This window comes from Solanum verrucosum, unplaced genomic scaffold, assembly GCF_900185275.1.
Source record: "Solanum verrucosum unplaced genomic scaffold, falcon-dt-bn FXZP01000007.1, whole genome shotgun sequence".
NCBI classification, from domain to species: Eukaryota; Viridiplantae; Streptophyta; class Magnoliopsida; order Solanales; family Solanaceae; genus Solanum; species Solanum verrucosum.
This window is the reverse complement of record NW_026020177.1, coordinates 5,224,672-5,296,760: the sequence shown is the minus strand read 5'-3', so window position 1 is coordinate 5,296,760 and position 72,089 is coordinate 5,224,672. Positions and strand designations below refer to the sequence as shown.

The following is a 72,089-nucleotide window of genomic DNA, read 5'->3' as shown; positions in this document are numbered from 1 at the left end:
GTTGCAGATCTTCTTACAAAGCCTCTTCCGCATGCACTTTTTGGTAACCATTTCTCCCAGTTGAGCGTAGTAAACCTCGACGCCAACTTGCAGGGGCGTAATAACGGCTAGCATCTAAGACTCTTGTTACCTATAAGACTCTTCTTACTTATAGGACTCTTTTTATTTTTCTTATCAGCTTTTTTATCTTTAGAAGTGTAATTACGTAGGTTTCTGTAAGTTGTTATTTTATTCTTAGCCTTGTATGTAGTACACTGGCTATATAAAAGGCCAATACAGTAATCAATACATATAAGTTCATCTGTGTCTAGTTCTTCTCTTTCTCTTTAGACTGCAGTGAAGAATTATATGATATCAAAGGATTGTGGAGTTCCTGAAGAATTTTCTACTTTGTTTTCTCCTTAGCCAGAAGTATGATGTAAATATTGTTTGTACTTCTTCTATTACAGTCAATTCTGATCAGTTTAATAATATTGTACTTTATTATTTCAGCCTGCTGATACGAAGGATGACCCTGTTTCACCGGTGTATATTAGGGAATCATCGGTTGATAACAACACAAATCACCAATCAACTGCTCAATGTTTTATTTGTGGACTACTTTAGCTTTCTATAAATTTGAATTTGTAATGATTGTCTAGACTTGTTTTCCATATTTTAGTTTGATGTTTGTACTTAAATTTATGACTTGATATTTTGGGTATTTTAATGGTAATTTATTTATGATTTAACGTATGAAGCCTAAGTTGATATTTGATGTGCTCTTTGGTTGATGGGGTTGCGGTAATTTGCTCAAGCCGATACTCTATTGCTGTCCAAATCTGAATTCTCTATGCAGATGTGATTTGTGGATTTTCAAAGCTCAAGCAGCAAATTATTTCTAATAGCAGATGTTGATGATCGGATGAGGTGCTTTTCTTGGTAATCTGGTTACATCAAAGATGTTTTCCATAAAGATCAAAAGGGAGATGAAATATCAAAATCTATTCATATTTGTAGAGAACCTGCACATTTGTGTAGGCTTAAAGAATTGTAGTTTAATATTGACATTAGATGGAGCAACGGAGAGGTTCAGTTGAAGAGATTTATGGCATGGCATAGCTATTCTTTTTCTCTTTTCTAGCTTGTTACAATTTTTATTTTTTCATTTGTACTAGATATTTAGTTTGCAATGACAAGTTAGAGAAATTTACTAGCTCTACTTAATTGAATCTGTGATTTATTATTTTTGCGAATTTTAAGTTTTCCTTAACAACTTGATCTTGCATACACAATCTCTTCTTTTTTTCCTTATTATGCCATGTAAATTTAGAGTTTATTGTAAGTTTTTAAATAGAAATAAAACAGAACTTAAAAGAAAGCTACATATTTTGGATTATCTGCATCAATTAAAAGAGTAATAGCTTCCCTTTGTCCATCAACTCATGAGCAATACAAAAACTTTTAAAGGATGAAACAGAGAGACCTGCTCAAGAGATGTGTTTTGATATTTATAGTATAGATTCCAGTTGCTTCAGATCAGGTCCAATCTCTCAGGTGCTACATCTTTATTATTAGCAAAAAAAATATGAATCAGGCACATATTATCCATTCTTAAACACATCAGCTGGGCCAATTTTAAGAAAAGTGTCCAATGCATTTAGGGGAGTAACAATATGTGCCTTCATTGAATAAATTGAGGCCCTGAATCCTCTATTGATGTATGCAAAAGCAACGATTCAAGTTCTTCCAACGTGCTTGTACACTGATCCAACATCACTGAAAGATGATTTACCATTCCCACCCTTATCTGCGTATTGTGTTACTTCTCGAACATTGACACGAAAAGATGATACAAGACCAAAACACGTGCTATATATTCTGGCAATCTCTACATTGAGGTTGAAGCAAGACTTGAAGGGCTATGTCGACCAATCGTCTGGACAACATGCACAAGAGTGCAGAGCTTAATTGTCATCACATCGGAATGTTTGGCAACCGAGAAGAGCAGAGTATTATGATAAGACTCTTATCCAGTTCTTTCTTTTTATCCCTTTTATATATGATCATACATAGACCTTTAAATACCTATCCTCACCTAGAAAAATCATAGCTTCTCCACACACCTTGAGCAGCTTGTCGAACCAAAGCAAACACAAAAACAGGGAAGCATCCAGCTACGTATACTATCGCAGAAAAGGGTTGTTCGCGCCTCAAAAAAACAAGCAAGCTTGTGTCAAAAATCAGCGCTTAATCCCACTTCCATTATTGAGACAACATCTGTGAAAATCAAGTGTGAAATGCCATAAAACATATAGGCATTGTTATCCTTCACCAATTAAACCCAACTGTCTATTGCACATAAAAGGCCATCCAAAATAGTAACCTTGTAATATATACTGTGAAATCTATCACACCATTGTCAATCCTTTTGCAGTGTATGAACATTATATTAAAAATGGAAAAAGTTAATTGTTGACAACGTTAAAGAGAAATTTATTACTGTGAGTAGTGTTTAGCCCTTAATATGTAACCCCCAGTAGTGATTCTCTGTTAAACTCTACCTATGTACGGAATGTGACTGATCATGTTATAAAGTCGTACCTGATGGGAAGTAGGAGAGCATATAAAATAGTTTTGATGTTTGATAAAGAGTCTTATGGTTTGTAGTTTTGATGATTGACAAACAGTTTTGATATGGCACAAAGCATTGTTTATCATCATCAAAAAGGGGGGAAATTGTTGGGAAGTAGGAGAACATATAAAATAGTTTTGATGATTGATAAAGTGAACATGGTTCACTACTTGTTGTATTATGTGTACTCTATCAGGTGAACTAAGTTCCTAGACATGGATGCAGATAACCTGTAAAAATATGAGAGATTGTGGCAAAGAAGAAAAAGATTAAAGTGCAAAAATAAAGGAGCGGAAAAAAATAAAGAAGTAGTAATTCAAGTTGAAGAAGGAAATAAATAAAGAAGGAAAGGAATAAAGAAATACCAATTCAAGTCAAATAAGGAAAGAAGCAGACAAGTTCAATAACGAGAAGAATTAGTTTTATAGGAAAACAAATTCCTTTCCTTATAGGAGTTGAAGAAGGCAACTCAAACTCTATAAAAGGTTTAAGCCAAAGAAGGAAAAGAGTTGTCTTTCCATAGACACAAATTGAGAGAATTTTCTAGCAAAGGCCGAGCGATACCTTTTGCATATTCACGAAAGTCATCATCTTGAGAGCAATAGTCATTGGAGCAAAAACTGCAAGGCTTCGTCACAGCAACACAGGAACCAGGTTCATGAGTAGTCTGAACTATTGAACTATAGAGTATTTTAAGATTACTACCCAATGCATTTAGGGGAGTAACAATCTGTGCTTTCATTGAGTAAATTGAGGCCCCTAGATCATTTATTGATGCATGCAAAAGCAATGAGTCAAGTTCTTCCAACACAGTGGGACACTAATCTAACATCACTAAAAGATGACTTACAATTACCACCATTATCTCCGTAATGTGTTACTGCTCGAATATTAACACGAAAAGATGATACAAGACCAAAACACATGCTATATATTAAGGAAATCTCCAGACATAGGTTGATCAACCTCTAAAGATTTCTCTAATTTCTTGTTTGCACCGCAACCAGCAGCACACCTGGTACATAAGCCTCCAGTAGATCAAGTGTTTTAATTTTAAAATACCTATCAAAAGTGCTACCTCTTAGTATATATTTAGGTACGACGAGCTGTTGAAGCTAGACTAAAAGGGATATGTCTACCAATTGCCTGCACAATATGCTCAAGATTGCAGGTGGTAATTTTTATATCGTCGGAATGCTTGGCAACAGAGAAGAGTAGAGTATTATGATAAGACTCTTATCCAGTTCATTCTCTTCGTCCCTTTTTAGCTGATCTCACATAGACCTTCAACACATTATTCTCACCTAGAAAAACCTTAGCTTCTTTACACACCTTGAGAAGCTTGTCGAACAAAAAAAACTCAAAAACAGGGCCTGCATCTAGCTATGTATACTATTGCAGAAAAGGGTTGTTCACTCCTCAAAACAATCAGCAAGATTGTGTTAAAAATCAGAGATTAATCCCACGTTCATTTCTAAGACAAGAAATGTGAAAATCCAGTGTAAAATCCCATATAACATATAGGCATTGTTGTCCTCCACTAATTACACCCAAATGTCCATTGAACCATAAAGGCTATCCAAAATAGTAATTGTAATGTATATTGTGAAATGTATCACACAATTGTCAATCCTTTTGTTGTGTATGAACATTATTTTAAAATTCTTACATGAAATGACATACATTGCATTTTATCTATTATTGGTGAACCAGTGCTAAAAACAGTAATCTAAACTCGAGTGATGATCATTTTGTATCACATGCCCAATTTACATCAGTAAATCCACTTTGAAAAATTATCACACCTTTTATACTAAAGTGCATGACTAAGAGACCCCTTCACACAACACAAATTCCTTTTTGAGACATCTAAATGAGAATTTGTTGGATTATGGATATGTTGCGAAATGACACCAACAAGTAAGAAATTTATGGCTTTGTGATAGTCAAATAAATTAACCTTCCAACAAGTTGTTGAAAGTTTCTCGCATCTGGCCTTGGTGCTTGGTTGAGGCCATAGAGCGCTTTCTTAAATGGAAGACATGATTTGGAAACTGCTTAGAGACAAATCCAAGAGGTTGCTTCATAAGTACTTCTCAATCCAACTCTCCATACATATATACATTCTTTTCATCGAGCTCACATTTTCTACACATTGAATGCATCAAGAGAAATAAGTAACCTTATGTTTTGATTGAAAGATAGTAGATAAGCTCAAATATAAACCAAAGTTAGAAAACTTTTCTGAATGATGATAATAGTTCGTTAATTACAATTAATAAGATATGTGTCCTTGAAAAGCTCGGTAAATGAATTAGTAGAGCTAAAACATTATATTATGTTACTTGTACAAATATATAGATTTGAGCTTCTCATGAAATTTGAATTCAATTATAGTTTGGTAAATTAGCATTAGATCATACATATATGTTGGTATTCAAATTGATTATGACATTCTTGTGAGACATGAAGTATGAAATTGTGTGTTGATCAAAATCGAAAGTAAATGTATATGTTGTTTGGATTTTTGTTTTTCATCAAGATTTTATTATAGAACTCTTATACTATTGATATTTGCTTTATATGTTTGAGGATTTCTATATAAAAATATTCTTCTTTTGTTAATCGGGCTAAATAATATCAAATTAATTATTTTCAAGAACTTAATTATACTTATTTTTATTTTATAACTGAAATATATTACTTTATAATATTATTTGATTTTTTATCATATATTTATTTATATCCGTATATATATACTAGTTTTACGGCACGTGCATTGCATGTGTGTATCATATTATATAGTATATGATGTTCTAAAATAGAATTAATATGACTAAATTAAAGTTTTTTAGTAAATAATTATAAGTTGAAAGAACAGTGGTCAAGTGCTTTTGAATGATAAATACAGATTTTCATAAAGTTAATTATTTTTTGAGACAAAAATGACCAGATTTCATTGAAACATTTCAAAATTTAAATATGGTGAGAAAGTAACATTTCTTTAGTACTGTTTTTTTTTACTTTACTCAATTTTGTAAACAAAATTAACCAGTAAAATAGAAAAATAATATCAATATAAAAAAGGTCACCAATAGCCTTCCTCTTGAGGTTATGACTATAAATGATGGACACCATTTAAGTACAATTTTCTCTTAAATATTAATACTTCATTGTGCATTACACTAATAACTATTACTACCATGCCCCGAAGATACTTCTGGACACGGACACGGGACCTAGGATCACGAGTAACCCCAAGCTAACCCTGCTGGCATATCATAAGCCTACTAAATAAACTGAACTAGGAAAGTATTGTGCGGAAGCTAAATCATAAGATAAACTGAATGATGGGGAATACCCATTAACTATCTAAATATATAAAAACTGAGAGTTGAACAACAACTAAAAGGTCAAACTCAAATGCTAAAGCTGAATCTAACTATGTCTAAAATAAGCTTGTAACTAACTAGAAGTGTTGGGACATGCCCCAGCTAAATCTAGAAAAACTGAAACTAAATACTAAAAATAGAAAGGAAACATGTAGTCGTCCTCAGAGAATGAGGACTCACCACTGATGTTGTTGAGCTGGAGATCGAGAACCGATCTATGCATGATCTGGAAGCTAAGGACCTGAACCTACATCACGAGAAAATGTACCGCAAAGTGTAGAGGCATGACTAGCGTGATCACCATAATGTAATCCCCAGGGAGGGGACTTATAAACCTACGGGGGCATGTAGTTCTAGGACTTAAGGGTGACTGACCCTAGTTCACTCGGTATTAAACTACGCCCAATTGATTATGTAAATAACAATTTATGATTGAATTTCTGTAATATTGGATAGCTCAAAATAATCACATGCTAATTGAAAGTGCAACATTAATGTGCTACTAATGAAACATTCAAATTAGAGGTATTTATATATGAAATAACTGACCTAGCATGTGTAATTTATGAACATAAAGAACTACATAGCTAGGGTTCTAAATTTATGAATAAATCTAGGCAAAACAATACTAAAATCATGATAATCTGATTAGGAACATTAAAGTAACTAATTCATAATAATCTGCTGAAATACTAGAAACCCTAGGTCTAGATAATATGAAGGGAATCAAGAATCTGACTGAATTCTAGGGACCAAATGGATGAAAGGAATCCACTAGTGAAATCCCACATACCTTTTGATGAAATTGACGGAGAATTTTTTCAATTTCGGGGTTGCAACTGATGAAAACTCGTTGTGTTCTTGAACTAGGGCTTGGTCGACTTTCTCATCTATTTTTCTCTAAGTTTGATGAATTTTCTTTGGTGAATAATTGAATAGGGTAAGTTCCAATTAGTTTACTAGGCTAAAATTGACCAAAACCACGTAGTTTTTGATATTAAACGACGTAGTTTATGGGTCCAACGCATAAGGAAAAGACCAAACGACCCCTGAATAAAAAGTCTGCGAAAGCCGACCACGGGGTGATTAACGGTCCGTGGATACGTTCGTCCTGTCAACTGTTGATTGGCTTTGGAGACTTAGTTATGGAGCTTCAATCTACGGGTCAGGACCATGGGTTGTAGTCTGACCTACAGTCTGTGTGTCCAGTCGTGGGATCACACTTAGCCATTTTTCCTGAGCTGATTTTAGGACCTCGATCCACGGACCAAGACCACGATTTGTGGCCTAACTTACAGTCCGTGGGTTCGACCTTAGGTCATGCCTTAGAGAAATTTCTAGGCTAATTCTAGGGAGGGCCGCAAGTGGCCATCCACGGACCACCAGGATGGGCAAGGGTCACCCTACGGTTCGTGGGTGGCAAACGTGGGTTGCACTTGCAACTTCTGGAAATCTGTTGGTTTGGTCTATTTTCGGATACGGGGCGTTACATTTATCTCCCCCTTAGGAATATTCGTCCTCGAATGAAGTCTAAACTAGTTGGATATGGAGGGAAAGAATTGCAAACCCTGCCACTAATTACTAGAAATTGATTTTCGACTGAAGTAAGTTTCGATAACGTGCAAATATGCTGAAAATGCAAGTACAAAGTGAAGGAACATGATACTAAGACCGAACCTATGCATGAATGACTGAAAAACTGGAGATGAACTATTACCTCAAGCTGGAATGGAATCGGAAGGAAAGAGATGATGATACTTGGCCTTCATGGCTGCTTCTACTTCCTAAGTAGCTCCCTCTATGGACTGACTCCTCCACAAAACCTTAACTGAAGCGACTTCTTTGTTTCTTAACCTTCGAACCTGATGATCAAGGATTTCAACTGGTACCTGCTCATAAGTGAGACTATCATTTACATCCACACTTTCTAAAGGTATAATCGATGCTGGACCACCCACATATTTCTTCGACAATGAAAAGTGAAAAAATGGATGCACTGCTGCTAGTTATGCTAGCAACTCTAACTCATAAGCCACTTTACCAACTCTTTTCAAGATCTTGTAAGGGCCTACATATTTAGGACTGAGATTCCCTTTCTTGCCAAATCTCATCACCCCCTTCATAGGTGACACTTTCAGGAAAACCCAATCATCATCTTGGAACTCTAATTCCCTTCTCCTTACATCTGCATAGGACTTCTGGCGACTCTGGGTTGTCTTAAGTCTATCTCTAATAAGCTGAACTTTTTCTATGGCATCATTAACGGAATCTAGTCCTATCAAGTCTGCTTCACCTACTTCAAACCAACCAACTAGAGGCCTACATCTACGCCCATACTATGCCTCATAAGGGGCGATCTGAATGTTGGAATGGTAACTATTATTGTAGGTGATCTCTATAAGAGGAAGGTGATCATCCCGACTACCCTTGAAATTGATCACGCAAGCTCTCAACATGTCTTCTAAGGTCTAAATTGTACGCTCTTCTTGACCATCCGTCTGTGCAAGAAATGAAGTGCTAAGGTTAACCTGAGTACCAAGACCTTTCTGAAAAGACTTCCAGAAATGAGAGGTAAACTAAGTACCTCTATCTGAGATGATAGACAAAGGAAATCCATGCAACTTGACTATCTCATTAATGTAAAGCTTGGTGTAGTCCTCCGCTGAATTCATAGTCCTAACATCCAAAAAACATGCAGACTTAGTAACTCTATCAACTATCACCCAAATGGAGTAATGCTATCTGCGAGTACGAGGTAAACTTGAAATGAAATCCATGTTGATCACTTCCAACTTCCAAGTAGGAATGTTGATCTCTTGAGTCATACCTCCTGGTTTCTGATGTTCTACCTTCACTTGCTGGCAATTAGGGTACTTAGCCATAAAATCCATTATATCCCTCTTCATACCATTCCACGAAAAGACTTCATGCAGATCACGGTACATCTTAGTGGCACCCGGATGAATAGAATATTTGGAATTATGGGCTTATGAAAGGATCTTCTGTCTCAACTCACCTACCTTAGGAACCCATAATAGACCATAATAGTGAAGCATACCATCTCCCCCTTGGGAGAATACCTCAACTCTCTGCTGATGGACTACACCCTTTATTTAAAGCAATAAAGGATCACTGTCTTGCATTTCCTTAACCTCCGCTACCAATAAAGATTCTGCCCCATTCTGAACTGTTACAGCACCAGCTGATATGATCATAAGGCGAACTCACAAGCGAGCAAGTCTATGAACATCTTTTGCTAGATCTTTTCTTTCTTCCTCAATATGTGCTACACTACCCATAGATAGTCTACTAAGAACATCTGCTACTACATTTGCCTTACAGGGATGGTAATGTACACTCATATCATAATCCTTGAGGAACTCGAGCCATCTCCTCTGGCGAAGATTCAACTTTTTCTGGGTGAACACATATTGAAGGCTCTTATGGTCTATGAACACATCTACGTGAACACCATACAAGTAATTTCTCCAAATCTTAAGTTCAAACATCACTGCTTCAAGTTCAAGGTCATGAGTTGGATAATTCTTCTCATGAACCTTAAGTTGTCTAGAAGCATAAGTTATAACCTTACCTCGATGCATCAACACACAACCTAGGCCGACTCTGGATGCATCAAAATAGATAACATATCCATCTGAACCTCTGGTAGTGTCAAAACAGGAGTTATAGTCAACCTAGTTTTCAGTTCTGTGAAGCTTTTCTCACAATCATCTGACCACTGAAACTTAACCTTTTTCTAAGTTAACTTAGTCAATGGAGAAGATATGAATAAAAATCCTTCAACGAACCTTTTGTAATAACCCGCTACACCCAAGAAAGTTCTGATATATTAGGAAAGGTAGGTCTGGGAAATTCTTTCACTGCTTATATTTTCTAAGAATCAACTCAGATCCCTTCGATAGACACAATATGACCAAGGAAAGCAACAGATTGCAACCAAAACTCACATTTGCTAAACTTAGCAAATAACTGGTGATATTTGAGAGTTTGCAGGACAACCCTAAAATGATTCATGTGTTCTTCCCCATTCCAAGAGTAAATGAGGATATCATCATCAATAAAGACGATAACAAATAAGTCCAAATACTGCTTGAACACTCTGTTCATCAAATCCATAGAAGTTGTAGGAGCATTGGTTAGTCCAAATGATATAACTACAAATTCATAACTCTAAGCTAATGATAACTGAATCGGAAGTCTATCTTTGAGAAATGACTATCACCCTGGAGTTGGTCAAACAAGTCATCAATCCTTGGATAGGATACTTATTCTTGATTGTGACTTTGTTCAACTGCCTAAAGTCAATGCACATTCTAAGAGAACCTTATTTCTTTTTCATGAATAACACTAGTGCACCCCATGGGGAAATACTAGGTCCGATGAAGACCTTATCTATAAGATCTTTCAACTGCTCTTTCAATTCCTTAAGCTCTGATGGAGCCATGTAAAGAGGAATAGAAATAGGTTGGGTATTTGGAAGGAGAACAATTCCAAAGTCGATTTCCCTTTCGGGAGAAACTGTGGGAAGATCTTCTGGAAACACTTCTGGGAACTCATTAACTACTCAAACTGACTCAAGAGTTGGGGTTTCGAATCTTAAATCCTTAACCCGAACTTGATGATAGAGGTAACCCTTAGAAATCATCTTTCTGGCCTTAAGGAAAGAAATGAATCGACCCATAGGCGCTAAGCTACTACCTTTCCAATCTAAGATTGGTTCGTCTAGAAACTGAAAACGAACAATCATAGTTCTACAATCGAGTGAGGCAGAATAAGAATGTAACCAATCCATGCCCAGAATAATATCAAAATCTACCATTTCTACCTCTACAAGATCTGCTGAGGTGACTTTCTGGGAGACTGTGATAGGGCAATTTTTGTGTACACATCTAACTATAACTAGGTCACCGACTGAGAAGGGTTCTGAGAGAGTTTCTGGACTAACATTGAAGTTGTCTCCTATATAAGAAGTTACAAAGGAAAGAGTATCCCCTGGATCTAACAAAGCATAAACATCTAAGTTAAAAACTACAAACATACCGGTGACTACATTAGGAGAATCTTCTTGATTTTGGCGAGCCTGAAAAGCATACAACCTGTTTTGGCGCTATCCGCCACCTATACTAGATGAGTAACCCTATTGAGTTGGGCGACCTGCTGGTGCTGCTGAAGTTGTGGATTGAGCCCTACCATTATTGCCCCCTTGACACTATTTAGTAGAAGGAAAATCTCTCAACCTGTGACCAGACTAACCACACACAAAACATCATTCCTTTCTTACACGACACTTGCACGGATGGTTCTTACCACACTTTGGACAAGTTGGGTAGGCTCTGGTGCTAGAAATACTCCCCTGAGACTTAGAGCTTAATGCGCTACCTTTCTGATCCTGTTGGAACTTGGAGGATGGAACACTAGTTGATGAAGATGCAGGAGCTGAACACTTTTGCTGAAACTGCGAGCGATTTCCTCCACCTGATTTCTGTTGAGAATACTCATAGTTGCCTGTTCTAGCCTTCTTATTATCTTTAGCATGTTCCCTAAGCTTATCTCCCTCAACTTGTTTAACTTGAGTCATAAGCCTAGAGATGTTCATATTTTCCAACAACATAGCATTCCTACACTCTGTTTTCACTAAGTCGGATACCCCATATAGAAACTTGTTCATTTGAGCTCTGGAATCGACAACCATGTGAGGAGCATAACTAGAGAGTTGGGTGAACTTGAGTCTGTACTCTTGGACTGTCATGTACCTTGCCTCAAATTCATGAACTCCTGAGATCTTGCCTCCCTCAACTCTCTTGGGAAGAACCTATCCTGAAAAGTCTCACCAAAACATTCCCTAGTGATAGGAGTGGCATTCGTACCCCTGTTCTCCTTCCATTGAGTATGCCATATGTGAGCTACATCCTTAAGCTGATTGGATGCCAACTCTACCCTATCATTACCAGCCATTTGCATCACTCCAAAGATCTTCTTGACCTCATCAAAGAAGTTTTGGGGATTCTCACCCATCTCCGATCCAAAGAACTCAGGAGGATTCATCCTAACGAACTCACGAACCGTGGTTGCCACTGATCCCCCACTAGCATTTGCATGAACTGAAGCCTGCTGGTTGTTCTGGTTAGTCACATTCTGAGCCAAAAGTTGAATGGCGTTCCAAAACTCAACATTCAAAAATTCTTGATCTGGGACTAGAGGAGATGTCTTAGCATTTGATGCATTCACATTCCTTTTGTAGGCTCTACGAGGAGGCATGATCTGAAACACATAACAAAGGATTAGAACGAGGAAATTGGATCATACCTCATGCACGATAAGAATATCAAGAAAGTCAAATTTTCCTAAAACACTTTGTAGCCTCCGTTTCATTAGATGTGGTGCACTTCACACCCATGAAAAAAACTCTACTTAGTGCGGCTTTTTAGACATCCTAGGACTCTTAAACCTAGTTCTCTGATAGCAAGTTTATCGCGCCCCGAAGCTACCCCTAAGATGCAGACACGGGACCTAGGATCACGAGTGACCCCAAGCTAAACCTGCTGGCATATCATAAGCATACTAAATAAACTGAATTAGGAAAGTACTGTGCGGATGCTAAATCGTAAGATAAACTGAAATGATGGGGAATACCTACAAACTATCTGAATATATAAAAACTGGGAGTTTAACAACAATGGAAAAGTCAATCTGAAATTCTAAAGTTGAATCTAACTATGTCTGAAAATAAGCCTCTAACTAACTAGAAATGTTGGGACATGCCCCCAGCTAAATCTAGCAAAACTGAAACAAAAGACTATAAATAGAAAGGGAACATGTTTGTCATCCTCGAAGAATGAGGACTCACCACTGATGTTGCTGAGTTGTAGATCAAGAACCGATCTATGCGTGATCTGGAAGCTGAGGACCTGAACCTACATCACGAGAAGATGTAGCGCAGAGTATGTGTCAGTATTTGAAAGGTACTGAGCATGCATGATAGAGTAAAGCTGAACAATAAACATAACTGAACCAAAGCATATATCTGAGCAATTATAAGAGATAAGCATGATACTATACTGAGAATGTTGAACATGAACTAATTGAATGCAATGACCACGTTTATAACATGCTGAGACTGAAATTTGATTGTAACTAAAAACATGGTCCATGTAATAGAATCTCACTATGGGAGCTAATAATAACCGACATAAAACCACTGAATTCTAGGGACCTAGTGGATTAAAGGAATCCACCAGTGAAATCCCACATACCTGGTAATGAAATTCATGGAGAATTCTTTTGATTTCAGGGCTAGAACTGATGAAAACTCGTTGCGTTCTTGAACTAGGGCTTGGTCGACTTTCTCCTCTGTTTTTCTCTAAGTCTGATAAAAAATATTTGGTGAATAATTGAAAAGGGTAAGTTCTAATTAATTTAATAGGCTAAAACTAACCAAAACCACGTAGTTTAAGGGTTAAACGATGTAGTTTAGGGGTCCAACGAATAAGGAAAAGACCGAATGACACCTGACTTAAAAGTCTGTCGAAGCAAACCACGGGCTGACTAACGGTCCGTGGATTGACCCACGGTCCATCGTGTCAACAGTGAATTGGCTTCAGAGACTTGGTCCTGGGGCTTCGATCCTTGAGCCAGAACCAGGGGCCGTGGTCTGACCTACGGTCTGTGAGTCCGGTCGTGGGTCGACACTCAGCCATTTTTCCTGAGTTGATTCTGGGACCTCGATCCACATACAAGGACCACGGTCCGTGGGTCCGGCCGTGGTCATGCCTTAGAGAAATTTCTAGGTGATTTTGGGGAGGGCGGCTGCAGGTTGCAATCCACGGACCACCAGGACAGGTCGTGGGTCACCTTACCGTCCGTGGGTCTGGCTGTGGTCATGCCTTAGAGAAATTTCTGGCTAATTCTGGGGAGGGCTACAAGTTTCCATCCACGGACCACTAGGACGGGCCATGGGTCACCCTACGACCCGTGGGTGGTAACCATTGGTTACACCTGCAACTTCTGGAAATCTGCTGGTTTGGTCTGTTTTCGGATATGGGGTGTTACAGTTACCATATAAATAGTGCAATATTTTATCTTTATACATAATATACATTTTAAAAATATTATTATTCAATTAATATTTGAGTAAGGCTATCATAGAGATGTAATTTTACCAAAAGTGTACCTCTACAGAAAATTTCAACACTGTTATAAGTAGAATGTTATAGAGAAAAAAAATATGACATCAAAAATTAGTTCTAAAAATAATTGGGTTGTTACATTGAAATGTTCTTATAACAAATGATGGTTAGATATAGAATTGAGTGTATGTCAAATGTTTATGTTGACCAATTTTTCTTTTAGATATATCTATCTGAGTAGCATAATTTAATATTAATATATGAACTACATCACCTATAGTCAAAAATATTTTATTTCTATAAGTTTCTACCATATCTTTGTCGAATTGTAGTCCTATCCTTTTGTATGCAGCATACATTTCATATATTTGTTGTCTAATGAGAGTATCTAGTATGTTATAGAAGTTCTATCATGATATAAAACATTAAACTTTTTCAATAAAAGATAATAATTGATGAACAAAAATTAAATTATTTATTTATAGAATCTTTAAATTGATTTAAGATCATTTTGTGATCCACCACTATTTTCTTATCTATTTTTATAGAGCTTGCAAGGAGTGTATCTTGTGATATTACATTTTATTAGATCAAAATAAACACAAATAACAGGAAATTCATACTTAAAAAAATTCAACACAATATAAATATAAAAAGGAATAAATATATGGAACAATTCATAGCCAATGAAGAAGGAAGACTAAAATATATATTCATGAAAGAGTGTAACGACTGGGTTCCATCATTATAGAAAAGCCAACGGGGAAAAAATTTGGGTCGGAAAACTTTTTCGTAGTAACTTGGAATTTCACAACCTAGTCCAGATTTTGACGAAATCAGAGTCATTAAAGTTTAGGGAAATATGGTACCAATTGGGTGATCTAATTATGAATTTGATCATATGAGTAGATAGCTAAGACGTTAAGGAACTCGTATGACTTTACAGAATTAAATTCGACCGAGTAGAACATTCGAAATTGATCTTAGCGTGAATGGGTAGTTTCTGAGTGTCGTTGGATGAAGGTGTGTTGTGAAATGGGGGTCTTGGAATTATTAAAATACCTCACTGGTTCTATGCAAGCTGCTGAGGTAGGATTTTTGTCACCAGGGGGGCCACTGTAGCAGGGTAGGTGTCGCCATGGCGGGGCAGACGCGACTTAAAGTCGGAAATAAACCCTAAAACTATTTTATTCTGCAATTTTCAAACTTGAGAGCTAAGGAACGAACCCAGGGGTTTTCTTGACTGTTTTCCATTATTCTTAAGGCTAACGGTAAGATTTTAACTCCCCAAAACCATTTTTCGATCCATAGAACATAATCTAATGGGTAATTATCAATGAGGGGAGGGTTTTGATCTGGAAATTATGGTGAAAAAAGACCTAATCTGGATATAAGGATCATGGGTTAATCTAGGGTTGATAGGATTGTTGGAAATCCGGGTAATTAGTTATTGTTTAGTGATTTTCATGTTATAAACGAAGAACAAGCGGAACGACTCCGGAAAGGAAAGGAGCTAGTTTCTTAGGGGATTCAAGCTTGTTTCGAGGTAGGTGATGGTTGTGATTTCATATTGTATGAGGTATGTTTGTTCTTGATTCATTATAATACATGTATGTATGTAAATGTTGCATTGTTTATCACACTTGCTGTAAATGAGGATAGATGAATGATGATTGCCATGAAATCATGACTTGATTGTATGATTATGAGAATGTACATTGTGATTGTGATTGTGATTGTGGCTTGTTTAATGGATCGGGTGTTGCGTTTCGACACACTAACTGGGATCGATTGCCACATTCCGACATAAATATTGATCGGTTGCGACGTTTCGGCATAAACATTGGATCGGGTACCACATTTCGGTATGCTAACTGTTTGGGTTTGAGTTCCATGAGAGGACCAATGAGTTGACAAAATTGTATATCTTTGTATTGTGAACTGTTCGCATTCATAATGATGTTGATAATGTATATGTTCGGTATGTGCATGTTATTATTATGTTGTAACGACTTATATATGTTGCATTTAGTGGGATAGCCGTGTGATCCTACCAGTACACTGTGGTTGTGTACTGATACTGCACTTGCTCTTTCTTTGTTGTGTACAGGGCATCTTTAGGCAGCTATTGACAGATCTCGCTTAGAAGATCAGTGATCGTCGTTTAAATTCAAGTGTGAGACAGTTCTTCTGGGCTGCCATGAGTTCTCTTTCTGTTTGGTCCATCTTATTCGGACTTAGACTTGTTCATTAGATATTCTTATGTTTAGTTGGGTTGTACCCACTATCCTTTAGACTTTTGGTTCATTGTTAGAGTTTTGGTACATTGACTTTTAGGTTCTAGGCATTTAATTCCTCAATTCATTGTTAGATCTTTTGGAAGTTTATAGGTACTTCAGTATTTAGTCATTTAAACCTTCTTTCGTATCTTTAAATGCTTGGTTTCTTATTAATTAGTTAGTATTAATGGTTCTCCGATCGGAGGGTTAGTATGGGTGCCAATTACGATGGTCTGGGTCGTGACAAAGTTGTTATCAAAGCCTTGGTTCGTTGATCTCGATGTACCAAAATGAGTCTAGTAGAGTTTTGCGGAATGGTACGGTGATGTGTGTACTTTTCTTCGAGAGGCTATAGGACTTTAGGAAATATCTTTCTTTTTTATTGTCTCGTTTCATGCAATAACTTGATTACAATTGGTATATGTCGATTCGAATTGGTATCTAACCTCCTTCACTCTTCTGTCCGCAGATGGTTAACACTAGATTCAACGTCATCAAGCCCGTAGCACCTGTCAATGCTCCAACTTAAGTATTTGCAGCGAGAGGTCGCAGTCGAGGCAGGGGTAGAGGTCGAGGAAGGGTAGGACCTACTAGGGATGGAGGACCGGGTGAAGTGCTCCCAGAAATGAGGCCCTTCCCGTGCATCATGAAGATATAGAGGAGAATATTGAGGTTGAAAATGTTGAGGTGGTTGGACAAAAGGAAGAGGTGCAGGCTGAAACTACAGGTATTCCTCCAATAGACCCAGTGTTAGCTCAACAAATCATGTCATTTCTGAAAGGAATGGTTGGTCCTGGAGTGCTTCCACCTCTTCAAGCAACTCAAGCTCCCGCCAATCCCCTAATTGCTATCACTACTCCCAAGGTGGGTGGAACTGTAGGTACTAATGCTTTCTTACATCCTTTGTTGGTCCTGTTATGACTGGTAATGAGTATGAGATGTTGACCAAGTTCTTGAAGTTGAAACTGCATGTGTTCCATGGTTCCAAGAGTGAGGATGCAAATGAGTTCATCCTAGATTGTTATGAGAGGCTGCATAAGTTGGGAATTGTCCATTAGCATGGGGTTGAGTTTGTCACTTTTCAACTTCAAGGTGAGGCTAAGCAATGGTGGAGAGCTTATGGAATGCAAATCTTCAGTTTTACCTCCATTTTCTTGGACCCAGTTTCACGTTTTGTTCTTAGAGAAGTATGTTCCTCGGACCTTGAGAGATTGTAAGAAAGATGGGTTCATGGATTTAGATTAAGGTGGTATGTCTGTGTCTGCTTGTTGGCCAAGTTTCATGCTTTGTCTAGATATGCTACGCAGTTGGTGACAACAGAGGAGGAGAGGATACGTTTATTTATTAAGGCACTAAATTCTGAGTTGCAGGTATTATCTGTTCACATGACCTCTACAGAGAGAAGCTTTAATGAGGTGATAGACTTTGTGAAGAAAGTGGAGGGGGTAAGGCGAGACGGTCAGGCTAAGGCATTGGCTAAGAGGGACAAGAACTCAGGTAACTTTCAAGGTTCTTATTCCAAAGGGTCAGAGAGGCCAACACTTGTAGCCAGGTCAATTCAGTCCGCGATACCCTCCTCTAAAAGTAATTACTCCGGAACTCCACGTCATAATTTGATTCAGGATAGCCAAGGAATCGCGTCTTCCATGGGCAACATGCCATCTTTTGATCGTACTTACTATAATTATGGAGAACCTGGGCATATGAGGAGATATTGTCCCCACCCACTCATGATGGATTCCGCGCAGCAGCAGACTAGAGAAGTGGTACCCACGAGAAATGGTAATAATGGTCGAGGGCATCCATAAGGTGGGCGGGGAGGAAATCAACGAGGTCGCAGAGGTAGGGGAAATGGTAACATGATGAGTCCGAGATTTGGACTCATTTAGGGCTTTGTTTGTGTAAGATTAATGTCCTCAAATGCCTAATTTGTGACAATAATGGGTGTAAAACCCTTGCTTTAAGATATATGGATTGAGGAACAAAGCTAGGTGAGAAATGGGCAACAAGGACAACACCAGCGGAAAAAGAGAAGAGGAAAAACAAGTCTAATGATCGTTGAGATCAATCGGTGAATTGCCAAGTTGCCCCTCTACTGCCTAAATTTATAGAAATCTGAGGCTGGATTAAAGAGTAACTTCTGCGAGCAGCAATCCCATCCGGCGTGACGCCGATCGCATCGGCGAAGGACGACCATGTCGCCAAAAGCACTGATAGAGACACAGATAATCGCTGAAAGGTGAGTCAAGAGACAAAAGGGTGCATCGCAGAATGAAACTACGATCCTGATTTGGCTCACCGAAAATTACATTGGTCGGATAAAGAAGATGTGAAGCATGAAGGCGAGACGAAAGAAAAATCGTCGAGTTGCCAACCAGTCGGTGAAGCCCGACTTTCCTCGCCGAGTGGCCCCAAAAAGTCACACCAGATTTGTATAAATTGATTTTTCTAAGAGAGAGAAAGCATTCAGAAATTGTGAGGAACGACAGATAGAGAGCAAAAACATTGTTATTGTCGATTTGAAGTGATTTTTAACAAGGTTTTTCATTTGGGTTTTGTAATAGAGAAGATATTATTAAATTTTGACTTTCTAATTTCATCTACCCAGCTATGAAAATGTGGAAGGTATTGAATTTCATCTTTTTACTGTGATTGGTTAAAACCCTAACCTTAAGGGTTTGACAGTGTGACCAATTGTTGACTTTGACTAAATGGGTGTCATCAGTTAGTGAATCTTGGTGTTAATTTGAAGTGGTTATGAACTATTACTGTGGTTTAACTTTATTATTGCATGTTTAGTGAAATATAGTTCAGAGTTTTGTGCTTGCTCAAGAGAGAACTATAGAGCCAACGTAGTAATTTGGCATCCTTAGTAGTGGGTCACTACAGTTTCAGCTTGAGAAAGTGAAACTTGATATTCAGCCGTTGTATCTAGCTCGTAAGACTAGATTTGATGAGAAAATGGGTTGGGCGTCTTATGGCTAGTGTTGAAGTTCGAGAGAATTTAGAGGAAATAAAGTAATTGTTCGAGAGAAAATTCCTTTACTCATACCCACAACAAATTAACATTGTTGGTAATGATGTACACCTGTTAAGTTGAATTTGATAGTTTGTTAGTCAATCCCCCAAGTGTTATCTCGTTATTTGATTGTTCCGTGTTGATTTTTTAAGTGGGTTAGTAACGACAACCTGGAATTTGACTTCTAAACTCTTAAGTGTAGTGTTTGTTCAGCTGAAAAGGTCACTGTCATACTATCATATTCGAATTCCAAAGAAAGCTACTCTATGTGGGATCGACCCCAACTCATGTAGTTGGGTTTATACTGATTTACGACCGTTGACACTTAGAACTGGATGAAGTGTCTTTGATGCATATATCAAAATTGCGCCGTTGCCGAGGAGTAGCGTTGTTTAGAGTTCTTTTATCGAGATTTGACTTGTGAATGTTTCAACTGTAGTTGAATCGATTAAGGTTGCATTGTGCTCGTGTTGAGTGGGGTGAATAGAAGTAAGAATAAGTGAGGCAGAGGTGGATGGTAGCCAAGCAGGTCACCAAGACGGTATTGATGAAATTAATAGTGTGTACAACCCATCTCAACCAAGTGAAATGGGTGCGATTTGCCTACCTTCAACAGATGGGAATGCAATATTTGAGGTCACAAGAGCAACTCTTCATCTCCTCCAAATGAAGGGACTTTATTGAGGGATGGCTCATGAAGATCCACATGAGCATGTAAGGAATTTTATAGAGGTATGCAACCCATTTTCATTCAAGAATGTGTCACATGAGTCAATCCGGCTCAGGTAATTTTGCACTATCTTTGATGGGGGGAGGCTAGCAAGTGGTTGGCTGAGTTATCAAGGAATTCCATCACATCATGGGATGAGCTGATCACGACATTCAATGCAAGATTCTTTCCTCCATCGAGGATGATGAAACTCAGAGATAACATTCAAGGTTTCAAGCTATGGGAGGGTGAACCCATCCATGAAACGTGGTTGAGGTTTAAAAAACTTCTTCTTCAATGCCCAACTCATGGGTTACCAGACGATTCGCTACTCCAATATTTTTATCGGAGTCTTGATTCGGTAAATAAAGGAGTAGTTGATCAATTGGTTCGAGGAGGGATAATGTTGCAATCACTCAAAGTGGCTTCATTTCTTCTTGATGATATGACTAAAATAAACCAAGCTTGGTACACTCGAGAAGATCAATTTTCACCTTTTTGTTTTAGAATGACTAAAGAGAAACTTGATAAGGAAAAAGAAAGGGATGAGAACATCAAGAAGATTTTGGCCCAAATGGAGTTACTACAAGATCATGTATTAAAAAATGTAAAGAAGCAAAAGGGGGAAAATAGAGTGTTTAGAGTTGAGGAGGGTTCTTCCTCGGGTAAATCAAAGCCGGGGGAGAATCAAGATTGAAATTCCAAGAGATATGAGGAAGGTTCCCACCCACGCTATTTATAGCGAGGTGGGAATCAAGGTTGGAACTTTCACAAAGTGGAAGAGCAAAGAAGATATCATCAAGAATGGGCTGAGCAAAGTGACTATTGGAGAAGAGAGGATGATCATGAAGAACATCACATTCAATCGAGTGAGATCCCATAGTCAAAAGGGACTGGACGTAGTCCCCGGGTGAATGACTTGATGTCGCATCCTTGACAAAGTTGAAGGTTCGGATGATTTGTTAAAAGGAATGAAGGCCAATATTTCGTTACTATATACTAGAGTGAACTCTCACACGGATGCAATCAAGCTACTTGAAGGTCAGATGAGTTTACTTTCCGCACAATTGGAGCCAAACATGACGAAGCAAAATGGTGATAGAGGGCTAGATGTGGTTATACGAAGTGGAAAGGTGGTGGTAGGTGATGTGAAGGAAAATGATGAAGCACAAACTCACGAAGTAGACAAGAGCATTGAGGAAGATGAAACACCCATCCAACAAATTGTTGCCTAGGAGTTATAAACAAATGTACCAAATAGTCCTCCAATGTCAAAGGTGGCACAACCTCTACCAAAAGGGACCTATCCATTTCCCCAACACCATAAGAAGAATAATGAAGATAAAAAGTTCAAGAAATTCTTATCGGTGTTTATGACACTATCGATTAACCTCTCTCTAGTGGGAGCATTGTTGGAGATGTCGGGTTATGCCAAGTTCATGAAGGAGTTATTCACCAAGAAAAGAAGCTTGGACTTTGAAACAATTGAAGTCTCACATAGTTGTAGTGCAATTATAACTAACGAGAAAATAAAAAAGAAGGAAGATCCCAGAGCCTTCACCATTCCTTGCACTATCGGTATGCTCAAATTTGCCAAGGCTCTATGTGATTTAGGAGCAAGTATAAACCTAATGCTATACGCAATCTATAAGCAACTTGGATTGGGTGAACCAAAGTCCACAACAATGAGGTTTTTGATGGCAGATCGATCTATCAAGACACCCTGTGGGGATACAATATGATATCTTGGTTAAGGTTGGCCGATTCATTTCCCCGGATGATTTTTTATCCTCGATTGGGAAATAGATGTTGAAATTCTCATCATTTTGGGAAGACCATTCTTGGCAACCGGAAGAGCGTTGGTGGATGTTGAAAGCGGAGAACTGAAGTTTTGGGTGAACAAAGATGAAGTAACCTTTTATGTTTGTAAGTCAATGAAATAGCCTAGTGATATTCATGTGGTCTCTACTATTGATGTTATTGATGAGGCGCTGGCTAGTGTGAGCCATTTGATGTGTATTAGTGTACCACTTGAAGTCGTTCTTGCTAACTATGATGAGTTCGAAGTTCAAGGCTATGAAGTGGTAGTAGTTGCTCTCTTAGGCATTGGGGAATATTCAAAGACTTCATTGAAGCTAGACATTGATCTAAAAATTTGAGAAAGTCCTCCCACAAAGCCATCAACAGAGGAACCACCGAATCTGGAGTTGAAAGTACTTCCCTCCCATCTCTGGTATGCTTTCTTGGGGGAAAATAACACTTTACCTGTGATTATTGCAACTGATTTGCTTAAATGGCAAATAAAAATTCTCCTTGAGGTGTTGAGAAGGCATATCAAAGCTATAAGTTGGACAATCGCTGACATTGTGGGCATCCCTCCAGGCGTTTGCACTCACAAAATCCAGCTTGATAGTGATTGTAAATCGAGTGCTGAACATCAGCGAAGATTGAACCCACTGATGCAAGAGGTGATAAAAAAGGAGATAATAAAGTGGTTGGATGCAAGTGTGATCTACCCTATTGCGCATAGAAAAAGGGTAAGTCTGGTACAATGCGTACCCAAAAAAGGAGGCATCACAGTAGTCCCAAATGAAAAAAAGGGAGCTTATGTCTACGAGACCACTGACCGGATGGAAAGTATGCATGGATTACCAGAAGTTAAACTCGTGGATCAAAAAATATCACTTCCCATGCCTTTCATAGGTCAAATGCTTGATCGACTTTCAAAGAGAGGATGGTATTACTTTTTGGATAGGAACTTCGGTTATAATCAAATCTCCATTGCTCCGGAAGACCAAGAGAAAATGACCTTTACCAAGAGAAAATGATGTCGTTCGGGTTATGTAATGCTCCGGCAACATTTCAACGTTGCTTGCTATCTGTTTTGGCTGATATGGTGGAGGATTCAATGGAAGTCTTCATGGATGACTTCTCGGTTGTAGGTGACACCTTTGAAGAATTCTTAGCACACTTGGGACAAGTTCTCTAAAGATATGTGGAGACAAACTTGGTCCTAAATTGGGAAAATGCCACTTTACGGTTAGGGAAGGTATAGTTCTTGGTCACAAAGTGTCACAAAAAGGGTTGGAGGTTGATAAAGCAAAGATTAAAGTTATTGAGAAGTTACCACCACCAATTTCGGCGAAGGGTATTCGTAGTTACTTGGGGCATGCTGGTTTTAACCGAAGGTTCATCAAAGACTTCTCAAAAATTGCACATCATCTATGCAAACTCTTGGAGAAGGAGGTGAAACTCCACTTTGATGATGCATGCATTGTCGCCTTCAAGTGTTTGAAAGAAAAATTGATCTCCACTCCGGTTATCATTAGTCCTGATTGGTCAAAACCCTTCGAAGTAATGTGTAAGGCAAGTGCCACAAAATTAGGTGTCGTGTTGGGCAAAAACGCAACAAACTATTTCACCATATTTACTGCACAAGCAAAACTCTAAATGGTACTAAGCATAACTACACAGTCACAGAACAAGAATTACTTACAGTAGTATATGTGTTTGAGAAATTCCAGGCATACTTTTTAGGCACTAAAGTGGTTGTGCACACTGATCATGCTGCACTGCGATATCTAATGGCAAGGAAAGATACCCAGCCAAGATTGATAAGGTGGGTGCTTCTGCTGTAAGAATTTGACTTTGAAGTCAAAGATATGAGAGGTTGTGAAAATCAGGTGGCTAACCACCTATCAAAATTGGAAGGCAAGGAAAATGACGAGTTCGAGGTAGATATTAATGATGCCTTTCCCGATAAACAGGTATTCATAATAAGTCTCCAGCAATCTCCTTGGTATGTTGATTTTGCTAATTATGTGGTGTGTGGATTAATGCCGAATGAACTAAACTTCTACCAACAAAAGAGGTTTTTGTTCGTTGTTAAGAAGTACTTTTGGGATGAACCATATTTATTCAGGGAATGTGCAGACTATATCATTAGGAAATTTGTTCCGGAGGAAAAAGCTATCGAAATTCTCCATGCTTGTCACGCTTCACTGGTTGGGGGTCATCATTGTGGTGTACGTACAACTGCTAAAGTTCTTCAAAGTGGTTACTACTGGCCGTCCCTTCACAAAGATTCCCATGAGTTTGTTAAGAAATACACACAATGTTAGAAACAAGATGCAGTGTCTAAAAGACACGAATTGCTTCTCACACCCATTTCAGAAGTTGAGCTATTTGATGTTTGGGGTATAGATTTCATGGGCCCATTTGTGAGTTCGTTAAGTAATAAATACATTTTGGTGACAGTAGATTATGTTTCTAAATGGGTGGAGGTTGATTCAATACCGAACAATGAAGGGACAAGTGTTGTTCAATTTCTAAAATGCTACATCTTTGCTAGATTTGGTACTCCTCGAGCTATTATTAGTGATGGGGGTCCCATTTTTGCAACAAGTTTTTTGCACCTGCATTGAGCAAGTATGGAGTGCAACACAAAGTAGAAACTTCGTATCATCCCCAAACGAGTGGCCAAGTTGAAATGTCAAATCGGGAGATCAAGAGTATCCTGGCCAAGACAGTGAATGCAAATAGGACTGATTGGTCTCGAAAGCTTGATGAGGCTCTATGGACGTATGGCACCGCATACAAAACACCAATCAGTATGTCAGAAAATGTTGCCATCTACCGGTTGAATTGGAACACAAAGCACTATGGGCATTGAAAGCTCTAAATCTGGACTAGGCAAAGACTTCAAAAGAAAGAGTAGATCAGTAAAATGAGTTGGACGAATTCAGGTTCAGGGCTTATGAAAGTTCATCTGTTTACAATTAAAAGATGAAGAAGTGACATGATTCTAGAATCCTTAAGAGGGAGTTCAAAGTGGGAGATTAGGTGTTACTATATAACTCTCGGCTCAGACACTTTCCGGGAAAGCTCAAATCCAAATGGTCAGGTCTGTTTAGAGTAACACGGGTATTCAAAAATGGTGCCATTGAAGTCGAAGGTAAAGAGGGACATGCATTCAAAGTGAATGAGCAACACTTGAAGTTATACTTTGGTGAATGCCAAGAGATTTCTCTTATTGAAGTGGTGTATCTGGAATATGGTTGAGAGCATTTCCACATCGTGTCACGACGTTAACTAAGGCATTTTTTTAGAGGCAACCCAAGTGTTAGTAATTTAAATAATATGTGTTGATTTTGCTGGTGCAAACAATTGTGCGAGATGAAGACACTATTGGTCAATTGCCAAATCTGTTCAGCGAGCCCCACATAGTCCGCCTTCTGGACTTTGAAAATGGAGTTGAGATACTGGAACATTAGGCAGGACATCTTCATCACTCGGTGACTCGCCGAAATAATTGGGCGACCCAATTTTCTCCGCCCTTATGCCCAGCACTGATAGCCTGACCGAATGGATTATTCAGCGAGGTTACAAATCCATTATGCAATACGCCGATATGTTCAACGATCTCCTTTATTTTTGCCTTTTTGCCCCTTTATAAACGTGTTGCACACTTGAAATAAGTGTAATATCCAGACCATTGGGTGAACCGCCGAGTAGCTCGGCGACTGTTTCAATTTCTCGCCAAATGGGAGCCTAGTGAAGATTCCTCGCACCTTGCTCTACGTGTTTACATACCAGTAGTTTATCTTTATTTTTCATTTTTGGTATTGTTTGTTATCTACTCATATTGGGGTAATGTTGAATGCTTTTGGTGGGGGGTGTGTTTCATCAGTGAGTCCCTTACTCGTTCGAAAAAGTTACAAATTTGAGTGTCAGTCATGATCAACACTGATGACTTGAAAAGTTCTCTTAATCAAACAAAAATGAATGTGTGGCTATGATCAGGCCAAATGAAGTTGCATAGATAATATGTTAACTTTTTGCATCTCATTATGACTAGTCGGTTATCGAATGGAGTCTCATGTGATGAGCATTGCACACTAGCGAAAGTGTGGAGTCTTGTTTGATATTGGTACCAATGCCTTGTGTGATGAGCTTACTGTGAACCTTGTGTGGTGACACCTAGAATTTGCCCTGTTGGTTCGGTTGACTAAGTGATGCAAGCTCTTGAAATAATCTTAGGAAACAAATTTTGAAGAGTGAAACAATTTGGCAATATACCTCTTTTGTGTCCAACCTTGTGAGATGTGTGAACTTTGCTTGAACACCCTTTGAGCCTTAGCCTTTTCTTGCAAGAAACTTGATGCAGTTGTAACCCCTCTTTATCCATTCACCCATAATACTCATGAAGTGTGGTTTGTTTGAATAGCCAACTTAGGCCAAAAGCCTAAGTTAGGGGTGTGGTGAAAAGAGAAGGTAAATCAAGAAGTGCAAAGAAGTCCCCCTTGACCCTTGGTATTGAGAAAGTTGGAACCCCTCCATAAAAAAGTAAGAAAAAAGAAGAATGAAAAAAGAAAAAGAATGATAAAGTTGTGAAGGTTGCAAAAGAAATGGGGTGTCCAGTATTCCATGAGAAGTGAATAATGGGGAGAATTTTGAGCATGAGTAAAAAAGTTGAAGAAAAGGAAAGAAAGTGATGTTCATACCACATTTCATGAGGATAGCAGCCACTGAGCCTAAATGGCCATACTTGTACACTCAGCCCTGTTACAAGCCTTGAAAAGACCTTTTTGATCTTGAGTGAGTGGGAACGAATGTTGGTTGGAAAATAAGGGCAAACCTATGGGTGAAGTCATACATGTGTTCATTTTTGTGAGTGTGAGAGTTGTTTGTGATTCCGGAGCTATAAATTGTTGAAGAATAGTGTGTGAATATGGAATCATTATTTGTGTAAGGGCATTTGAGTACCTTTCTTGAGCTTGAACTTGCATTTAAAGAAAGTATTGTGAACTTGAGAATCTTTGATAATGGTGAGTCACAACTTGAACCTTTGAGTGCACAATTGATCCTTGCATGAGTAAGTTGAATCTTGTTCTGTGCATTCATGATTGAGTCTTTTGTGGCACTGTTTGAGACATCCTTCTTGAACTGGAGAACTTGAGTTTTGCTTGAGTACAAGCAAAAGTTTAAGTTGCGGCTGTTGATGAGTCAGAGATTTGGACTCATTTAGGGCTTTGTTTGTATAAGATTATTGTCCTCAAATCCTTAATTTGTGCCAATAACTGGTGTAAAACCCTTAATTTTCAGATATAGGGATTGAGGAAAAAAGCTAGGTCAAAAATGGTCAACAATGACAACACGAGCGGAAAAAGAGAAGAGGAAAAACAGGTCTGATGATCGCTTAGATCACTCGGCAAATCGCCAAGTTACCTCTCTACCGCATAAATTTACAAAACTCTGAGGCTAGATTAGGAGTAACTTCGGTGAGTAACAATACCATTAGGCGTGATGCCGATCGCATCGGTGAAGGATGACCATGTCGCAAAAAATATTGATGGAGACCCAGATAATCATTGAAGGGCGAGTCAAAAGACAAAAGGGAGCATCGAGAAATGAAACAACGATCCTGATCGAGACAAAAGGACAATCGCCGAGTCACCAAGCAGTCGACGAAGCCCGAATTTCCTCGCCGAGTGGCCCCAAAAAGTCACACCAGATTTGTATAAATTGATCTTTGCAAGAGAGAGAAAGCATTCAAAATTGTGAGGAACAAAAGATAGAGAGCAAAAACATTGTTATTGTCGATTTGAAGTGATTTTAAACAAGATTTTTCATTTGGGTTTTGTAATAGAAAAGATATTATTAAATTTTGACTTTCAAATTTCGTCTACCCAGCTAGAAAACGTGGCAGGTATTGAATTTCATGTTTTTACTATGATTGGCTTAAACCCTAACCTTGGTGGTTTGACAATGTGACCAATTGTTGCATTTGACTAAATGGGTGTCATCAATTAGTGAATTTTGGTGTTAATTTGAAGTGGGTCTGAATTATTACTGTGGTTTAACTTCATTATTGCATGTTTAGTGCAATATAGTTCAAAGTTTTGTGCTTGCTCAAGAGAGAAGTGTAGAGCCAACGTAGTAATTTGGCATCCTTAGTAGCGGGTCATTACAGTTTCACCTTGAGAAAGTGAAACTTGAGATTCAACCTTTGTATCTAGCTCGAAAGAGTAGCTTTGATGAGAAAGTAGGTTGGGCGTCTTATGGCTAGTGTTGAAGTTCGAGAGAATTTAGCAGAAATAAAGTAATTGTTTGAGAGAAAATTGCTTTACTCATGGTCCATTCTACCGACAAAAAATTAACATTGTTGGTAATGATGTACACCCGTTAAGTTGAATTCGATAGTTGGTTAGTCAAACCCCCAAGTGTTATCTCATTATTTGATTGTTCTGTGTTGATTGTTTAAGTGGGTTAGTAATGACAACCTGGAATTTGACTTCTAGACTCTTAAGTGTGGTGTTTGTTCACCTGAAAAGGTCATTGTCATACTTTCATATTCGAATTCAAAAGAAAGCTACTCTCTGTGGGATCAACCCCAACTCATGTAGTTAGGTTTATACTGATTTACAACTGTTGACACTTAGAACTAGATGAAGTGCCTTTGAAACGTATATCATAACACAGGCAGAGGTATAGCGTAACCAGGCAGGGAAGTCACTCGTCCCGATGATAGGGCTCAGTTGTTATGCCTTTCCGGGAAAGAATGAGGCAGAGGCGTCTGACGTAGTGATCAGAGGTACTATTCTTGTTTGTGACCGGATGGCTAATGTGTTATTTGATCCGCGTTCTACTTATTCGTATGTATCCGTGAGATTTGCCTCATAATTTGCTATGGTTTGTTATAAACTTGATGCCCCCATCCATGTTTATACCCCAGTTGGAGAGTCTGTGATAGTTACCCATGTCTATCGTGCTTGTCCTATTTTGTTTATGAGTTTTTAGGCTTGTGCTGATTTGGTGATAATGGATATGACTGACTTTGACATAATCTTAGGCATGACTTGGTTGTCCCCCTATTATGTTGTGTTTAATTATAATACTAAGTTTGTAACTCTAGAAATTCCAGGAAGGAAAAATGTTAGAGTGGGAAGAGGTGTACAAGCCTAAGCAAGCTAAGATCATATCCTTCATTAAGGCTCGAAAATTGGTGGGGTAAGGTTGTTTGGCTTATTTGGCTCATATTCGGGATGTTGAGGTTGAGTCTCCATCTATTGAGTCTATTCCTGTTGTGTTAGAATTTAGATAAGTGTTTCCTAATGACTTGCCTGGTAAGCCTCCTTATAGATATATAGATTTCTGCATCGATTTAGAACCCGGTACTCGTCCCATTTCCATCACTCCATATCGCATGGCTTCGGGAGAATTAAGAGAGCTTAAGGCTCAAATCCAAAAGTTTCTTGATAAGGGATTTATTGGCGTGTGGGTGAACTAACCCAACGTTATGTGATTTCACATACCTCATAGGAATCACCCCTTGACGAAATCCACAAGCGATTCTTGAAGAACTTCACGATTCTTGCACTTCTCCTATTTTCTCCTCTTCTCTTCTCTCAAAATCATAACTTAGTTTTTTAAAATCGTAAACTGAATCCTATCAGTTTAGACCCCAATTAATTACCAAAAACGAAATTAAGTCATGGGGTATGAAAAAGACCATAATGTCCTTGGAATCGCGCAAACTCAGCGGTGTTGGAAAGAGTATTCCAAGATCTTTCCTACAATATCTAGAAGAACACCTAAGTTATCTTGAGCTAGGAGTTATGGTCATTTTAAGTTGACCAAAACTCAAACTTAACATAACTTAACAAAATTTTCCAAATTTTCATTCTTTCCAAAAACAACTTTTTTTCTAATTCTAGCTCTTTCTAGTTCTTTCAATTAGGGAGATGCTACAATATCTCCCCCTTGGGAACATTCATCCTCAAATGAGATTACTCTTAGTAGACTAAGAGTGTAACATCAAACATGCAGTTCAAATACCCAACAAGCACAGTGCAATAACAATATGCCGACTTATAAATAAAAGTCCAAGAAAAGGATTAGTACCTTAATTTGGAACTTCTTCGTATTTGAAGAGATGTGGATATCTCTTCTTCATATCCTCCTCAGCTTCCCAAATAGCTTCCTCAACAAATTGGTTCCTCCAAAGGACTTTGACTGATGTTACTTCCTTAGTCCTCAACTTGCGAACTTAGTGATCTAGAATCTGAACAGGAATCTCCTCATAAGAAAAGCTATCCTTGATCCCAATATCTTCAGTTGGTATGATAAATGGAGGATCACCCATGCATTTCTTCAACATAGAGATGTGAAATACCGGATGAACTATGGCTAACTCTTGTGGTAGCTCCAACTCATTAGCTACATTACCTACCCTTTTTTATATGATGTAAGGGCCAATATACCGGGGACTAAGCTTCCCCTTCTTACCAAATCTCATAACACCTTTCATGGGTGAAACTTTCAAGTATACCCAATCATCTACTTCAAACTTTAACTCCCTTCTCCTAACACCAGTGTAGGATTTCTGACAACTCTGCGCTGTTTTCAACCTCTCTTGAATCATTTTCACCTTCTCCATAGCTTGATGAACTAAATCTGGTTCTATCAATCAAGCTTCACCAACATCAAACCATCCAATGGGAGATCTGCATCTTCTCTCATATAGAGCTTCATAAGAAGCCATTTGGATGCTAGAGTGGTAACTATTGTTGTAAGAAAATTGAATAAGAGGTAGGTGATCATCCCAATTACCTTTGAAATCAATCACACAAGCCCTCAACATATCCTCTAAGGTCTGAATACTACGCTCTGTTTGCCCATATGTCTAAGGATGAAAGGCAGTACTTAAGTTCACCTTTGAACCCAAGCATTTTTGGAATGACTTCCAAAACTATGCAGTAAATTGCGCACCTCTGTCTGAAATAATGGACACTGGAACTCCATGAAGTCTAACTACTCCTTGAAGATACAACTTAGTATAATCTTCTACCGAATGGGTAGTCTTTACCGGTAAAAAGTGGGCTGGTTTTGTCATCCTATCAACAATCACCCAAATAGAATCATGTTGCCTGCGAGACCTTGGTAAACCTGTGATCAAGTCCATAATGATCATCTCCACTTCCATTTCGGAAGATCTATATTCTAACCCAAACCATCGGGCCTTTGGTGCTCTACTTTAACTTGTTGGCAATTCGGACACTTAGCCATAAACTCTGCAATGCCCTTCTTCATACTACTCCACCAATACACTTCACTCAAGTCGCGATACATCTTTGTGGAACCCGGATGAATGGAATATCTGGAGCTATGAGCTTCCTCCACGATCCTCTCTTGAAGTTCATCCACCCTTGGTACACACAATCTACCTTGATACCTCAATACACCATCTCCCCCTTGTTCAAAAGCCATTACTTTTTGCTTATGAACATTTGCCTTCAATTTAAGAAAAATTGGATCTTGGTCTTGTTTCTCTTTAACTTCAGACACTAAAGATGATTCAACCCCATTCATCACCACTACTCATCCTTATGTGGAATCCATTAGTCGGACTCCTAAGAGAGCTAGTCTATGCAAATCCCTTGTTAGCTCTTTCTTATCTTCCTCAAAATGGGAGGTACTACCCATAAACAACATGCTCAAGACATCAGCAACAACATTAGCCTTACCTAGGTGATAAAGAATACTCATGTCATAATCCTTGAGTAATTCTAACCACCTCCTTTGTCTGAGATTAAGCTCTTTTTGAGTAAACACATACTGAAGACTCTTGTGATCGGTGAACACACCCACATGAACATCATAAATATAATGATGCGATATTTTCAAAGCAAATACTATGGCAGCCAACTCTAGATCATGGGTGGGGTAGTTCCTAACTTTCAAGTGTCTGGGGTAATTACAGATGGGGGGATGGTTTTGATCCAGAAATTATGGTGGAAAAAGTCGTAATCTGGTTATAAGGATCATGGGTTGATAGGATTGTTGGAAATCTGGGTAATTAGTTATTGTTTATTGATTTCCAAGAACAAGCAGGACAAATCTGGAAAGGGAAGGATAAAGTTTTTTAGGGGATTCAAGCTTGTTTCGAGGTAGGTGATGGTTGTAATTTCATATTGTGTGATGTATGTTCGTTTTTGCTTCATTATAATACGTGTATATATGTGAATGTTGCATTGTTGATCACACTTGTTTAAAATGAGGATAGATGAATGATGATTGCCATGAAATCATGACTTGATTGTATGATTATGAGAATGTACATTGTGATTGTGGCTTATTTAATGCATCGGGTGTTGTGTTCTGACACACTAACTGGGATCAGTGTCAACGTTCCAACATTAATATGGGATCGGTTGCCATGTTCCGGCATAAACATTGGATCGGGTATCACGTTTTGGTATACTAACTATTTGTGTTCCATGAGAGGACCAATGAGTTGACATAATTGTATATCTTGGTATTGTGAAACTGTTCATATTCGTAATGATGTTGATAGTGTATATGTTAGGTATGTGCATGTTATTATTATGTTGTAATGACTTATGTATGTTGCACTTAGTGGGGTAGTCGTGTGATCCTACCATTACATTGTGGTTGTGTAGTTATACTGCACTTGCTCTTTCTTTGTTGAGTACAGGGAATCTTCATGCGGCAATTAACAGACCTTGCTTAGAAGATTAGTAATCGTCGTTCGACTTCAAGGGTGAGCCAGTTCTTCCGGGCTGCCATGAGTTCTCTTTCTATTTGGTCCATCTTATTCATACTTAGACTAGTTCATTAGATATTCTTATGTTTAGTTGGGTTGTACCCATTATCCTTTAGACTTTTGGTTCGTTGTTAGAGTTTTGGTACATTGACTTTCAGGTTCTAGGCATTTAATTCTGCAATTCATTGTTAGATCTTTTGGAAGTTTATGGGAACTTCAGTATTTAGTCATTTAAAGCAGCTTCCGTATCTTGAAATGCTTGGTTTCATATTAATTAGTTAGTATTAATGGTTTTTCAACCGGAGGGTTAGTGTGGGTGTCAATCACGACGGTCTGGGTCATGACATATAGTTACTCTAGTGTTCAATTTGATTGAAATCCCTTGCCACCAACACTTTACTTTCTCCAAAAAATCTATTGAAAAATTCATAGCCAATAAAGAAGGAAGACAAAAATATATGTTCATGCTATATCAACCTTAGTGTTCCGAAATTAGGAAGAAACTCCTTCGTTTGAGGTTAAAAGAATAAAAAAAAAAGGAAAAACAAAGAACAAATATTTTACCCTAGTCATATGCCTTTTTTGTATTTGTTTATTATTATTGTCTCTCCCACAACTTGATCTATTTATTTTATTAGAAAAAATAATCTACAATGTGTGTATTTGTCATTGTTCACGCATTATGTTAACACTTATTATTAACTTCTATCTCGAATGAAAATACAAAAGAAATTAATTATAGAAACAAAACAAGAAAAAGAAATGAAAATTCCCACGCACTATATACATAAGTTTTCTATGTGAAGCAAAGTTCATAGATAAATTGTATATTTCTTTGTTCTCTTCTTTTCTTCTTTAATATAAAGACAATACCTAAATTCCAATTCTAAGAACTTTGGCGAAACATATCAATGGATTGGGGATGAATCATGTATGAAAATTTTAAATGATCTCAAATTGTCACAGAAAAGAGATCACCAAAAATTTATAAGGAGTGAATGGTTGTGATTTATGACCGAAAAAACTTGAAGGTAGAAATTGTTGTGACTATTCGTAGGAAATTAGTATTTTTTAAATAATAAAACATGTAGGTTAATTAAAAGTTTATTAATTTTATAAAATGATATAAATAATATTGAAGTATTTGTTTGATGAAAATCGTAAGAGGAAATATAATTGTGAATTGATGAATGATTTGTTACAATTTGTTCAACAACTCTTTCTTATGTGGTACCTCCAATTTCATAGAATTTTGAACTTAATAAACTGTTGCAAATAACACTTGGATATTTTAAGAAGAAGAAGAGTAGAAAATCTTAAAAAGTCATAGTTTAAAAGTGAGAGGAAATCCCTCTATTTATAGCTAACAAATAGTACTATGTATAGGTAGTTAATGTGCCTTATCAGAAAAGTCACAACCCTTAAAAAAGTCACTGCTCATCGGAAATGTCATAACCCTTTGAAATAGTCACTACTCATCAGATAAGACACAACTTTTTTGTAATGTCACAACCCTTTGAAAAAGTCACAATCCTTTGGAAAAGTTACAACTCATCGGAAAAGTCACAATCTTTTAGTGTAAAAAATGTGTCTACTTTTAATATAATATAATATAATATAATATAATAAAAATAATAAAAAAAAATTGAGTATTTTTAATTGAGGGTATTATAGTAATTCAACATTCATGTTTGGGAGTTCATGCTTTTAAGGTAGTATATATATATATATATATATATATATATAATGGTATCAGAGCTATGGATAATAAGAAACACGGTAAGAAACATACAAGTAGAAAATTAAGAAAAATAAGAAGAAAATTAAATAAATTATATCCAGAATATAAACAACTTAATATCACAAAGACTGATAATGAAAAATTAGATCAATTAATAAATAATATATCTAAAATAGAATATAAATATATTCAATACTTAAAAATACAATGAATAACAAGAATAGTGAATATAGACAAAAACTTAATGAAGTAATTATAGAAAAACGACAAGAATTAGAACATAGGCAAAATAGACTTAATAGTAATATATTTGCAGGAATTTGTCACAAATCTATAGTAGCACAAAGAAAGACTATTTTTTATCTAGAAATACAAATAAATAACTTAGAATATAAACTACAACATAATTTATAAATGAATAAAGAAGAATACGCAATAGATGAAAAAACATATGAAAATTATGACGGATTAAAAATAAAGATAATATTTTCTAATCTAGGAAAAAGATATAAGAAAATAGGTGACAATATAAGTTTAATGTTAGAAAAAGAAACGGGCTAGAAGATAGTTTAACTGCTATGGTAAGAATAACAAAAGAAAATTAAGAAATAGATAGAAAAACGGAAATTGAAAAAATAAAACAACAAGCAAAAAATGAAGTATAACAATTAGAAGAAGTAAAGAATACTAAAATAATAGAGCTAGAAAAAGAGCTAGCAATATTAAAAGAAATGTATGAAATTAAACAAAAAGAAAAAGAACAAAAAACAAAATTAGAAAATGAGATAATTGAATTTAAAGAAAAATTGCAATTACGAGATGAATTAGGAGAAAAAGAAGAAAATAACCAAGATAATCTACCCGAAATAAGAGTTGATGAAATAAACGATGATGATCTAGAACAACATTCGGAAACAAGCGAAACATATACGGAACTTTTAGCAAACATAGATAATACAAAGAATTTAGAAGTAAATACAGAAGACGTAGACATAGGCGAAAAACCTAGCACATCAGGAGTAAAAAACTCAAAAATTTTTAATCCAAAATATTATAATGAAAATTATGAACAATATGATAAAGAAAAAACTACATGGGATAAAAGATTAAATAAAAAATGGACGCCTAAACTAATAACTGGACAACATGAATTTTTAGATTTAGACTGTGTAGCAGACATAAATAAAATAATCCAATTATGGGTAGGATACATATCAAAACAATTAATAGATAACAAGATAGTAATAGCAGAGGCACCAGGATACATAGAAAGAACACTTATAGGAACAGTAAAATTATGGCTACAAAATTTAACAAATGAAAGCTTAACAACTTTAAGAAATAATAAAAAATTTGATGGTGGAATAGCCACTACAACCATGGAAATACTATATAAATATGAAATAGCTATAAGAAATGAATTTAGCAGTATGACAACAGAGGTAGAAGAACAAAATAAAGAAAAAATCATAAATCGGAATCTAATGACAAAATTAGCAATATGTAATATGTGTTACATAGATGAATATACATGTGCATTTAGAGAATATTATTATAAAGGAACATATAGCATAGAAGAAAGTAAAGAAATAAGAAAATTATATTTTACAAAATTACCAGAACCTTTTAATTCAAAAGTAATAAAAAGTTGGAATGAAGCAGAATTAACAGATACCTTAGGAGCTAGAATAAAATTCTTGCAACGATGGTTTATGGAACTATGTGAAAAACATAAAGAAGAAATAAAGATGGAAAAAATATTAGTAAAAAACTTAGCATGTTGCAAAAATAAAACAGCACCCCAATTTGGTTGTACGGATAGGTATTATAAAAATAGAAAGAAATATACTAAAAAATATAGATCAACATACAAATATAAAAAACCAAGAAGAAGGTACTACGTAAAAAATTACAAAACCAAAAGACCATATAGACCAAAAAGAAAACTAACGGAATGTACTTGTTATAATTGTGGAAAATTAGGACATATAGCTAGAGATTGTAAATTACCTAAAAACCCAAAGAAAAAACAAATATCAGAAATAATAATAGACGATGAAAAATATACACAAATAGAATATGTAGATTATGAATTAGAAAGCAATGATAGTATATATGAATTATCGGAAAATGAAATAGATATATATATATATATATGCAAAATTCTAATTTAAAATTAATAAGAACTAAAATTGTCCTGAAATAAATGAATAGAAGAAAAAGGTATTTAATGCCTCAAAGATAAAACTCTTATTCCTAAATGTTATTTTCCAATTTTCAAAATGGTACAGAATCCTTGGGGTTTTTATATGTGAAATTAAAAAATTCTACATACTTCAAGATTCTCTTTACAGTATACAACTCCATAAATGAAATTTTTATATACTAATAATTAATAAATGTCATAAATTAATTTGAAGCTTTTATAATATATATATTTTTTGGGTAAATGAAGCTTTTATAATTAATTACATCTCAGATGGGTTTAGGAGATTGAGCAAATTAAAATTAAAGCCCAGTCCTCCTCCATAAGCTCAAATGTACCGTAGAAATCTACAACTTCTTTCCTCTGATTAGGTTTAGGAAATTAAGCAAAAATTAGAGCACAAGTTGTCCTCCATAACCTCAATTGTACAAATCTACAACTTCTTTCCTCTGATTAGGTTTAGGAAATTAAGCAAAAACTAGAGCACAAGTTGTCCTCCATAACCTCAATTGTACAAATCTACAACTTCTTTCCTCTGATTAAGTTTTTTTGGTTTGTAGTTCACATGCTCCTTTCTATTCGGCTTGTTCCATAGTTTCCTATAGATGAAGAAGCATATACACAGAAGACCTTTTGTGGTGATTCTTTCATAGGTTCTTCGGTCCTCTGTCAATTTCTCGAATTAGTTTGATTTGAAAGAGAAATTTGATTCTTGGAGTTGATTGCAAGTACAACAAATCTGAAGGCTGCAGTTGGAGGATTTCTTTTGGAGGTAAACCCATTTTAATTTATTCTTATTAATTGTTCAATAGATAAATCATGGATTGGAAAGCCCCAGACCTCAAACGAATACTTGCTTGGTTTGGATAAATTTCTTGATTTTGGATTTAAGAATGTGTCATGAGCTGGGGTTTATTCAGAATGTAGTCATAATAATTGCCACGTGGGGGGTTCAGATTGATCGCGAGTTACTGAGCTTCGAAGGTTGGGATTAGTCAGACTTGCCAACTCAGCCAATTTGATTAAACAGTATGTGTAACCGACTAACAGAATAGAGAGGGCATGAATTTGCATGGTATCTTCTTCTCCAAAATATTTCTCCTTCTATCCAATTTCTTCATTCTCAATCTCTTCTATCTCTCTTCTATTTCTGCAGATCTATCGAGCCATGGAGCTACTATTCGACTTCCCCATTTTCTGTTATTTTCGTTATTAGCTTAGTTTGTAGTTCAATTCAGTTACCAATATAATCGAAAATAGTCTCAAAAAATACTTTGTTATTTCAAATCTGTTCGAGATCATTACAATTGGTATCAGAGCAACGAACCTATCTCGACTGTGGGTAGTAATTCGATGAAGATGTTTGAGGAATCAAAAAAGAGATTGGCGGAGTCATATACCACTTTGGCTACAGATGGAGTGACTGGAATAGTTGTGAATGTTAAGCAATTGAAGGAGTGCGAGGATTGCATATGCAGCGTTGACTGTGATTGTAACTCTTGCGTGTTTGGTTGCATACGCAGCATTGACTGCCATTGCTACTTTTGTCTTGATGAGGTGATGGAGAGGTGCAATGCATTGAATGACTCTGTCAAAATTGAGGCAGAGAAGAGAACCACAGAAGCTGTTTCAATTGCACCTTTACAAATTAAAAAAATGTCAGAGATCAAGTTTATCATGACAATAGTGGAGGTTAAAATAGCAGGTAAAACATCTGTCTACTTTCTCGCTCATGAGTTAAATTTGCAACATATTGGTGAGATTTCTTTGGTCATTGGACTAGTCTTTACATATGTAGTAATGAAAGAGAAATTAAAGGGAACAAAACTAAGAGTTGCTTCCCACTTGTTTGATGAAATGTCCAAAAGGAATCATGTCCAAGCAGTACACGTATTTATAAGATTTCGGAACAAGTTCTCTCTTGTTTTAATTAAAAATGAGTTGGTTGTTCCTGTATGGGATCCAAGGATATGTACTGTAGATGTGCTGGCTTTTAGTCTGATTGTCGAGAAGTATGACTTTAGCTTAGAGGAGCCTGAAACACAAAAGATGAATTTAGTAATTGAGGTAGCATTAGACCTTGGTGTTAACTGGAGAAATAAAACATTCTTTCCCAGTCTTCACTATCATGGAATGAACATGGTATTGTTTGTCGAAAATATCATTTTGTTGCGTAGTGATTTCTCTGGCCTAATTCTCTGGCCTGCGAGAAGAAAATGCGCCAGTTGCTACACAAAAATGGACTATTGTTTGCCCATCTGCTTATGTTGTTGGCTGGACAGAGCTTGCTTTGAGAAAAGGATTAAGCGAAATAAGTATTTCTAGTATTGAAGCTCTAAATTTCATCTCATCTGGGCCAAACATCATTTTTGAAACCGCTATTGTAGGCTTTGTAGTTTACAGAAACATACAACCACTCATTCAGTCAGAGCATGATGAAATTTCCTGCTCTATATTAGCCCTCCTTATTCTGTTGTAGATGCTTTTCAAGGTGACAATCTCCTTTCTTATTATCTGGATGCAGAAACATTCATGAAAATAAGCTGAGGTTCATTAAGTCACTATTAAGGAAGAAAGAAACAGAGGATCATAAACTGACACTATGTTTGTTGTTTGTTGCCAAAGAACAAGTTATAAAGCTACACATCTGCATTATTTGGCACCTTGAAAATTCTCCACATACCATTAGAGTACAATGTGGTACTGAGAGCACATCATTCTATGCTAAAATGGTCAACTATGTTGATGCATTGTGTGCCAGACTTGGTTTTAATGAATCTAACTTGGTGGTGTACTTATTGCATTTTGAGAAGGATAAAAGGATCAGTGTCCTGCCCGATCATGTGGTAATCAAGAATGACTTAGCAGCTGGACACTCAAGACTCAATCACCAGAGGGTTGAAGTGCAACAGGTATGGGAGCACGGTTTCCACAAACAAACAGGATCCATTAGTTGGTATATTAATGGTGCACCTGTTAGTTTTGCACCTGTACCAACCTCGTGGTTGGTTGATTTTGGGATTAGTAGTTCTGCTAATGACGACGTTGTCAAACTCATTAAGTTGATGAAGAATGTGCGACTTACTTTTGACCCAGGTGTCAACTCGATTGGCTTAGAATATATGATCGGTTGCATGATTTTGTCTCATTGCGTAAATAAATCAAAAGCAAACTTGAATGTTGCCTTCCAGTTGTTTATCGAGCTGAATAGAGAAGAGTACATGAATCAAGAAGAGGGGACTTTTCGTGCTGCTAAAGTCATAAGGGAATTGAGAAATGCTTTTGGCTGGGCAATTGGTTCGAAAGAGTTAGTTTACCACTGAATTTTCCAGAATTCATGTTTGCTCTTGGACTAGTCAGATTTCCTTGTCCACATGGAAAGAATTTTATATTGATAAGGGCAGCACTTAAAATGGTTTTGGTTCAAGCTTTAACCAAAGAAAGCTGATTCCACACTAGATCAAGATGTCTTTCAACCTCCCTTTGCAAATGAATATTGGCTGTCAAGGTTCTGGAAGGGTATAGTATTTTGAAATACCTAGTGAACAGAAAATATATTGTGCTTTTTCATCCATTGCTTGTAAGCTGTCCAACCAAGAGACAGAGCTATGTTGGTGAAGTCCTTTCTGCTTCAAACTAGTGAAACGTGGGAACGTAACGTTTGTCAAAATTCTTGTGCAGTTACCTCTTGAGGATGCAACTTTGGTGGATTACAAGTTCATCAAGGCAAAATTTCCAGATTTTGACTCCTAGATCCTTGAGGACAAGGATCATTTTCAAGGGGTAGAGTGTCATGAGCTGGGGTTTATTCAGAATGTAGTCATAATAATTGCCACGTGAAGGGTTGAGATTGATCGCGAGTTACTGAGCTTCGAAGGCTGGGATTAATCAGGCTTGCCAACTCAGCCAATTTGATTAAACAGTATATGTAACCGACTAACAGAATAGAGAGGCATGAATTGCACGGTATCTTCTTCTCCAAAATCTTTCTCCTTCTATCCAATTTCTTCATTCTCAAACTCTTCTAAATCTCTTCTATCTCTCTTCTATTTTTGCAGATCTGTCGAGCCATGGAGCTACTATTCGACTTCCCCATTTTCTGTTGTTTCCATTATTAGCTTAGTTTGTAGTTCAATTCAGTTACCAATATAATCAAAAATTGTCTCAAAAAATACTTTGTTATTTCAATCTGTTCGGGATCATTACAGAATGCAGCTGTGGAAGATACAATTAGATGTCCATGTCCTATATGTCATTTTAGCAAGTGGAAAACTAGAGTGGAAGTGCACTATCATTTGATTTGCAAGCCATTCCCTCATAATTATGTTACTTGGGATATTCATGGTGAGAAAAAGGTGTTAGAGTCTTTTGGAGATAGAGCTGTTACGCAGGAGGTGTTTTATCCAGAAAATCCAACAGAAACAATGATTAATGATGCATTTGGGTAGTATAGGCAGCAAGTAGTCGATGTAGGGACATCTCAACCATTGGGTTCAACTGGAATATCAAATAAGAGGCATATGGAGGGTTCTGGTGACTTTCATGATTTTCTCAAAGATGGAAGTGAAACACTGTACGAAGGAAGCAAGTACACAAAGTTAGAGTTTTTAATAAAATTAGGGAAAATGCATAAGTACCCCTCAGCCTATGCCCAAAATCCATAATCGAGACACCCCTAACATTTACTACTATTACCCCCCCCCCCACCCCCATTATATATAATTTTCTATCCCTTTTCGGCCTACTTGGCACTATCCTTGAAAAAATTGTCAACACGCGCTAGGCCCACAAGATATTGCCACGTAGGCCGAAAAGGGGTAGAAAATTATATATAAAATAAATTCGGGGGTAATAGGACCTTAGTTAAGGTTAGGTGTGTCTCAGGAATTTTGGGCATAGGCTGGGGGGTACTTATGCATTTTCCCATAAAATTATATCATATAAAGGTCCACTGTCGATTAAGTGACAATGCAATGATACTGATTTGTTGAGAGATGCATTCGCAGATGCAAAGTTACCTCCTTCTTTTTATGAGGCCAAAAAAGCAATTAAGAAACTTAGCCTCGACTACACTAAGATTCCAGCATGTCCAAAAAATTGTATGTTATTCTGGGAAGGTGATTCAAAATTGGAAGTATGTAAACATTGTGGTACATCTGAATGGAGTCCTAATAAGAAAAAAAAGCAAGCTGCAAAGGTTTTGCGTTACTTTCCATTGAAGTCAAGGTTGAAAAGATTATTTATGTACTGCTGAGCATATGAGATGGAATGCTTCGGAAAGTAACCCGTATGGATTTACGAGGCATCCAAGGGATGGTGAGGCATGGAAGACATTTGATCAGACTCACTCTAGATTTGCTTCTGATCCTCGAAATGTTCTCTTGGGCCTTGCTAGTGATGGTTGCAATCCTTTTGGAACAATGAGGTCTACCTATAGTATTTGGCCAGTCTTCTTGATCCCATACAATCTTCCTCCTTGGATGTGTATGAAACACACCTCCTTCATCTTATCAATGATCATCTCAGGCAAGCAAATGCCTGAATATAATATAGATGTGTACTTACAACCACTTGTGAAGGAATTGCGTGAGGTATGGAATGATGGTGTTGAAACATTTGACTCGTCATTGAATGAAACTTTTAGAATGCATGCAACTCTTATGTGGACAATTAGCGACATTCCTGGATTAGGTATCTTATCTTGTTGGAACACACATACTGGTTTTGTCTGTCCACTTGTAACTTTGACACTAAACCGTGTCGTCTTCATCATGGTAAAAAGTGGTGTTTTATGGATCATCGACGTTTTTTGAGAAAAAATCACATGTTCAGATTAAGCCGAGTACACTTTAATGGAAGCACAGAGGAGAGGAATCCACCTTTAAAATTATCAGGATCTGAAATTTTGAGACAAATTGTTGAAGGGAGAGGAGTAGAGTTGGATGGTAGAAGGAAAAGATCTAGACGAGCAACTAAACAATGGAACAAGAGAAGTATATTCTTTGAACTTCCATATTGGGAGTCCAACTTGTTGCGTCATAATCTATACTTTATGCATATTGAAAAAAATGTGTGTGACAATATCATATATACATTGTTGGATGATAAATCAAAATCAAAAGATAATTCTAATGCCCGCAAAGATCTAAGAGAAATGGGAATAAGGCATGATCTTTGGCTGAAGGATTATGGATCGTATAACCTAGCTGTGTTTTCACTTATGACTGATATAAAAAAAAAAAGGTAGAAACCAAAAAGTTGTTTCTTACAACTTTGAACTATATTAAAGTACAAGATGGCTACTCAAGCAACATTTCCATATGTGTTGATCGAAAAAAAAAATGGGTTGAAAAGTCCTAATAGTCATGTTCTTTTAGAGCAGTTACTACCATTGATAATTGGCAATGTGTTTCCAAATCATGTAGTTACAGTTTTGGTGGAATTTTCCTCATTTTTCAGAGCCCTATCTAGAAATACTTTGAATCCTTCGGAGCTTGATATTCTCCAGGAGCCCTTTATAATCACACTTTGTCACCTAGAGATACTATTTCCTCAATCATTCTTTACTCTAATGGTTCATTTATCAATTCATCTAGTAGAGGAAGCAAAACTAGGAGGTCCAGTGCATTACTTTAACATTTCTAATTTAAAGTTATGTGTTTTCTGGAAATACTAACATTTATAATTTATAGATATTTATATTCTGGTCACCTTAATTAGTATGTACACTTACTGGATATTAATTTTCTAGGGAATTAGGTTATTGTAAGCCGTATGTATGGAATAAATCACAACCAGAGGGTTGTATAGCTGAGGGTCATATAGTTGAAGAGACTCTTACCTTTTGTTCTTGGTATATTGAGGATATTGAGACAAGGTTCAACAAACCTAGGCGTGTCCGTGATGAACCAACTGATATGCCTTCTAGAATTTCGTCTCTCTTCCCTCAATTGGGTAAACCTGCATCAGCTTCAGAAAACTTCCCTTTAAATTCTATGCAGAAACTACAAGCTCATCGATGTGTTCTTCTGGATTGTGGAATAGTCACACAATTTGCGGAGTGAGTAACTCTTACAAACTTTATGTTCTTTTTCTTTGTAATGTTTGAAGTAGGCTAATCATACTCTTTAACATTAACTTAATAATTTCATATAGCGAATTTAGAGAATACATAAATAGGAGTTCAAGAGGAAGAAGTCTTCACCTACAGAGATAGAGAGGAGAGTTAATAAAGAGTTTGTTGATTGGTTTAAAAAATGGGTGAGTAAGCAATCATTATTTATTGTTTATATTTGATTGGACTGAACAAATTTGATGAAGTCCATATCATTTTGATATAGATTATGAATCAAGACACAATAGAAAAAATGTCTATTGATTTAAAGTTTAGCACGAGGTCCGTCTGTAAATGCAAGAAGATTTACTGCATATAACATTAATGGGTCCAAATTTTGAACTTTGGCTCGATAAGAAGGTTTGAAAACAAAGAATAGTGGAGTTTTCTTAACCTCCAAAACATCGTGTGTTGCAAGCAATGTTGACGGAAATTTAAGGCAAGAAGAGTTACCATATTATGGGAAGTTAGAAGATATTATTGAGATTAATTACAATGGACAGTTCAAGTGTGTGCTTTTCAAATGTAAATGGGCTAATACTACTCGAGATAGAGGATATCAAAAGCATCGTTGGAATTTTAATTGTGTTAATTTTGATAGATTTATTCATACTAGAGAACGTGAAGAACATGATCCTTACACCAAAGCATCTCAAGCATATTGTCAATAAAGGGTGGAGTGTTGTTGTGAATCTAAAGCCAAGAGATTTATACGATATGGGAGAAGTAATGGAAGAAGAAGTATATGAGAATGAACCATATCAAGAGCAAGAACTCGACCAATTTTTCGCTGATAGTGATGAGTATGTTCAACTAGCTACAGATTATATAATTGATGATATAGTAGAGGTAAATGTTGCTACTAACCTAGCAACATATGCAATGTTTGACTGAGTTTTATTTAAGATTTTCGTTAATTCTATTTTTTTTTATTGAAATTTTTTATGTTGATATATTTATTGGCATTTGGTGGATATGTTTGATTCATTAGAAAAAGATTGAACTTTTGATTGGAGAAAGATTTTCTTTTAGAGATTTGATTTTAAATTTCAATGGACTTAACTATAGATGAAATTGTGCATAGTTCTTTCTATAGATAAATTGTAAGTTTAGCCAAGTCTAATGAATTACGGTGTTTAACTATCTGCTCAAAGCAACCACGAGCGACCGGGGAGAAAGGATATGTTCGCCCGAGGAGATGGTTGACATATCAGTAGTTGAAGTTTTATTGTGTGGCTACGAGGTTCGTATTCTAATTCCGATATTCGCTTAGAATGTTCATTAACTGTGAACTTCCTTTTCAAAAAATATATTGGAATCCTTTCCTTTTCAAATACATGTTATTCAATAATTGGACGGGTATTTGCATTAACTATTTCAAGCATATAAGCAAGATTGTATTTCATCTTGGAAGAGGGTATGTAAATATTAGTTTGTGAGACCCCATAATCCATTCCCTGTTTTTAATCCTCAACTACATAATAATGGTTCCAACTATGGCATTTCTCATAATTAATTTCTCACTATATCTTATGATATTTCTCGACATTGTTAGATACATGGCGTGAATGGTGAGCAGGTTGTTGTAATTTTCTATGTTAGTGAAAACCAAACCACAGAATAAGAGAAAGACGAGAAACAAAAGTTCAAGATGTGAAACCATCAATATCTTATTGTTCTAAATTTTAACTCCTTAATTTATTGGTGTATTTTTTGTTTTCAAAGGTCGTACTTTAAAGCTCCTTCTTTTGATGTGGTATTTTGGAATAGTGAAGATGGGCTACTAAGCTGTGGATGGTATTGAGGAATCAAGATGTGTTTGAATGTACAAACATCTTATACATTTTTTTTGGTATTATATCTATACTGTGATCTGCTGAATTGATCTTATACCTATTTAATTATATTGCGCTCAATATTACTTAATGATAAGAAATCTGTGCTCGACATTTGTTTTTTTAAAAATTCTAGTCAATCTGCCACATTTTACTTTTAAAAGGCCTCGAGATACTGAATACAAGCAAATAAAGCATAAAACAACCATAGCTACATCAGGGGAGTGAGTGTTATCACAGACACGTTTTTGTGAAAGAGTCAGAATAGCAAAAAGGGTATTCACACACAAGGTAAGTTATTTTTAAGTTTCATAAAGAGTAGTTTCCACATGAAAATATGAAATAAATAGCGGCATAGGCTTTCAATGCTCATAAAGTGTATCTGGCAGCATTTCTAGAGGTGATAGCATTTACAAATGATGATACATCCAACTCCAAATTAAATATCTTGTAATGTTTGTGAATCTGGCCTGGTATATTCTTTTTTCTAATTCCATCAAGTCAATTTCGTTGTCCTTTATGAATTTTTCTATGACTACTCATCAGTCGATAACTCAGGCATGTTGCCAAGATGTAGCTTGGGTTGTCTGTGATACCACATCTTTAAAAGACTTCAAAATATGCTAAAATCTCGAGTAGTTGTAAACATGCTCAGAATGGAGGGTTCATGAAGTCAGTGAATCTCGTGATATATCTACAAATGTCTTTTGTGCTACTGTCAAAACAGGAAAAAAAATCTAGGATAAGTGATGCATTCAGAGATGCTACTTCTTGCTCTAGTGTTGCAGATTGCATTATGTTTGGTAGTTCTTCAAAATTACAAAAAATGCTGAAAAGGGAAAGAAAAAGGGTGGTTCTAATTACTTTGAAGCCTTCATTGCAATTTAGGTGATATATTGTGTAAACATCAGTCGTTCTTGAATTTTAAAGACCAAAGAGTAATTGAAATAGTATTAGTTTTTTTTAAGTATGTGTAGTTGTAGATGGTGTAAGAGAAAAGGCTCAAAATAGTCTATTATCTATGGACTAGGCTCAAAATGATCCTATTTCTTTCATATGGAGCTAGTCCCTATTCTTTGATAAAATAGTTTAGTCCTAACTTTAAGAGTAAAGGCTCAAAATAGTCCACTATCTTTGGACTTAGGCTTAAAATTATCCTATTTATTTTCCAGGAGCACTAATAATCCTTATTATTTGTTAAAGTGGTGGACTTTCAGTCATATTCCTAACCATCGTGAAACTTTTTACTAGTCATAGCCCTCTCATGTGTTTCTCCTAATCTCTAACCTCCGTTCTCTTCCCTCTTAACTCATACCAGTTGTAGCAAAACATATACATGTAAAACTAGAGATATACAGTAATCTTGTTTGTACTTCTTTTGGTCTCGATCTTCCCTTAAATCGTTTTCTTCCACATGATCAACTCATGGATTTTCAACCAGATAAGTCTTAGTGAACTTCTCCAAGAGCTAGGACCTATGTAATAAAGGAAAATAGAACCTTTTTTTTAGATTGTCTAGAGAACTTTTAGTATTATGTTTCTTCAGTCTTTGGACTTTAGATGTTTATAAACATAGTCTTCCTAGTCTTCATAACAAGTTGAGGACTATTGGTTTCTCACCTACAATTACTTAGTATGTAAATATGTTTCTGGCTAAATGTTTCGATGTTCATTATACCAGCAACGCTTGTTGTTACTGAGTAATTATTCAATTGACCGAGTGATAGCTAGTACAAGTCAAAAGTTGTAAATTGAGCCTCTGTCAATTTATACATGGATTAGTATGACTACATTTAGTAGAAAATAAAGTATCTTAACAAAAGTATATAATTCTCTGTTGAAGATCTTTTACAGATGAAGCTTATTAGCATACAACTAGAAAGTGATTTGCAGGATGCATGCCCCTTGAACTTCATACATTCCCAATAAGATTGACATCATTACAAATTTTTATTTTATTTGATTGTTGTTGTCGTCAACGTTTAGTAGTTTGAATATCAAACATAATATTTGCAAATGATTGATAAGACTATTCTTCCATGAATATTAGCGTAAATATTGGACATACTCTTTGTTTGATGTAATTTACTCAAGCAAACAGGGACTGACTGTTTATAAAATAACTATTTAAACACCTATTCCTTGCTTACACTATTTCATCCTCTTCATTTCTCACACTTGGGACTTGTTCCAGTTTCTAAAAATCCATGGACAAGAGCTTGTCATGGTTGCCAAGTTCTTGTTCTCTCTTTCAGTAGACGCCATTTAAATGGACTGATCTATAAAGATAGAACAAGAACAAAAATACTACCTCATTTATTGGGACTAGCTTCATTGAAAATTCTAGGGCACATTTGCAACGTTCTTACTTTCATCCACATCAGGTAGGTTTTATCTCTGTTAAAAGATAAGGGTGTTAAAGTTAGGACGAAAAGTGCACCATTTTATCAAAGAATATAGACTATTAGTGCTCCATATGAAAGAAATAGGATCATTTTGAGCCTAGTCCATAGATAATAGACTATCCACATTTATCTTTTAACAGAGACAAAACCTACCTGCTGTGGATGAAAGCAAGAACTTTGCAAATGTGCCTTGGAATTTTCAATGAAGCTAGTCCCAATAAATGAGGTAGTATTTTTTTTCTTGTTCTATCTTTATAGATCAGTCCATTTAAATGGCATCTACTGAAAGAGAGAACAAGAACTTGGCAACCATGACAAGCTCTTGTCCATGGATTTTTAGAAACTGGAACAAGTCCCAAGTGTGAGAAAAAAAGAGGATGAAATAGTGGAAGAAAGGAATAGGTGTTTAAATAAACAGTCAGTCTCTACTGTTTGCTCGAGTAAATTACATCAAACAAAGAGAATGTCCAATATTTACGCTAATATTCGTGGAAGAATAGTCTTATCAATCATTTGCAGATCTTAGGTTTGATATTCAAACAACTAAACGTTTACGACAACAACAATCAAATATACTAAAAATTTGTAATGATGTTAATCTTATTGGGAATGTATGAATTAAGTTCAAGGGGCATGCATCCTGCAAATCACTTTCTAGTTGTATGCTAATAAGCTTCATGTGTAAGAGATCTTCATCAGAGAAATATATACTTTTGTTAAGATATTTTATTTTCTCCTAAATGTAGTCATACTAATCCATGTATAAATTGACAGAGGCTCAATTTACAACTTGTACTAGCTATCACCCGGTCAATTGAATATCTACCCAATAATAACAAGCCTTGCTGGTATAATGAATTTTGAAACATTCAGCCAGAAACATATTTACATACTAAGTAATTGTGGGTGAGAAACCAACAGTCCTCAACTTGTTATGAAGACTAGGAAGACCATGTTTATAAACATATAAAGTCCAAAGACTGAAGAACCATAATACTATTAAAAAAAGTTATCTAGCCAGTCTAAACAAAACGTTTCTATTTTCCTTTATTACATAGGTCTTAGCTCTTGGAGAAGTTGACTAAGACTTATCTAGTTCAAAATCCACGAGCTGATCATGTGGAAGAAAACTATTTAAGGGAAGATCGAGAACAAAAGAAGGTACAAACAAGATTAGTGTATATCTCTAGTTTTACATGTATATATTTTTCTACAGCTGGTATTAGTTAAGAGGGAAGATACTAGAGGTTAGATATTAGGAGAAACACGTGAGAGGATTATGACTAGTAAAAACTTTCACGATGGTTAGGATTATGACTGAAAGTCCACCACTTTAAGAAAGAATAAGGATTATTAGTGCTCCTGGAAAAGAAATAGGATAATTTTAAGCCTTAGTCTAAAGATAGTGGACTATTTTGAGCCTTTACTCCATTTTATCTATTTGGTTGACTCTATATTCATGTACTTCACATATTTGTTCTCGGGTATTATTGAGAATATGGATGAAGGCAGTAACTGTAAGGTGCAATGAGGTTGGCATGTTTCATTTTCCAATTATTTTATGCAGTGATGCTGAATCAATATCACATAATGACCTGTTGTTACTTTCAAATAAAGAGGTACCCTTATTCTATATGCTTTTCACTTATTTACTTTTATTGAGTTTGAGAAACATGCATGAAATTTGTGTCCCATGTTGTCCTACTTAATTTTGAATACAAGCACTATATTGTGATTATCGTACATCATCGTTTTCTTTCTGAGGTCTGTTTGGTTTTTGGGTGCTTGTGGTGATATATTTGTAGTTTACGTAGTCTGAAATCATGTTGGCTTCCTTGTAGCAGTGACAAAAGTCGACAGAAACATTCTTGATTCTAACATTAATGTATAAATTATCGTCTTCAATTTAAAATTTGTGGTGTCTTTCATATTTAGCATGTTTGTAATCACCAAAGAATCCATCTCCATAGTGTATTTGTCAAAGGCCTTCTCTTCACGCCATCGACAGAAAATCTAGCACCTGCTACTTTAGAATATTTATTGTTGCTACATGTGACTGGTTTAGAAAACACCATGATGAAGTTACTATGTTTGAATACACCTCATATCCCTGACTTTCCTTTTTCTTTGGTGTAACTACCATCAATATTCAGTTTGTAATCACGTGGTGCAGGTTTCTGCCATGTAGTTTGTTTGATAGTAACCACAAGTTGAAGCCTCAGGTGTGACATACATTAGGCCAGTTTGCTCAGATATGGAAAGTAGGATACGTTACGTTGCATAACAATCATACTGTTCCAGATAACTTTGTATTTCGTTTTCCTGGGGAACTTGTTCTAATCCCCAACCTACATGTTGTCTACTTCTTCCATATTTACCAGCAAATAAAGATGGATGCAGTTTGAAAGAATTATTTTGTTGTCATTATTTTTGGTATTCTGCTTCCACCAGTTCTGTAACACTCATGGTTTCATTGATGAATAATACCAAGTGAAGCTTCGATGTATATCCAAATTTGGTTAGTTGCTTCCCCTTGAGTAAAAGTGTGTTGAATATAATCTATAACAAGATTAGCTCAAAAATAGAAGTTAACAGAAGAGTGAATCCCAAATCTTGATAATGCTTCATTGAAAGAGAGCTTCCCGTGACGAAGTCTCCAGGCCAGAAAAGAGATTTTGAAAGGAACTGACTTACGCCATAACTTGTTTAGCAAATTATCCCCCTGTCTAATATTCTGGATAATTACAAAGCTGATTTGTTAGACTAATGATCATCCTCGGTACATTTCCTAATAGTTGCATCCCCTTGTTCAACTGGTATAATGTTAATGTTCATCTCTTCTTGTACATTACTGATAGGTAAAATACAAGATTGAGTTCGTTCATCCCATTTTTCATTCAACATAAAGTCTTTGACACATAGTTTAGCAAACAGTCATCAAAAGAAACAGTAGGAAGAAGAGCCAATGGACCATTGTTTGTCTAACATTCCCACCAAAACGTGAAATGACCATTGTTGATATTCCACTTGATATGTTCTTTTGCTTTGTTCCTTGACCATACCAAGATTTTCCAAGCTTGAAAATTGTTAGCAAAATTCTTTGTCCATTAAGTTTTGATCCGCACAAAAAGTGTAACGATATCGCCAGGAATCCATTTATTTTGCACAACATGCTTGTTAGCACAATATTTTCTTTTCAGCCCATCAAGAGAATTTGGTCTCAATATCCACCACTTATAGGTAGAAATAGTGTTATTCTTGATTTTGGCTCCTTGTATATGAAAACCGTGTTAAGTTGTGCTAGATATGCATTATGTTTCTTAAGGTGAATGTAATTATTCGTGCTAGTGAAACAGTTTGGTATGTTAGTCATGATAGAGATGTAGCAATTATGCATATTCCCTGCAAAAGACTAGCTGATATAGATGATTTGCAGACCATATGTCTCAATCATCACTGTTAAACAAACTATAGTAATTTTTCTTATAAACGGAGTTAAGTTTTTGTATAAAACATCAAAACCTAAGTTGTCTACCAGTTGTGGTTAATTGGTGATTATCAAGTTAGGATTTGATACCTGATAGTGGTTTCATGTACACCTTCTTTCGTTAAAGGCACCATTATAAGTATATTATAGTCTAGAAGAGCTAAAAGTGTGTTTCTACTATTTATCTTTTGTGTTGCACTTGCAGATTAGACCTCCATGCCCATGGAGACACTAATTTCAAAACACACATTGGCTCATCTTTGTGGTTAACAGATTTGACAGCGACCATGTTGTTGAGGCAAGGGACAAGCTTCACAGGGTATTAAATGAGGTAATTTTGATATTACTATAGTTTTTTTGGTGTTAATTAAAGAAGATATATGTTTACCACCAACTATTACATCCAAGGGCATATACCCCAAATTCCAAAGGATAGGCTCAAAAGGTTGTGATACTAGTAGGAATAGTAGTAGTTGTAATAGCAATAATACTTACATGCTGAAAATGGTAGGCACCATACTGTCTATTTCTTGACCTATTCAATAAACTATGCAAGTAAGTATTTTCTGCTTTATCAGTCCGGGTGCCTCAAGTGTACCTTCTGGATCATGACAAAAAAAACTTCCAGTGAAGTAGGTCATGGGATTGGGTACCCATGAACTCTAACTTGTCAACCAATAAGTTCATCTCCCTATATACACGGTGAACCGGTGGATTAAACAATTAAGCACAAGTACCTGCAATCATTAATAAGATGCGAGTAAAGCTCATTTGGTGTTGTAAGCATCTGTATAACATTTAAGAAGTCTACTTCAATTTGTAATGGCTATAGGTGGTAAGACTTTGCCTAAAGTCCTTGTAGTAGAGCACACATTTAAACAATAGCTATGGATTCTTTTGGGATTGTTCCAGCAAGTCGAGAATCCAATCACTAAAAGCTAAATGTTTGTTTAGTCTATTTTGTTGGTTCAGTCACTCATATGTGAATAATTCTATCCCTTTCTTAGATTCTCTTATCTCTTTAACTCTAGACCACTTATAGTCATGTTTAAATTTCCTTTAGATTATTTGATTTTGTGATTGGCTCCAGAGTCTTAACTTTTATCATGTAATGGAGCTAACATATTTACTTTTGTGTTCTTTGCATCTTTTTTTATGTTTGTAATGAAACAACTTACTTCATCATAATATTTAATTAAATTTTAAATAAAAAGTAATTTTCAGTAGCGACAGTATCTGGCGGAAATAAGTTGCCACTAATTATTTATTTTAATTTATTCGTTCATATAATTAAATTTTAAATGGAAATTAATTTTCAGCAATAAATTATGAAGGCGAAATGAAACTGCCAGTAATTATTTTAAAAAAAAACATTAAAATCATATTGTAGCGGTCGAAAACTTCCACGTATTTAAAAAAAAAAAAAATTGAAATTATGTTGTGGAGTTCTATAGACCCCCACAATATTATTTTTTTTGGTAACATTATGATATATTTTGGGAGTTTAAAAACTCGCGCAATATTTTTTTCGAAACATTAATATCATATTGTGAGGGTTCTAAACGGCCACTGATTAATTTTAAAAAACCACCACAAATTCAAAATACATTTTGTGGCATACTTCATGGAGGTTGAAAAAAACCGCCGTTGTATTTCCGTGGCAAAGCTAATTGTGGCACTTTTAAAAACCGTCACAATTCTTTTTGTTGCACTCAAAAACCGTCTTAACTTGACAAAAACCTGCCACAATTTAACAGTTTTTTGGTAGAAGATGACATGGTTTGAGATGCTAATAAGTCTCTTTCTTATAAACTGAAACTTTATTTAAATATGATCCCTGTCTAGTTTTACACTAAATAATTCTCCACTGAGCACATCTCTTGTAATTTTTTAATAGATGCATTCATTGACATGTTACAATATTATATAGATATTTATAGTACAATCATGATTAAGATGATTTAACTGAGTCTAATAAATATGTATAGTAATATTTAAACTTTAAAATTTAGGAGATTAAAGGAAAACAATTAATGGAGTAACTACTACCAGTATATACTTTATATAAAGATGAATGACAACTTTAAGCCATTAAGCTATCAAAAAGACAAGAACTACCCAAAGGTATAAGCTATGGATTTCTCTTATATCTGAGATGTTATTTTTCATCTTGCTAATGGAACTATCTCTTATATCAATTAAACTCATAGTAAGGGTAAATAATTCTTGTGTCGGGGTAGAATAGAAAAGAATATTTCGAGATAAAAACAAACATATTCATAACGTACACTCACAGATCAAACCTTCTAAAATCCAAGAATATACATAGGAAAAATTCTTCCTTGGTAGTAACAGTAGAAAAAGGAAAATAAACATATATCCAATACTGGATTTCTTACCTTGTATGGTACATGAAAGAGGACAATCTTGTCACGATTCAAAACTGGGTGTGATGGCATCTGTCTTATCCCACCAAGATAGGTCAGCATAAACCCAACTCAATAAGAAAAATGTGGAAGTAACAACATAATAAAAGACTAACATAACATGAATATTGCAGATTAAAATAACATAACTCATAAAACCTTCAAAATCTGGTATCACCTGTACAAGCTTCTAAGTATTACAATAGATTCAAAAGAAACCAAGTTTGAATGTCGTTGTATCTAAAATAGGACAAGGACATAAGGAAAGAGTAAGTGATGTCAGCCAAGGTGATAAACATCTACCTCACAAACTCCACAATCAAGACTTGGCTGAAGATGAGAAGGGAAAGGTCAATACGATCCAGGCTCATAACATATACAAGTGTAGAAAGCAAGGGGTGAGTACCAAACAACAACGGTACTCAACAAGCATCCCATACCAACCCTTAGTAAAATCATATAGAACACAAGTACTCCAACATACCATCCGAACCTCCATAAACTAAAATCTGCATAGAATCAAATCAACCTAACCTAACTGTTCAGACTCAATAACAAAAAAACATGACACACACACCATATTCTTTCATAATTCAATAATTGCAAGACCATATCATCACTCATGAATAATAGGAAACAAGGACGAAGTGCAATTCAGTGCAATGCCATATAGAGTGATGCATGTCTATCTTAATGATACACACCGTTGAATCTCAGTGTGGGACCCATGGTGGACTAGTCAGTCCGGGCACCTACCACAACATGACACATTCCCTTTTTATCAATATGATTCCACTACGTCGCCTGGTACGTTCCCTTTTTCTCAATAGAATCTACAATGGCATGTGACACATCCCATTTTTCCTCATCAGTTCCACAAAGCATCATCACAACAAGGATTGGAATTAAGACGGTCAATGTCAGAATATAGTAACCTAACAAGGATGGATCGAATCCCATAGAGAGTGTGGTGAGAGATCTTAATAATTTGCTAGTGAAATTCAAACTTGTAACTACTATTAGAGTCAAGGTTTTAAATGGAGAATATTTAAATAATGTATACTTCTGAAGTTGTAATCAAGAATTAAAGACAAACTAGAGTTATAGTTCTTACATATCAAAATTTAAGTGGATATTTTACTATCAACTCGTCTAGGTGTATTCATTGTGCAAAACTAATGAATCTATTTGTCTTCTAAAGCCTATCATCCTAATTAAGAGAATATCACCCTAAATCCTTGTCGACACTTGGATGTCCCATTAATTAGTTCATTCATCACATGCTTCAGGTTAGCTATTTTATCTCTAACTTGAGTTATTAATTAGATGGAGGTTGGTAGCTCCAAACTCATGTTAATGATTCTTTTTTCTTATCTTAACTTCTTTTGTCAAGCAAGTCAGAAGACCCGTGAGTTCTCAAAATTTTCAACAATTAAAAAGTAGTCTTTACGAAAGAATCTTAATACACAATAATTATCCCTTCATGAAAAGAATACAATGCAAATAATCCATTATCCTTATTCCTACTCTAGATTTCATAATTCTAGTTAGCGTCATAACTAGAGACAACTATAACAAAAGTAATTTAAACAAGGGAAAATTATATATAATAGCAAACTATTAATTCAAATTAAATGCTATAAATATACTTTGATTTAATTGTACCCTATAGCAAACTATTGCTATTTTCGCCACTCTCCCTGGTGGAATCTCGCTCGCCACTCTCGTTTGGTGGTAGTCTCGCTCGCCACTCTCGTTTGGTGGTAGTCTCGCTCGCCCTCTCTCGCTTTTATACAAACACAAATGTATAAAATGTGTTTGTGTTTGTATGAAGCAAGAGGAAATTGTATATATACATATATTTTTGTTCCCCTCTCTCCCCTCTCCCAGATCTCGCTCACCACTCTCCCAAATCTCGCTTGCCACCCTCGCCTCTCTCGCTTATACAAACAGAAATGAAATGTATAAATTGCGCTACTGTTTGTATAAAGCGAGAGAAAATTGTATATACACATGCAAATACATATATCTTTGTCCTATACACTTATAATTATACAATACAAATATTTCTCTGCCCAGTTCTCTTTTGCCTTTCTCTCTTTCTCGTTTTATACAAACACAGATTATACAAATATAATGTATAATTTATGTTTGTATAATGTATAATTTATAGTTGTATAAAGCGAAAGAGAGCGATTTTTGATAGACAAATATTTTTGTCAACGATTTATACAAACGAGAGGCTAACAACAATTTATACAAATGGCCTGCCAGTGAAATTATACAAATCTGAAGAGGAGCCAAAGAATTATACAATTGCTTCTTTTTGTATATATGTATAGAGAAATAGACATAGCTTTCAATTGTATATGTATAGTGAATTATACATATATATGTTTGTTATGGAGCGCAATTATGCAAACTTTGCTATAGCATACAAATATGAATTTTGTATTTTCTTTATGTGAAAGTTGCTCTTTAAACAACTAATGAACATAAATTTATAAGAAAGTAATCTAAACCTTTGATTACTGCAGCTCTAGCAAGAATATTTGGTTTGTCCTACAATAATCTTCTACGAAAGCAGTAATTAACCCTAGAAAACTAAGAATGATTAAAATTTTATTCTAATAGTAAATCCCTAATTTCTAGTAATAATTCGTAAATCCTATGAACAATGTGTAACACTAAAAATATCGTCTTAATGACATATTTATAATAGTAGGGTCGGAATCATAATCTCAATTGAACTGTGCTTTGACTTGGTCAATCCACGTCCATCAGACAGTGGGGGGTCCAGAGGCGTATCCAAGGGGGGGTCACTGGGTTCACGTGAACCCATGGTCCCCTTCTGAGATCATATATAGTAGTGTTATATTTTTTTTTAAATATTGAAATATAGATGTGTGAACCCACACTTGAAGTATCACGTAATGCGATTATGATTGGGTGCACCTCTCTCCGCGAGGTTAGAAATTTGAATTTTATATTTATCTTGTTTTATTTTTCTTTCTAAAATTAGATAACACTTCTCTAAGTGGTAATTGCTATATATATATATATATATATATATATATATATATATATAAGAATTAATTTTAGACCTAAAATTTTAAAATTTTAATGGTTTTCAGTAGTAAAAACCTAAATGTCGAACCGATCAAATTTATATCACAGATCAACCTTTTTTATAACAGTGCACCCATCATCTCAAAATCCTGGATACGCCTCTGGGGGTCGCGGCACAAGGCCCATTAGAGAGACAAAGAATCCGCATCGCGGGCTCTATCTCACACTCTTGATTCTTTCTCTGAGTGTCGCGTGTTCATCCATGACTTTTCAGTTTTAAAATCTCATATCTCAATAGGTACGGCTTGGGGGGGGACATCACATGGAGGGGGAGAGATCATACGAGTAAAATAACAAAAATGAAAACTCTATAAAATCAAGTTTTGAATCTAAATGATGCGGAAAAAAATGAAGTTACCCAAAATGCAAAAATCTCCACGAGTCCCTTATATTGGGCAGTTAGTTACAAATACAGTTGTTAGGTAACGGCAGTGAGATGGTTAAATTAAATGCATGTGAGTTGGTTAGATAGGATTAGAAAGGCAGTTAACTTATCTTTCCTTTACATAGAGGTTCAGTGATAGTAGTAAAGGAATGATTCTCTAAGATTGTAAATTGTTGATTGTGGCAATATAATTTATGTTCTTCTCTCTCAGTGCACTAAATTTAACATTGTATCAGAGCTAGGAAGATAGATCTAGGGATTTGGCTCAGTTGATTTTGACAATTGATCGAGAGAATCTGTAGCTCCAAGTATGGCGATTGAGGATGTGTCAGCTGGAGGATCCATTGGCAGCACACATGGAAAGCCTGTCAATGGCAACTTCGTCATAATTGATCACAATCATCCCTTTTATTTGATCTCCTCTAATTTGCCATGGACTCTTTCTATTGGAATTCAATTAATAGGCATGGAGAATTATAAATAGTGGAGTCAAGCTATGGAGATTGCACTACTTGGTCTAAACAAATTGTGCTTCATTGATGGATTTGTTTCACGTTGTGATTTTGATGGAGCTTTAAGAAATATTTGGGATCGATGCAATGTGATCGTGATTTCTTGGCTCACCTGCAATGTGAGCAAGAAATTACTTAGTGGAATTCTCTATTCTTCCTGGGCACATCAGGTATGGCTTGATCTCATAGAGCGGTTTGATAAGCTCAATGGCTTTAGGCTTTATCAATTGCATAAAAGCATTTTTACTCTTGCACAGGGTACATCGACTTTTTCTGCATATTATACAAAATTGAAGAACTTATAGGATGAGTATGACTCAATTTTCCCCCACCCAGTTGTGATTGTCACAAGGCTAAGGATCATGTTGAACAAATGCAGTATCAACGTTTCTTGCAATTTCTGATCGATCGGAATGATATTTATTCACAGGAATGAGGTCAATTCTAATGATGCACTATCTCCCTAATGTGAATCAAGATTATTCTCTAGTTATACAGAATGAAAGTCAAAAGGGCATTGTACGTTCTATGCACGAAGGAATGGAATCCTTAGCTATGTATACTATAAGGAATCACAAGCCACAATAGTTTTTGTTAGAATATGAATAGGTTTATACAATCCTATTAGAATAGGAATAGGTTTATACAATCCTATAAGAATAGGAATAGGTTTATACAATCCTATTAGAATAGGAATAGGAATAGAAATAGAAATAGGAATACTAAATAGTATCCTACTTGGTAAAGGATTGTATTCTAGGCTCTATAAATAGGGTCTCAATGTAATAATGTAGACACAACAACAATTCAATAATATTCTTTTCCTATATTTCTCACATGGTATCAGAGCAAGGTTGTGCAACCGAAACTACTTGTGGAGACGTTTGTTTATTTGCACGATACCGAAGGAACTCTTTATATTCCTTTAGAACAATAGGATCATAACCGGGTGGTGAACCATGCAAAATATAACATATGTCACGAGTATGTCCAGGTTTATGACAATGACTACACTTGGATCGAGGTTTTCCAAAACATTGTTTACTTGCACGATTTCGAAGGAGCTCATTATATTCCTTTAGAACAATAGGATCATAACTGGGTGGTGGACCATGCAAAATATAACATACGTCACGAGTGTGCCCAGGTTTATGACAATGACTACACTTGGATCGAGATTTTCCAAAATGTTCTCTCCTTCGTCGATTCTCCATAGACTGGTATGTATGCTGGAAACTGACAGAAACTGCTATAGTGGTCTGAAAATATTGGAAGCTGCCGGAATCTGCCCACAGTGGCCTGAAAATTCTGATTTGTGTAGCACCGTGCCATCATTCTGGTGACTACTTTTTCATATTTAATTTTTGTAGCACCGTGCCATCATTCTGGTGTCTACTTTTTTTGTGTAGCACTGTGCCATCATTCCAGTGACTACTTTTTCATATATAATTTGTGTAGCACTGTGACATCCTTCAGGTGACTACCTTTTTTTTGCATATCTGATTTGCGTAGCACCGTGCATCTCTCCGGACTACTTTTCATATTTAATTTGTGTAGTACCGTGGATTTTTCCGAACTATTTTCTCATATCTGAGTTGCATAGCATCATGTGTCTTTTCAGTGACTTCTCAGATTTTATTTGCATAGTTCCATTCGTCTTTCCGGTGACTCCTCAAATCTGATTTGCGTTGGGTTGTGCCATCATTCCAACCCTACCCATATTATTTCTCTTTTTCAATAGGGTTCGTTCCATCAATTCGAACTATCCTATATTATTTCTATTTTCTAGTTGGGTTATGACATCATTCTGACCCTACCCATATAATTTTATTTCTTAGATTGTGACTACTTTTAGCCATCAAATCTAATACTCCGGCATATGAGCATGTTCTGGCCAGTTTTTTCGGTGACTTGTTTAATATTGACTGTCTATTGATTCCAACATGAACCATGTACTTTATACTAGATTTTGAGCACTTACAATGTTCGCTGCATTGTGAAGAAGTCTATATGGAGCAACCACCTACTGTTGTTGCTCAGGGGGAGTTTAGTAGCCTTGTATGTTGATTACGTAAGTCACTCTATGGTCTAAAACAGTGAAACAGTCTTTGCAAGCTTGGTTTGGGAAGTTCCAACACTGTAATTTTATCACTCGGTATTTTATTGGCATTATGCATCAAATTTAGTATTTCATGAGAAGACCAAGCACATTGAGATTGATTGTCAATTTTGTGAAGTCGAGTGATCAACTTGCAGATATCTCACCAAGCCCCTCATCGGTCCGTGTGTTAATTACATTTGTAACAAGCTAGGTACATGAATTGTATGCACTAGCTTGAGGGGGAGTGTTAGAATATGAATAGGTTTATACAATCCTATTAGAATAGGAATAGGTTTATACAATCCTATAAGAATAGGAATAGGTTTATACAATCCTATTAGAATAGGAATAGGAATAGAAATAGAAATAGGAATACTAAATAGTATCCTACTTGGTAAAGGATTGTATTCTAGGCTCTATAAATAGGGTCTCAATGTAATAATGTAGACACAACAACAATTCAATAATATTCTTTTCCTATATTTCTCACAGTTTTAATCTAGATAAAATCCCATGAAGAAATTATCATTCTTTATACTGTGATTTTTGCAACAAGAAAGGACATGTTAGGGAAGACTTGTAACATTTCGAAAACTAGTAGGCTAAGCTAGGGCATGACATTAGGGTTAGAGCCTAGAAAGTACCTCCTCGTACCCTAAAAATTCATGTTTTAGTGATAGAACGTCAAGGTCTAAACCCCAAGGACCAACCCTAGGTCCTTGAGGAAAAGCCTCAAGGAGGCCGCCTAGCAGTGACCCACGGAGGGCACCCACACCTCGTGGGTCAGCCCACTGCCCGTAGATGGGAGTCATGGGTCAAGCCTGCTAAAATCAGCCCCAGAACCCCGACCCACGCTCTACCAGCATGGGCCGTGGGTCCATCCACGGTACGAAGGTGAGGGGGTCGTGAGTCACACCTGAAAACTGTTTTGGGGGTTTCACTTAGGGGTATTTTTGGGATTTCCTTTTTACTTAATGGTTAAGTGATGTCATTTTAAACCTATTTTAGACACCTATATAAAGATTTTAAGTCTCCAAATTAAGTCATCTTTCTCATAATTCCTAAATCCCCAAATCACAAACCAAAACCCTCTCCAAAATATTCTCTCTAGAACTCCAAGGAAGAAAAAGAAGAAGAAGGGTGAAGCTAGGGTTGAAGGATCTATCTTTTCTCCTCAAATTCGTGGTAATTCTTCATTAAGGTATTGTAGTCTTTCATCCATGGATATTTTTCATCCATGGAGTCCCTCCAAATTCAATTTCAAAACTTGTAACTTCCCCCAAAAACTAGGGTTTTACTCCAAGTCATGGATTCACATCAAAAACAATTCTAATGGTTTAATTGCTTTATATTATGATCAAATTGATGATTATTTACTGTTTTTATGATGAATTCCCCAAGAATCTATGAATTCCCCTATTTTCCCAATTTGGATCTAAAAGTGGGTGTGTTGATTGATGCAAGTAGAATATGATAGAATTATCCATGTAGTAATAGAATTACTTGAATTATGTTATCCCCCATGTCTAATATAGTAATTCTAGATATGTTGAAGGAATATGATCTATGATCCTTGAAGGGAAAAGTATATGAATTATGCATGATTATGAGATGTAAGTATATGCATTTAGGTCACTTTAAGGGTAAAGTGAGTATGATTATGATCTAATTATCGTGTTGATTTGATGATTATTCTCATGTACACACTTTTGGTTGAATATGATATGATGTGAAAGGTTTGTCACATGTAGTGATTGTAAGGTTGGAAGACTAGTCTCACCTAATGAATCTATGAGCTTTAGTATGAGTTGTGTTGGATTGAGTGTCAAGACATTCTTTCATAATCGTGAACTTAAGTCAAGACTTAATATGAAATCAATGGGAATTGATGCTTAGCACCGAGTGGATATGAATATGAGATGAAACCTTATACGACAGTTGAGTTCGGCTTTCCAAATGGGTTCCTTTTACACTAGTTAAGTCCGGGTTCCCAAATGTATGATCTCATGAGATGGAAACCTTCTAACTTAGTTGGGTCCGGGTTTCTAGAAGAAATCTCCTTATCCCTTAAACTATGTGCCCACATAGGTCTTTAGCTAGTGGATCCACCTAAGCTAAGAGTATAGTTCTACCTTAGGCAAGTAGGACAACCCCTTTTCAGTGTGAGGTAGACACCGGATTCCATGTTAAGCTCACATGGTCTATGTCGGTTAAGGCAAATCTCATTTTTATGATAGTATGAACAAGAATATGAGTTATGAACTATAGTTACTCAATAAGCTTTCCTTAGTGTGGATAGGATTATGGGATCTTATTCATGCATGGCACAAGGATGCTTTGAGGGTATTTATGGTATGCTTCTAAGATGATATGATGACCTTTTGGTTGAATATGCTTATGACTTATGTTTTTGCACTAATCTTCATGATGACTCTTAAACTTGGTAAAGTGCATGCTTTTCAACTAAAATATCCTTTTTAGCATGTTTCAAGGTTTTTATGCACGACTATCATACTTAGTACATTTTTGTACTAACCCATATTTCTCTACATTTTCTACAAAGTGTAGGTTCCAGTGTTTGAGGTGATCTTCCTTTGATACAAGCTTGGATTTGACTATTCTCCTTGCTTGTGGTGAGTCCTCATGGATCCAAATATGAGTGCTATCTTGTAGTTCCTTTCTTTCATTGTATTAGACTTTTCATATTTTATTGTAAGGGTTGTGACTCTATTTGATACGTCGATTGCAATAGATGGCTAATTGAGACAAGTCTAGACTTTCACTTTCTTTTTAATGAAATTTCTTAAGACTTAAATGCGCTTTTACTCTTATTATTCTATTATCGTATGTTATGATATGCTAAGGGCTTGTATGAGACCCCTTCGGGGTCAAGTACTCCATGTTACATCTAGGGTGTACCCCTGGGTCGTGACAAACTTGGTAATTAGAGCAAAAGGTTTAGAATGATTCTAGGATGATGTCTCATAAGCCACGTTTAGTAGAATCTTGTTCATTAGTGTGAAGCATGCCACATTTATGAATGAGAGGCAATAAGATGTTAGGAAATTCCACTTCTTTCATTACTCTTAAGTTGTGCGATAGATTTTAACTCTATAAGATCTTCCTTCTAATCTTCTCTTGTGTCTTCAGGAAATGAATAGACGAAGGGCTAACGCAAGAAGGGTAGAAAAGGAGAATATGAATCAAGGAGCTCCTCCTTAAGGTAATCAAGCTCCTCAAGTTAACCAAGCTCTGGTTTATCCCGTGATGGAGAATGTGACCCATGCAGAGTTTAGGTCTACTATCAAATTGTTGGCTCAAGTTATGATAACTCAAGCCAATACAGGGGTGATTGCTCCCATGAACACTAATGTAAATTCCGCAGCTTCTAGATTGAGGGATTTTTCTAGAATGAACCCTCTCATGTTTTTTGGTTCCAAAGTGGGAGAGGACCCTCAAGAGTTTTTGGAAGAGGTTTATAAGATAATAGATGTCATGGGGGTGACTTCGGTAGAGAAAGCGGAGCTAGCCGCTTCTCAATTGAACAGTGTGGCACAAGTATGGTATACTCAATTGAAGAACAATAGGCCGGTAGGAGTGGGCCCAATAGAGTGTGAAATGTTTAAATCGGCGTTCCTTGATAAGTTCTTTCCCCGAAAGTTGAGGGAAGCTAAGGTGGAAGAATTTGTTAACCTTCATCAAGGAGGTATGAGTGTTCAAGAATATTCTCTAAAGTTTACCTAATTGTCCAAGTATGCTCTGACTTTGGTGGCGTACTCAAGGGATATGATGAGTAGGTATTTGACGAGTGTGTCTAGATTGGTAAGAAAAGAATGTCATTTGGCAATGCTTCGTGATAATATGGATATCTCACATCTCATGTTGTATGCTCAACAAATGGAGGAAGAGAAACTCCAAGACAAGAATAAGGAGGTGAAAAGAGCTAGAATCGGTGATGGGAATTTCTCCAATGCTAGGTTCGATGGACAAGGTCAAACAAAGGTTCTCCAACCAAGGCTCTTCTAGTGATCCCCCAAGGGTCAACAATGGTAGGGTATCTAACCCTAAACCTCAAGGAGGCAATAGTGGTGGTTCTTACGTTGCTAGGCCTAATTGTGCAAAATGTGGTAGAAAACATGAACTCAAGTGTTTAGTTGGCTCAGATGGGTGCTATGGTTGTGGGAAGAGTTGCCAGAGGATGAGAGATTGTCCAATGCTCAAGGTTAAGGGGAGAGAAGATAAGCAAGCTCCTCCAAGCAGTTCAAACTCCAATTCCCAAAAGCAAAATCACTTTTATGCTCTTCAATCCCGAGGTGACCAATAGAGCTTCTTGGATGTTGTGGCAGGTATGTTACAAGTTTTTTCTATTGATGTTTATGCTTTGTTATATCTCGGTGCCACTTTGTCCTTTGTGACACCTTTTTTGGCCATGAAGTTTGAAATACTCCCCGAAGTGTTAGTAGAACCTTTTTCGGTTTCTACCCCGGTTGGTGACTCGGTAGTGGCAAAAAGAGTCTATAGAAGTTGTCCCATTTCCTTGTCCCATAGAGTTACTTTGGTGGATTTGGTAGAATTAGACATGCTAAACTTTCATGTGATTTTGGGCATGGATTGGTTGCATTCATGTTATGCCTCTATAGATTGAAGGACTTCGGTGGTTAAATTCCAATTTCCAAATGAACCTATTCTAGAGTGGAAGGGGGGAAATTCTATCCCTAGAGGTTGATTTGTTTCTTGCCTTAAAGCTAGGAAAATGATCTCCAAATGGTGCATTTACCATATTGTAAGGGTAATGGGTGTTGAGTTCGAAACCCCTTCTCTAGAGTCAGTTTCGGTAGTGAATGAGTTTCTAGAAGTTTTCCCCGATGATTTGTCCGGTATTCCTCCCGAACGGGAAATATATTTTATATTGATCTCTTACCGAATACGCAACCTATCTACATTCCTTCTTATAGAATGGCTCCGGCCGAGTTGAAAGAGTTGAAAGAGCAACTAAGGGATTTGTTAGACAAGGTTTTTATCCGACCGAGTATCTCTCCATGGGGTGCTCTGATGTTGTTTGTTAGAAAGAAGAATGGGTCTCTTAGAATGTGCATCGACTATCGTCAATTAAACAAAGTGACCATCATAAATAAATATCCCCTTCAGAGAATTGATGACTTTGTTTGATCAACTTCAAGGGGCTAGCTACTTCTCGAAAATTGACCTTCGTTCGGGATATCACCAGTTGAGGGTGAGAGGGGGTGATACCCAAGACAGCTTTCCGGACAAGGTATGGGCATTATGAATTCCTTGTGATGTCATTTCGCTTAACTAATGCCCCAGCGACATTTATGGACCTAATGAATAGAGTGTTTAGGCAATACATAGACATGTTTGTGATTGTGTTTATCGATGATATTTTGATCTACTCAAGGAGTGAAAATGATCATATGGACCATTTGAGAATTGTGCTACAGGTTCTTAAGGACCAACAACTATTTGCGAAATTTAGCAAAAGTGAATTTTGGTTAAGGTATGTGGCTTTCCTTGGTCATATAGTGTTAAACAGGGTATTGAGGTTGACCCTAAGAAGACAGATGCGGTTAAGAGTTGGCCTAGACCTCTAACTCCTTCTGACATTAGAAGCTTTTTGGGTTTTGCCGGTTACTATAGGAGAATTGTTGAGGGGTTTTCCTCCATTGTTTCTCCATTGACGGCTTTGACTAAAAAGAAGGCTAAGTTTGAGTGGTCGGAGGCTTGTGAGAAAAGCTTCCAAGAGTTGAAGGATAGACTTTCTTCCGCGCCGGTGTTTACCTAACCAGAGGGTACGGATGGTTTTGTTGTTTATTTTGATGCCTCTAGAGTGGGGTTGACATGTGTGCTTATGTAACATAGTAAGGTGATTGCTTATGCTTCAAGGCAACTTAAAGTGCATAAGAAGAATTATCCGACCCATGATCTTGAATTAGTAGCGGTTGTGTTTGCTTTGAAACTATGGAGACATTATTTGTATGGGATCCATGTGGATGTTTTCACCCGATCACAAGAGCCTTAATATGTGTTTAGTCAAAAAGTCTTGAATCTCCGACAAAGAAGGTAGTTAGAACTTTTGAAGGATAATGACATGAGTGTCTTTTACTACCCCGGCAAAGATAATGTTGTAGCTGATGAACTTAGTAGATTGTCCATGGGTAGTGTGGCTCATATAGAAGATGAAAAGAAAGAGTTAGGTTGTGATGTGCATAGGTTGGCTCGGCTAGGTGTCCAACTAGTGGATTCCATCAAGGGTGGTTTCATGGTTCATAATGGCTCCGAATCATCCTTTGTGGTTGATGTGAAGTCTAAACAAGACATTGATCCTATAATAGTTGAATTGAAAGAATCGGTACTCAAGAAGTCCGTTGAGGCTTTCTCCCAAGGGGGAGATGTACCAAGGTAGACTATGTGTTCCGAATGTTGCTGGGTTGAGGGAGCAAATTTTAGAAGAAGCTCATGGTTCTCGATATTCCATTCATCCAGGAGCCACCAAGATGTATCGTGACCTACGGGAAGTCTACTGGTGGAATGGTATCAAAAAGGATATTGCGGAATTTGTACCCAAATGTCCTAATTGTCAACAAGTTAAGGTTGACCATCAAAGGGCGGAAGGCTTTTTGCAAGATATACCAATTCCCACTTGGAAGTGGGAAAAGGTGAATATGGATTTTATTGTGGGTTTGCCTCGTACCCGAAGGCAACATGATTCTATTTGGGTCATTATAGATAGGATGACAAAATCAGCCTACTTTATTCCCATCAAGGTTTCTCATTCGGTGGAAGACTATGCCAATTTGTATATAAGGGAGATAGTGAAGTTACATAGAGTTCCTTTATCCATCATTTCGGATTGGGGTACTCAATTTACTTCACACTTATGAAAGTCATTCCAAAAAGGGCTTGGTACTAAGGTCAAGCTTAGTACGACTTTTCATCCCCAAACAGATGGTCAAGCGGAACGTAGCATTCAGACCTTAGAGGACATGTTGAGGGAATGCGTGATAGATTTTAAAGGTAATTGGGATGACCATTTACCATTGATAGAGTTTGCCTACAATAATAGTTATCATTCTAGTATTGGTATGGCTCCCTTTGAGACCTTGTATGGTAGAAGATGTAGGTCTCCGATTGGTTGGTTTGAGGTAGGTGAAAATGCTCTTATGGATCCCGAATCGGTTTACGAAGCTATTGAGAAGGTTAGGCTCATTAGAGAGAGGTTGAGAACGGCTCAAAGTAGACAAAAGTCTTATGCTGATGTGAGAAGAAGGGAATTAGAATTTGAAGTTAATGATTGGGTTTATTTGAAAATCTCACCCATGAAGGGTGTGATGAGGTTTGGCAAGAAAGGGAAACTTAGTCTCCGGTATGTAGGCCCATATCAAATCTTGAAGCGTATTGGGAAAGTTGCCTATGAGTTGGATTTGCCAAATGAGTTGGCCCCGGTTCATCCAGTATTCCATGTTTCTATGCTTAAAAAGTGTATTGGAGATCCGACATCCATTATTCCCCTATAAGGGTTGGGAGTTGACGAAAGTCTTTCCTATGAAGAGGTTCCGGTAGATATCCTAGATCAGCAAGTCAAGAGATTGAGAAACAAGGAAGTAGCTTCTGTGAAGGTTTTATGGAGAAATCATTTAGTTGAGGGTGCTACTTGGGAGGCCGAGGTCGGTATGAAGTCCCGATATCCTCATCGCTTTCCTTCTACTCCTATTCAAGTTTGAGGTAATTAGTTCCTCTTGAGTTTTAGTGTTTTGGGAGTCATGTGCATTATATGAACTTTTCCATGATTTCCTTATGTTATGTATGTTCATTATGAAATTCATGTTTAAGGAAAATATGAGTTTTCATGAATTATGTTTCTCATGTTGTTGTGCATTTAGTATGAATTGTCTATTTTGACTTCATGAGATAGGTTGATGAACATGCTTTAGTATGCTTTTGAGAGTATTGGCATATTGGCTCCATGATGTTGTGTTGAGCATTATTTTAGTTAGAGAAGGTAGTTCCTCCATTGAATATAAGAAATATTGAATTTATGCATATTTGGGTTGTTAGATGTAGTTCCTACTCCCTTGTGTTGCATTGATAATGTTTTGAGATGGAGTTGATGTTTCCTCCTTTGAATTGTGCATTAATTTTATGTTTCATGCATGATGGGCTGCTAGTCTTGAGTCTTCAATTCCGTAAGGTATCTAGATCATAATTCGAGAAAGAATGTTCCCAAGGGGGAGATATTGTAACATTCCGGAAACTAGTAGGCTAAGCTAGGGCTTGACGTTAGGGTTAGAGCCTAGAAAGTACCTCCCCGTACCCTAAAAATTCATGTTTTAGTGATAGAACGTCAAGGTCTAAACCCTAAGGACCAACCCTAGGTCCTTGAGGAAAAGCCTCAAGAAGGCTGCCTGGAAGTGACCCACGGAGGGCACCCACGCCTCATGGGTCAAGCCACGCCTTGTAGATGGGAGTCATGGGTCAAGCCAGCCAAAACCAACCCAGAACCCCGACCCGCGATTCACCAGCATGGGTCGTGGGTTCATCCACAGTCCGTAGGTGAGGGGGTCGTGGGTCACACCCGGAAACTTTTTTGGGGGTTTCACTTAGGGGTATTTTGGGATTTCCTTTTTAATTAATGGTTAAGTGATGTCGTTTTAAGCCTATTTTAGACACCTATATAAAGATTTTAAGTCACCAAATTAAGTCTTCTTTCTCATAATTCCTAAATCCCCAAATCACAAACCAAAACCCTCTCCAAAATATTCTCTCTAGAACTCCAAGGAAGAAGAAGAAGAAGGGTGAAGCTAGGGTTGAAGGATCCATCTTTTCTCCTCAATTTCATGGTAATTCTTCATTAAGGTATCGTAGTCTTTCATCCATGGAGTCCCTCCAAACTCAATTTCAAATCTTGTAACTTCCCCCAAAAACTAGGGTTTTACTCCAAGTCATGGATTCACTTCAAAAATGATTCTAATGGTTTAATTGCTTTATATTATGATCAAATAAATGATTATTTACTGTTTTTATGTCGAATTCCCCAAGAATCCATGAATTCCCCTATTTCCCTAATTTGGATCTAAAAGTGGATTTGTTGATTAATGCAAGCAGAATATGATAGAATTATGCAAATAGTAATAGAATTACTTGAATTATGTATTGTTATCCTCCATGTCTAATGTAGTAATTCTAGATATGTTGATGGAATATGATATATGATCCTTGAAGGGAAAAGTATATGAATTATTCATGATTATGAGATGTAAGTATATGCATTTAGATCACTTTAAGGATAAAGTGAGTATGATTATGATCTAATTGTCGTGTTGATTGGATGATTATTCTCATGTACACACTTTTGGTTGATTATAATATGATGTGAAAGGTTTGTCACATGTAGTGATTCTAAGGTTGGAAGACTAGTCTCACCTAATGAATCTATGAGCTTTAGTATGAGTTGTGTTGGATTGAGTGTCAAGACATTCTTCCATAATAGTGAACTTAAGTCAAGACTAAATAGCTTAGCACCGAGTGGATATGAATATGAGATGAAAGCTTATACGATAGTTGAGTCCGGCTTCATCTAAACTAGTTGAGTCCGGCTTTCCAAATGGGTTCCTTTTACACTAGTTGAGTCCGGGTTTCTAAATGTATGTATCTCATGAGATGGAAACCTTCTACCTTAGTTGACTATGGGTTTCTAGAAGCAATATCATTATCCCATAAACTATGTGCCCACATAGGTCTTTAGCTAGTGGATCCACCTAAGCTAAGAGTATAGTTCTACCTTAGGCAAGTAGGACAACCCCTTTTCGGTGTGGGGTAGACACCGGATTCATGTTAAGCTCACATGGTCTATGTCGGTTAAGGCAAATCTACCTTTTATGATAGTATGAACAAGAATATGAGTTATGAACTATAGTTACTCAACAAGCTTTCCTTAGTGTGGATAGGATTATGAGATCTTATTCATGCATGGCACAAGGATGCTTTGAGGGTATTTATGGTATGCTTCTAAGACAATACGATGACCTATTGGTTGAATATGCTTATGACTTATGATTTCATACTAATCTTCATGATGACTCTTAAACATGGTAAAGTGCATGCTTTTCAACTAAAATGTCCTTTTTAGCATGTTTCAAGGTTTTTATGCATGACTACCATACTTAGTGCATTTTTGTACTAACCCATATTTCTCTACAATTTTCCACAAAGTGTAGGTTTCGGTTTTTGAGGTGATCTTCCTTTGATACAAGCTTGGATTCGACTATTCTCCTTTCTTGTGGTGAGTCCTCATGGATCCGAGGACGAGTCCTATCTTGTAGTTCCTTTATTTCATTGTATTATACTTTTCGGATTTTATTGTAAGGGCTGTGACCCTATTTGATACTTCCATTGTAATAGATGGCTAATTGAGACAAGTCTAGACTTCCGCTTTGTTTTTAATGAAACTTTTTAAGACTTAAATGCGCTTTTACTCTTATTGTTCTATTATCGTGTGTTATGATATGCTAAGGGATTGTATGAGATTCCTTCGGGGTCAAGTACGCCATGTTATATGTAGGGTGTACCCCTGGGTCGTGACAAGACTGTAATAAGCTAAAGAAGTGTGATCATTGTCATGCAACTGGCCGTGTGAAAGGATGATTGTTTTTTACTCATTGGCAATCTAGATAACTTCAAGGGGAAGAAAAAGGTGAATGCAGTCGTTGGTGATAATGTATGTATTCACAGATGCACAGGAACACATGGAGAGGAAGGTACACTTCAACCCTCATCAGATTGGAAAGCAAGTCTCATATGAGCAGCTATTAAAAATGATAAATAATACTACACCAGAACAACTAAACCAGATTTTCAATGTACTGAACAGGAACACCATCATGGATTATCATAGAAGTGTTAATATGGTAGGTAATTCTTATTCTCATGTGAAATGTATTATAGATACTGGGGCCTCTGATCACGTGATACATAATCTCAATTACTTGCATTCTTAGAATATGATGGGTAGGTTAGGGAAAGTGCAGCTACCTACGGGAGATTTTTGCTACAATTTCACATATTGGAGGTGTTCATCTACATGAAAGTGAAATGATAACACATATATTATGTGTACCAACATTTAAGTTTAATCTTTTGTCTGTGAGAAAACTCACAAAAGAATTGAACTAGTATTTCCTTTTTTCCTACATACTGTGTGTTTCAGGAACTCTAGTCTGGAAGGTCAAGAGGACTGGTAGAGTAGAGGATGGATTATATGTGATGGACTGGAAAACAAAGCCACAACAAGACATGGTTAAAACAATGTCTGCAATCAAAAAAGGGAATGAAGTCCTAGAAGTTCGGCACAAGAGACTAGGGCATGTTCCTATGAAAAGAATTCAAGAATGAATTTTTACATATGCTTAGATCAAGGATAAATGGAAATTATATTGATAAGACTTCTTCAATTGTAGTCAACATCTTATTACGAGTAGTTCTAATAACTTCAAGAGAAAAAGAGGCATTTACCTATTACAGAGATGGTGCGATTTGTTTTTTTTGTTTATTCTATATTTATTAATTTCTCTGTCTTATGAGGAGAAAAACACATGATTCGAGAAAAAAATCTACGCTTTTTGAAGGTGAAGTTTGGAAATAGAACAATTCCTTCTGTCGTGTATCCTCGATTAGTGCAACCTCAGATGCTAGAAAAATTGTCACGACCCAGGGGTACCCCCTAGATGTAACATGGTGTATAGAATCCCGAAGGACTCCATACAAGACACTTAGTCCCATAACATAAGAACAATAAGAGTAAAACAACATTTCAAGTCTAAAAAGTTTTTATAAAGAAAAGCTGAAGTCTAGACACTTTGTCTCATCATAGCCATCTATTACGATCGAATGCAATTGGGTCTAGCCCATACATAATGTTCAAAAGTGAAAATACATGAAAGGAATTAAACATAGTAAATCCTTCCTCGAACCATAAGGACTCACCAAGCTTGGGAAACAATCAAACACAA

General features: G+C 36.4%; 1 non-coding gene and 1 pseudogene across 1 annotated transcript; both read right to left on the bottom strand.

Moving 5' to 3' along the window:
- Positions 1–20,368: 20,368 nt before the first annotated feature.
- LOC125829144 (small nucleolar RNA R71) lies at positions 20,369–20,475 on the bottom strand. The gene has a single exon (XR_007443079.1). It is a non-coding gene; the product is annotated as a small nucleolar RNA R71 (small nucleolar RNA).
- A 25,515-nt stretch (positions 20,476–45,990) lies between these two features.
- LOC125829132 (uncharacterized) lies at positions 45,991–47,886 on the bottom strand (annotated as a pseudogene).
- Between the last annotated feature and the right edge of the window lie 24,203 nt (positions 47,887–72,089).